This window comes from Numida meleagris, chromosome 1 (genome assembly GCF_002078875.1).
Source record: "Numida meleagris isolate 19003 breed g44 Domestic line chromosome 1, NumMel1.0, whole genome shotgun sequence".
Taxonomy (NCBI): Eukaryota; Metazoa; Chordata; class Aves; order Galliformes; family Numididae; genus Numida; species Numida meleagris.
The window spans coordinates 101008392-101080480 of NC_034409.1; the positions used below are offsets into that span (position 1 = coordinate 101008392).

A 72089-nucleotide genomic window follows, 5' to 3' on the forward strand; every position below is an offset into this window, starting at 1 on the left:
TGATTTTTGAGAGACTATGAAAGGGCTGCTACAGTTGTGTATATTTAGAGTCAGAAAATTAAGAAGTGGAACAGTGTGATACACTCTTGGCAGAGAACATGCCACTGGAATAATTTATGACAGCAATGTTTGTCTTCATAGAGCAACTTACATAAAAGTCAACCATTGAACCATGAAGCAGTCTGTAGAACAGACTGAGGCCAGGGATGGATTCATCTGATCAAAGGTGAAAGCCTCCTCCACATCCAATAACCTAGACACAACTTTCTACTCCCTTTGTAGTCAACAGAGAGAAACATGAGCACAGTTAGTCTCATCCTAATGTCAGTGGCAAAAGCCACAAGTATTGCACCTTCCAAGTGTCTGCTTTTCTCCATTAGCTTGTAAAGGTGCCAGGGTTGACTATTTAAAGACACTTTAAGAGTTGCTTTAGGCAGAACTAGTGTTCTCATCTGCAATTGGGAACTGCTTCTGTGGATGCAGTTGCAAGAGGAGACTTCAATAAAAAAAATAACCAAGTGGGTCAATCTGATGCTGAAAGCAGCTGTAAAAAATCCTGATAAGGGAAGAACAGTTGTTTTGTATTGCTGTTTGGGACTCTAGCAATCCACGGCATGTTTCTGGCTGTGCTTCTACTCACTACGTGACCTAAAATGGGATAGCTATGAATTTTATGTCTTCCAGTGTCTTCCTCTGGGAAACAATGGTAATAGTATCTTCTTGTGCCTCTTTGTCACTCACCATTTGACCTATGCAAGCATAGGAGAATTCTGAAATCTTACAGCTTGACTTCACAGTTATAGGAAACTTGGGGATATTTGGTTAAGTTTTGAATGGCAGCCCTTTCTTTCAGCTAGCTTAGTTCTGGATCAAACCAGCATAAATTGTATGGGAGAAAATCCAAGCAGTGAACTTAACAGTGAAAGCATGGAGATAGTAAATTTTTTTTGTTTTGCAGTATGAACAATTTATATAAACAAGTAAACAGTAGGATCATACATACGTGTTTTGACTTTTCTGATTTCTTTTCTTTCTGCTGTTGTATATTGTTGCAGTGCATTCTGGCTCAAGTTTGGGAAATGGAGACAAATGCAATCTGCAGACATCACTGTTGATGTAAGCCTTCCTCTTTCTTGGACTTGCTCAGCACAGCAAACTCATGTAACTCCACCTGTAGCCATCCATCTTCCTGGGAATCACAACTCATGTGTATGCTAAGCACATGTAAGGACGGCACTTGATGACTGCTGCTGTTAAGCTAACCAATAGGAAGAAATTTTTTGATACCCTGAGCTGCTGTTGCAACAACATTGTATGGTTATTGTATAAAGGAAGCTAAAATACCTAACATGGCTATTTAATGCATCCCTTCCATGGAGGCAGCGAAAATCTTTCTGAAGGCAAAAATGTTAGTAAGGTAGGTTCCTCATGGGGAGAAAAAGTGTCCTAATCAGTCAAAAGTGCACTGACACAGAATAGTAGGTGCCACTTCCCACTGCTAGTGTTGGAAGCAAAACTGTGGCAATACTGACATCACAAGTTTGGGTTGGACCCCTGTCTCTGAACTTACTTTACTTTCCCCTCTCTTTTTTTGTGATTTCAGGTTTGTGTATGTATGCACTTTGGGGTGCTTATGGTGCCTACACTGTGCTTCTGCAATTTCTCTGCAAAATATCTTGAAGGCTGAATCTACTGTGGTGGAAATTATTAATGACAACAATGAGTGCAAAGCTTAATTAGTACTGGAACTCAAGCCTTATCTTCTCACTGCAAGCTAAAAATCTCAAGGTGGATTATATCATGCTGATTGCACTACATTAAAAACAAAAACAAAAAACTTCCAGATTCAGTCTATAAGAGGACCTGTTTTTTCTAAGTGGTAATCTCATCACCATCATGATTCTTGATTCATTTCATATTTTGACATTGCTGTAGATTTATATTCATTTGCCGTACAGGGGCTTGAAAGATTATTTGCTGATCTGTTACAATGTTTTCTCATAACAAGAGAGTATGCTATCATCCAACTATCAGTTGGAAAATGCACTAATTATTTTCTGAGTGGGCAGAAGGTCACAGCCAATGGACAATGGAAAGACAAGCAAGCTACATATCACTGTGCACTGGAATTAAGCTGAAGGAGGAAAAAAAATATTTTTTAAATATAGTCCATAAAGATAATTTCAAAGCTTTTTTAAAGGCTTTGCCATGCTCTCAAATGGGAAACTTAAGAATTATTCAGTGTCAAGACCAGAAAGGCCAGCTCACAGTAGCAGAGATTCAGTAGTAGTAAATAATAGAAATACTTTATTTTCAAAATCACAAAGCAAACTTTGATCATCATGCAGGAAATACAGCAGACCTAAAAAATCTTTCTACTGACCCCTAAGATAGAATAAAACAGAGAGAAGGGGAGCTAACTCACCAACATTTTAATTACTGTTTTGCCAAGTCTTTTAGAGAGTTTGAATCCCAAACACGTACTCTAGGAAAGGAAAACATTTCCCTTCACTCTACAGTGCTTAGGAGGTGGCTGGCTTTTTTTGTCCTCTCCTACCCCTCCCTGATTTTTTTTATCCGTATACGTACGTGTAAAAACATGAAGTCATATGTAAGAAGTTCACTTAATTCCTCACTCTCCACTCACATTTGTTACAGATTTTGTTTGGCTTCCAGTTTGCCAGAAGGGAAAGGAAGAGTGTGCTCCGGCCAGGGAATGCTGCTGTCCACTGAAAAATGTGTTTGGATGGAGGAGCTCTTTTTCATGGCTGGATTGTGGCTTTTGGCAGCAGAGGTGGCAGGAAGCAGTTGCCATAACAACTATACCATTAAAAAAAACCCTTTAAGTAAAGAAACATCTTTGAAATCATGCTATTATTAATGTTCCTGGTAGAATCTATCAGTTCAGTATAATAGGTGACAGGATACTGAATGCGGTCTCCTGAGTGTACACTAACCATATGCCTTTAGGGCTATATTCATGCATTGGCTTGTAAGGTACATAGAGGAGAAAAATATGTCAACAGGCAGAGCACTGAACATAATCTGCCTTGCGTGGGATTTCAAGGCTTGGCTAGAATCACAAAATGGTGTTAAATAGCGTACTGAAATGTATATATATATGTATATATATATGTTTTGCAAAAACGTTAAGGATGGGGTTTACAAATTCATTGAAGTGATTTAAAGACGTGACTTATGCTTTAAGTCAAGGCTAAGGACTCTGCCTTAGGCGCAGACATAATTTAATACTTATTGAGACTCGAGTGGCAGGCACTAGTTAGATAAAAAGCACAGATGCAGCCGGTTAATGCTGAATATTACTGCAGTAGACTCAGGGATTTTCTGCAGAGGTGGTTTATACTGGGTCAAACCCAGCGGAAGGTTTTTCATCCGCAACATTACACCACACATTATTGTCACTGGCACATTGCTTTGGCACTTCTTTTTTTTGCTCTTGGAATCAGAAAATATTTAACACTGCTAAAATAACTTCACTCTGTTGCCATATGAGTACCAACATAGTTTTTGTGGTCCTCTAACTACTTTCCTGCAGTGCTTTGAGATGTCCCTGGTGACCAGGCTATTTATTTACTCATGGCACTTTCTGAACTAGTCAGGTGAACTGGAATCATCCTCCTACACTGGTTCCAGGAAGGATTTATCTCTTCATTCTCATGCATGTTTGGGATCAGCACCCACGAGACTGTCCATCAGTGAGCCTTTTCTACTTCCTGAGCCTTTTCTCCTCCTATTGCACCTCCTGAGGTCTGGCAGAGAGGATGAGTGCTCCCACACGCCCTTTCTGTTCAGCCAACAGCTTTGTCTTGAGACACGAAGAGACTTGGGACACTAGTTAATCAAGCTCCAGTCTAAGCCCCGTGTCTGTGAGGTGTGTCACTTACAGTACATCCTACAGGCACATGTATCAAAGGAATTTTCTGGCCTGTCTACTAACAGCTTGTTTTAAAATAAAGTGTTATATTAGCAAGTGTGTCAAGAATGAGGGATTCACTCTCAGCCATTCCTGAATTGTAGTGTGTATTATTGTTACAATTGCTCCAATCCAAGAGTAGGAACTTCTTGACATAGCTAATTAAATTAATTAAACAGGATTTTATTAAAATCTTTAAGGAAATGCTTAAACTTATAAATCCGTGTTGGCTGTAATCTTCATTTTCTTTAATAAGAATATCCACAGTCTCATAAATAACAGATTAAAGAAGACTTCATCTACTATTTCTAATTGAAATCTATATGTATTCTTATAGAATCTACATTTTTTGTTGCTTGCCTTTATCTGGTTAATTTAATCTTTTATGAAATTATCCTAACGTGAACTATTTTCTTACATGTAGACTCAAGATAGAAGAGATTCTGTTCATAGATACCATTCCTTCTTGGATCTTTTTTCTCTCTTTTATTCTTTTGTAGCTTTGTAGTTTGGAAATAAGAAATAACTGTCTCTCTTACATATTCTTGCGTATTTCTAGAAATCTGGCTAGCTCTGAAGCTAGCCAGGTGATGATTTACATAAGCATTATGAAGGCAGCCAAAGGAAATGGCTCTTGGGGTAGAACATGCAGGCTCTGGAGCCTCAGACTGGAGTCCCTCTGGGAAGGCCTTCTGCAGGGTAAGCTGGGTAGAAACCTTTTGGAGGCAAAGTTATTCCATAATAACCTCACAGTTTGCCTTGGGTTCTGGCTGTCTCTGCCTTGCCTTAAGAAACTATTTTAGAGGAAAATGTAGCCAAAAATACATAATGGGCTCATCCTAAAATAACAATTATTTTGATGGATAAAGAAGTAAAACATCCTTTGGTTCTTTCTCCTCTTCTCCAAAGGAGAAGTTCTTAATATAATAATTAAGTTCCCTGCCTCTTTTTAACCTGATCAAGGGCTAATGTTTCGCTGATGATTTCCTGTGTACATTAAGAGGCTGCGCTTTACACAGAGAAGTCCTGCCATTTCCCTTCTGCCTTTGAAGAGCCTCTATGGCCAAGAGTCTGACTGTGTATTTTGGCATTTGAATGCCAGACTGCTTGGTAATTTCCCCTTAAATCTTTTCATAGCTCAAATTCCTATCAAAAAAGCCTATCTCTTCACAGCTGGTGGTTCACCATACAGAGGCTGTCTCCGCTATCCGCGTCCTCTCCGTGGCTTGGCTTGCCCCCGCAGAGCCTGCCATTTTGCATGCTTTTAGCTGGGAGTTCTCTGCAGCATATATTTAAATGAAATATTGCCTGAAAGCCCTCTGGATAGCTGTTAGATCTTTGCATGCCACATAAATATTAGTGTGAAAACATTCCTCCCAGCCCACACAGAATGCATGTAACGCTGTTTTTTCTGGACAAACCATTGGTAAGTACAGTGAGGCCTTCAGAAAGGACCACTTTCAATGGGCAGGGTCCTGCTTTAAATCGACCACTTTAAAGTGCTCAGAAAGTTTCCAGTATAATTTTCGTTACCCTGTAGTTACAGACCACCTTTACTAGGTAGCGCAGCTTGTTTGCCAACTGGTTGGGCAGCTGCCATGTCAGCAATTGCTGCGGTGGCCGGACGCCAGGATTCAACTGTTTCAAGATGTGAGTTACCTGATGCTGCTGGGGATGGTGCTGGGGCGATGTTCACCTCTCGGATGCCTTTCTACAAGCTACGAGCAGATGCTTCTCTGCTGTGCCTTCGCTACTTTGTGGCTGCGTGGGGCACGTTTCCAGCAGGCCTCTGCTGGATTGCCTGTTGAGGGCAATTTGCACATTCTTTGCACAAAGTTCTGTGGGTCTAACCCATGCATGTGCCCTTCAGTAGTTATCCACACAGCTGGAGCGAGATTTACATCTGCAAACTTCATCAGGGCATAATGGTCTTCGATTATTAAATAAGCAAAATTATCAGTCACCATGAGAACACCTGGCTCCATCAGCAGAGGGCCCGGGCAGAGCACCTGCTGCCAGGCCACTCACTTCACGCTGTACTACACTTCTGTGGAGAACAGAAGTTTCAGCTCTGAGCGTTCCATAAGCAGGCATGGGTGCCTGAGATATTTCAGTCACAGCTCTGCAAGTGAGCAGCACTGGACAAGCAAGCTTCAAAGGAGCAAGAGCCTCAGTGCCTCCAGAGCAAGAAATGTAAAATCCATCTTGACTGCACTCTCAAAATAACACCACAAGTGTGTAAGGGGGAGGGAAAAGGTGGCTAGCAGGGCTGCAGCTATAAAAAGAGTGTATTTACGATGCACACCTGTGTGAAGCACTTGGCTATGCTGGAGATAGGCATGTCCTTGCACATATGAAGGATCTGTGAGTTCAGTTTCACCTGCCAGGACACGGGCCCTCTGGCACCCACCTGCTGCATTCAAGGCTTACTTGGAATCGTTGCTGCTAAGGTGGGTCTGGGCAGCAGAACTTGGGCTGCTGCAATCAGAGGGTATGGTTTTAGTTCTGTAGGTGCAGGTCCTTTAGGTAAAGTCTTGCTGGGAAAGAGAAACAGCAAGGCCAAATACAGTAAAGAAACATCAGTGAACCAAACTGCAACATTTGGAGTAGTGAGACTACTGCATCAATGGACACAATGGCCATTTTAATGAACTAATTATTTAGTTACATGGTTGCTAAAACAGACCTTTATCAAGCAGCTGCTTAAGGAAATATATATGCATTTTCCTTTAATTGTATTTTCTCTCAGAATAATCAAAGAAAACCAAAGAGATTGCTGCCCTGCTCCTGGAAGCATGGAAAATAATCATTTTCCTGTGATTTTATTAAATATTTTTTCCCACATATTTTCTCTTCAATCCTCTTGTTGAGTCAATGTAGAATGCTGAGTGGTGTCAGTACGATGAATGTATTACTTCCAAATTAGCAGAGCACAGCATAAGAAGAGCAAGGTAACAGTGTAAGCAATGTGGAAAGACTCAAAGATTGTCTTTAATTATTTCATGTATTTCAATGTTTCCAAAATTATTCTTTTTTTTTTTTTAAAAAAAAAAAAAGGTTCAGTTTGGCTGGAAGTCTAAAATTGGCCAAATGGATCCTGTATCCTAACCTGAAAATGAGATTTGGGTCTACAAGTTCAGAGTCTTGGGAATAAAAATCTCCCCCATTGTACGTAATTCTGTATAGTTTCTGAAGAGGTGAAATGTCACATTATGAGGAGATGGAAAATGCATTAAGAGAGAATGAGTTCATCTTCCTGATACAGAACAGTCTCTGCACAGTAATGGAATTATGACAGCCTTGGATGTTTGAGGAAGTCTATACTTCTGTCAGAGCTGCGTTTGATTTGTGTAGGAATGGATTTCCATTCCCAGTAATGGCTTTCTCTGAGCTACTGCAAACTCTAAAATGAGAACTAAAACCATAATTTTGGGAAGATAAGACCTGCCACAACCACTTGGGGACATTGCAGCATGCTTTGCAGAAAAAAAATACGGAGGAGGTACTGAAGTATTTCTGATATGGATTTTTGTCAGAGACAAAAAGTACGTAAAAGTAGAGGACAAAGTTGTGGTATAGTTTGTACGACTGATACTTCTACCTGCAGGAAGGCAGGGGAAGATGAGGAGTGGGTGCAATTTTTGCTTTGCCCTGGGACCCAGGCTGAGGAGAAATGCAGGGAAGGAAGAAAACATGTTCGTTGGTTATTGCTGAGAAGAGAGTGGAGCAGATGAATCATTTTCCGAAGCCCTTTAGGCAGGATAAATAGCAGAACTACATGCTTGTACAGTGTTTTCACTGCATCCTTCACTGATGTTGAACACTGTATTCTTTCTGATGGGCAGTGACCAGTCTTATAAACACCTAGTGTAAATGTATAAATGAGATTTTTTGAAACATTTTTATATACATGCACAATATATACAAATATCTAATATTTTGTGCATGTGTATATATATATGTACACATATATACTCTATATACTGTACCAAGCACTAACAGGACAGCTGTCTTGTAAGACAGTTCAAGCAGGTTGCTATATAGTATAACATATTATTAGACACATTTCTGAAGGTTTTGGACCTATTTCTATAGGTACTATAGAAGTTCTATACTACTAGGTTCTGTAGTATAACCACTATGCAAAACTTCACTGCCACTGTAGGAACAACCCATGAAAAAAAGCTGTTCCTAGGCATGAAAAAAATTGATTCTGTAAATAAGAATCAACGTCATTTACAATTTGTAAAGCAAAATAAAAAAAATAAAAAAGACAAAGTCCAAAATTCATAGAAATGTCAACAATCGATAGATCAGACATGCACTTGTGATAAGACTTAGCTTTTGAGTTGAATTTGCATTCTCTTTTGAAAAGAGCACATCATTTTAGGGAACAAGAAAAACTCCAACGTTGTGTTATGGAATTAGAAAGGGCATGCAAAAAATCAGCATGAAAATTATAGTTCGTAACAATCCAGTTCAATTAGAAAGTCATGGTATAATCATAGAATCAAAGAATCTTTAAGGTTGGAGAAGACCTTCAAGACTGTATAGTCCAACCATCAACTAGTGCATCTTAAGAGCCATAATTCAGTAGGCGTGTGTATGCAATTCTATGTCACCAGCCGTATCCCCTTAGTTATTGCCTTGATCTTTCCTTGGATATGTGTGCTACAAGACCATAGTTGCACACATCATACACTTCTGCCACCTGCTCTGTCAGATTTTTACTACTCTTAGATGAGTTTATATTGCTAATTATCAATCTAATTCTGGCTATCTTAATCCACTGTCTAATTCTGCTGAATGATGCTTTTGGACAGGTCTCATGGATTTCATGGGGGCTCTGTACAGGGTCAGGAGACCACTACTGTATGCCACCTGTGTTGGATGGCAGCAAATCAATTTTTTCCAAGTCTTTGGAAAGGCATTGAGTGCTGTTTTCTGCACTTTTCTAATACATTTAATGACTCACAACAACACATCCACAGAACTTAACTCCACCATATATTGCACAAAATGCAGCATTTACATGTAGAAATAATATTTATGCCCTAATTTAGGGATCAGTCAGCTCAGCCTCTTTTAGCTTCTCACTTTTTAGTGGGAGACAAATGGCAAAAAGCAGCCCACAAATATACCATAAGAAACAAGTGTTTGGACCTATGATACAGTTTATTACTTTTAACTGAAATCACAGAATCAAATGTTTTAAGATTACAACTGGTAAATTATACATATGTAATAGTTAACAAAACAAAATATTGGCCTTCAACGTGTCATAGTACAGTGTAGACCTTGTACAATTCAGTTCAAATGAATTAATGTTTCGCATAACATTATTTATGGTGTAAACTGGCTGACATAGTAGTGCTCTGAAACGGTTAATTTTCTTTGATTAGACATAGAAAAATGAAAAAAAAAAAGTCTTGTGACACATCTTGGTTTTCAAAGGGTACTGGTATTTCAGTCAAGTTATCTGTAATGCACAAAGTGGCACCAGGAGAGTGTACAAAGAGGCACATGAAATAAATTAAGAAAAAATGAAAGCTGCGCTATCCTGTTCATCTTCCCGAGATTACCTCTCTTGTTTTATCTTATCTGATGTTACACAATGGCCTGACAATAGAAGTGAAATTTAATTATTGCTATACAGGGGAACACATTGTCACCAACTTATTTGGAGTATATTATTTCCTTTATCTCATGAGATTTTATCAATACATATACACCTGACTGTCAAGGAGTATGTTTCATACGATAAAACTATCTTAAAATTTCACAGTTCATACGATAAATTGTGTAAACCAGTTCCTAAACCTTAAAAAGAGAAATCATGCTGTTACTTAAAGTGGTATGAGTCTGAAGCAGCTCCTGCAAAGGCAAGCGATGCAATGAAGTTACTCTGAATTTACGTAGGTATAGCTGACACCAGTTCTGCCCCGTGAACGGGATTAATGGAGACCCAAATACTCATTGTGTGTATATGAATGTGGATACACTTATACATACGCATGTATACACAAACACACACACAAAAATACACTTTTCCATGTAGGCACGGTTAAGTTCTATGTGCACACCTCTATGTTTCAACACAGACTATGTAAGATTCTAGCTGATGTGTATGGAAATGCTTGAAATATCCTTACAGCTACTGTGAGACTCTACAGACAAATCGCAGGGCAAACGACACTGAGAGTTTTGGTTTCAATCTCTAACTCTGCAGTATGCAGAGCGGCTAGACACTATCAAACGTTTGGTACAGGGTATCTGGAGAGAAGTTCTCCAACCACTCACCTACATTAACAATGTGTTTGGGGCTTTTCAAACATTGTATGCTATCACTGAATACTGTCACTTGTAATACAATCTTGTAAACCCCAGAGCTACAATCTTGCGATGCCAGCTGAGGACCTGAAAATTTATTTCAGCTTAAGTCATTAACAATACATGCAGTAAACCAGAAATATTTGCATTGGCAATGTCATTACAAACAGGAATGCTGAACTAGCTTTACTATACAACCTAGCATTCCGTGTACCCACAGTAAAAAAGAGAGACTATTGAAAATGTTACCAATGACAAGTATGGGTGCAACTCTATAAAAACTAATCAGTTCATTAAAAAAAGGAACAAAGGCCTCAAAATCAGTAGCTCTGGTGTTCTTTTCTTTTCTTTTTTTTTCCTGAAAACTGCAGCCCAGACTTGAAGGATATAACTTTGTCTCTTGCCATGGGCTCTGTCTTCCTCAGTGACAAAGAACAGCACAGCATTCATGAACACGAGGAGAAACAGTCACCTAAACATTTTGCTGAAAACCCACAAGTATCAGTTTCAACGGTACAAGTCTTGTTTAAAGCTTGCCCCAAAGATCATCAGAGTCAAGGCTTATTGCCATTTCCTGGCACTTTGGAGTGGGCTTTAATGGAGGAAGCATCAGCCACTGGCCATCATAACTTCATCTGAAGCCTCGTGGTTGGCTCTGGGTATTCTGTAGGCGTGGACAGTGGCAAACATTGGGTATAGAGGATGAGCTGGAATGCAACTTGTGTGAATATGGGCACTGATGAGGAAGATACCTTTTCACAGTTTGAAATAGATTATTTGCCATCTGTAGTACTACCCTTACAGTGAAATGGTTAGAAAAAAAAATTTGCATTGTTAAGTAAATTGATAGTATGGGTTTATCTATATTGTATATTTTACCTGACAGCACAGTACAATTTCCCTTGAGTTAAGCAGAATTTGGACTCGTCAAAAACTGGAAGTAATCAGATACTGTTATTTTCATGGAAATACTGGGAATGTGTGCTTGGCTGGCTTCTATTTGTGTCTCACTGCCTGACATGGTGCAAAGAGCTAAAGTAAAACAAAGAAAAACATTGCAAAGCCTTACAAATTGTGCTTTCGACATTCTATAGCTGTAATAAATAGATATATAAGTATATAAATGGTGAAAGGACTGAAAAGGTAGCTTTTATAATGGTTCACTCTTCATAAACCAAATCGTACATCATTTAATCTGTATTTGGAGAGAGGCACACAGAATAATTTCTCTGCAGTGACTTCACTTAAATATAAGAAGCTGCATGAAAGAATACTCACTTGGCACCCTGACAACTCAGAGAAACTTCATTCACATAGAGAGGACTCCCATCTACTGCAAGCTTGCTCCTATTGGCGCAAAAGGTAAGACTCCTACCAACCTGAGTGGTAAACTACTAATGAGCAGAGCACAAACTGCACGCGCCTTTATGAAGCGAGTCTGTTGTATGATCGCTATAGAAGCTGTGTGCTTTTTGTTTTTTGTTTTTTTTGTCCACAGACCTCTATGACCGAGAAATTTTGGAACTGAAGTGTAACAGGGAGCTTTGAGCATCGGGTGTCGTGAACTTCTCTAAGAAAGATGGCAGCAGAAAAAGAATATATATCTATACAGTGTGTGCACATGTATACACATATACTCCTGTTCCATGCAGAAAGCTTTCTAAATAAAAACAAACACAAAATAACCAGTGCCATACATTATGTAAACTCGCTTTCAACACATATTTGAAGCATAAATTAAAAGAAAGCAAGAAAGAGAGACAGAGATGATAGCAAACATTTTAAATATAGAATTTGCACAATTGATATTTTTGTTAAATAAGAATAAATAAATTCATTACATCCATTCACATACTAGTTGTAAAAACAAAAATAAATTATTTTATTTTTTTTTCAGTGCTGTGCTTTTTTTTTCTTTTTTTTTTTTTTACAATTGTAATTAATCCACAAGATTATTCCCTCTCCCCTTGTGATAAAACTGTTTCCACAGGAGGGCAGATAAACTGAACTTCCATGTATATAGTCAAACTGCAGATGATAAGCTTTTTCCTAATTAGATCGTCTCATCTGAAAAGCAGATGTTCAAAATACCCACAGATTCTAAGGGGGTCTGTTGTAATCTAAGGCACTGGAGATGTGTCCCAAAAAGCCTACAGCGAATTTAACACTAAAGCTTGTTAATTTCTATATTCTGGGTTTCTGAGACATTGCCTCTATCCATTAGAAGCATTTAATGAATCTTGTTTGGCAAGACTCAGTAGTAATGTAAGCAATGATGTAAGAGTATGACCAACAAGGAATTTAGTTTGGAACACAAGTTGCACTGACAAATTCACATACCTTGCACCAATTTTTCATTCATCAGTTACATGAAATAGGTATAAATGAAAAAAGCCAGGCTTGGGAACTGGAGTTTGATTACAAAGATCAGCTAAAAAGCAAACGTTGGGTATAGCAGGCTGCCCTAGTTCACCTTACACTTTTAGGATGGCTTCCTTGGTCCGTTCCCTTTCCACTAGGCTGCACGGGACTCTGAGCAACCTGATGTAGCTGTAGATACCCCAGTTCATTGCAGGGGAATAGGACCAGATGACACTTAAAGGTCCCTTCCAACTCAAACAATTCTATGATTCGATGATTTTACATAAAGGTAACTTCTTTTTGCACATTTCCTTCACTACTACACTGGTGAAAATGGAAAAAATCAGTATAGTGGTTTGCTCTCATATTTATTTACTTTTTATAAATAGACTCTTTCTATGAAAAAGATAGTCTTGATCGACAGAAGATTTAGATTTATACCCATTTATGGTATTATTCTCCTGGAGTCTGAATAACATCCAAAAGCCTTACTCATTTTGTTGACTACATAATAAATTATTTCTATAATGCAAACACAAATACTTGCACATTCTGTCTCTATTCTGATATAATACAGGAAAAATAAATGCCAATTAATTCAGCAGCTGTAGGCCTAGACAAATGTCAAATCTATGCTCCTTATCTTTCCACTCATGATGGTTTCTACTTGTTATGACCTTTCTTAAGAGTTCTAGAACATGTATTTACACACATATAAATATAAAAATCAGTTTACTTGAAAGGAAAATAAGACACTACAAACACGACCTTATGGTATAAGGTAGAGAAGGCATAAGCATTTCCAGAACTCTGCAAATATTCAGAGCCTTGATTTAAGTTCTTAGGGTGGCAGCAGTTATTAAGTAGTCAGTTTTCCTCAAGATCCATGTTTTGCACTTTTACTAGAAGGTCACACCATTCTCGAAAGCTGAAGATGACTAATAACATTCCTCTGTAACTCACTTTTAAAGAGGAGGCCCTGTCCCTATTAGTGTTTACTTAGAATAGAGTACAAAAACAGATAGTTCTCCAGGTTTCAACTCATAGATGTAGCAACTCTGTGCTGTTTTAAAATCATCACATGCTTTCTAGAATTCAAACAAACACACTAGAATTGCAAAAACATGTTTATGTCAGCCTGGAGTGAGACCTGCCCTTCTTGCAACACAAACAAAATTTCTTTACTGATTTCACGACTGCGATTTTCTGAGGAGCCTGGGGAAGTGTACTGCTGAGTACCACTGACTCACAGCTGTGTCTGAAAATCTTCCTGCACTCATACTCTCCTGTATGGACAAACCGAGAAATAAAAGATGGATGGAGTTCTACCACCTTGTGCCCGTCATTCTAGGGTATAATTCAAAACCTGCTGATACAAAAGGAAGCAATCCTAACAGTGTTGGTGTCAGGCCTCCCCACCTGTTACCTGCATATGGTGAAATGCCCTTCCTCAGTCACTAACTTTCACCAGATAGTAATAATGGGATTCAGAAGCTGCTGACAAGGGAAATTATTACTAGCTTCTGCCTGTACTGTGGAAACAGTCTTCTTGATGTTGGGCAAACCCTCCACATCCCGATGTGGTTTGACTTCCTACTGACACCTCTTCCTCTCAAATGTGGTAGATATACAAAACATGAAAGTCAAACAAACAAAAAATCAAACAAAAAAGACAAACAGTTACAAACTTTTGCTGGTAAGATGAATACCAGAGTTAGACATGTTGGACAAAACAGTGATAAAATATTAACTGCTTGCTGTGTTTTTTGACCTTTATAGCCTCTTCAAAAGATGTAGGTACATTACACATTGTTAGATTCAAGGTGGAAGCCATAGAGAAAATAACAGAGAAAGCAGTTGAACGTAGCCTCAGAATATCTGAGTTAGAAGACACTTGTTTATCTTACCTGTAATTTTTGGTTCTCTAACTAGTTTCTACAAAATACAGTATGCCTACGTTTCTTGGAGAGAAGGAGCTAGCAGCTATTGTTCAGCAACAACAAGGACCCCATGCTGTGACACAGCTGGAACTAGTGGAGGGTTTACCAAGCGAAAGGTACATAAATCCTTTCTGGCAGACAAATCCTCCTATGCATGTCTGACATACTCATGGTAAGGAGCTGCTGATGGTGCTGGTATTTGAGCCATGTACCTGTGGGGATCCCTGGTCTACAAACTCTCGCAATGCTCCTCTGAGAATTTCTTGGTGGAAACGCAGTGTTTGTCATAGAATTATGATCTGCTATCAGGAAATCCCTGGAACAAACATGCATTTCCCTTTGTCAAAATCAAATTACTTTTTAAAACCAGCAGCAAGCTCTTCATTTTCCAGTAAAACATCTGCAGCCATTTCTGAAGACTGGACCAAGTCCACGAGGGCTGCAGACGTACTTTGGTCAATCACTTTGCTTATATAGCTTGTCTTTTGATTTTTTTTTAGTAGAACCAAGTGATATAAAGTGACATACCAAATCAAATATATTTACAAAATAGCATAAAATAAGCTTCCATGGTATCATGGGTACGTGTGACATTTTCTAAGGACATACTGTATTAGAGGTAGGTGAAAAAGGGGAGATGATTCTGTAACCTTCAAATATCCCAGGATCCTCCATTTGCTAGTTTTTCTTCTTTTTCATTATTCTATTTTATATTTTTGCAGACACAGAGGGCTTATAACAACCTTAATGTTTCTTTTTTTTTTTTTAACAGATCAAGATCACCCTACTATTTTTCAGAGCAGTGCACATCTTCATTTGGTCCAAATAGGCAGATTCTGCCCATAATTTGAGACTTTATGTAAATACACTGAAGCCTTTGCTTCTCTCTGTCTGGGCAGACCTAATACCAGTATGTCAACAATGGCTTCATCAAACCTCTTTTGAAGAAGATCACAACCACAGGTTAACACTTTTTCAGCAAGCACTGTTTAAATGCTGATGGTCTCTGAGAGAGAAGACATCCTTTAGCTAGTTTTCCATGCCCGTCTTTGCACTGGACAGTTCTGGTGTGCCATCCCGTGTCACACGTTCGAGAACAAGAAAGCCATGGCCCCGTCACCCACCGGGGTTGCGTGAGCTGTAGAGTTACTTTGCTGCTGCTGCCACTGCCGGTGACAGAGTTAGTCATTTGCCCTTGCTTCTTTGGCACAAAGAAACTATAACGGACGTCCACTGGTTGAGTTGGGTCAGTTGCAAGTATTTGCACAATAAGAACCTCCTTCGTGGCAGAGTGTCCCATTGCATGCAAGAAATCATCTTTGTGACTCCAGCCACTATAGTTCATGACAGTCCCATTGATATCGATGATTGTTTCTGAAGTGGAGATCATATATTTTCCATTGACAAGGTACTCACCATTTTTCTTTTTCAGGGCCAGGTAGGCAGTAAACCTGCTCTGGTCCTTAGTCTTGAATTGCCGAACTTTGATGTGAGTTGCTCCTTCCGGGATTTTCACTATATCTGTGTAGCCCTTACTGCATGAGGGAAAAAAAAAAGTATTCAGTAGCTCAAACCTCAAGTCTTACTGCAAAGCCTAATGAAGTCACTGGTAAGATGCATCTTGCTTCATTTTTGTTCAGGCCCTGAATCCACCTGGCTTGAGGCACATCTAAGATTAATTTCATCAGGTTCCATTAATTGTCTTTTGTAACGCTATGTTCTTGAAGAAATTTCTACTGCGCTTAATACAAATTGCTTAATCTTCAGCTTCAAGAATGATTTTACATGAGTCAGATACAAGAGGAATGAAAAATAACAGATAGTTTATATACTTCAGCAAAGGGTGGGAGATATGAAACACGATGCACGTTTTCTGTGCCAAGGAAAGATAATGAGATATGCATTGGTTACAGCTGTTTCTTGCTGTCTTTGCTGTAATGATTAAGGAAAGCACGGGGAGAGCAACAGCTGTATGGAGGTACCTTGGGAACATTTAAAAATAATCTTGATCACTGAGAAAAAATTGTTTACTTTGAAATTCATAAAGCTGAAGATTAATTGTTCAGTGTCTAATAGAAGGTGCACTCAAATGCTTAATTTGCAACACAGACTTCTCTTAGTAGATACTTATGAAATGCTTTAATGCAAACTTAGGAAGAGATATTTCACTTTTCTACTGAAAGTGACTGAAAGTGACAAGCATTCAAAACCTGCAAGTGTACCAGAGCTTTTACTATCTCAAGTATGTAATTTGTTTTAACCATAGTGATACACAGAAAAAAAGGCTGAATACTATACATAGCTGTAGGCTACCAGCTGGATTTTGGAAACATTTATTTTCATTTCTAAATCTGTGACAAAACCATTCTGCAAGTACCTCGTATCTTAAGTGCCTGGTGCTGAAACGGATAGAGGAAAGGAAATGAGAAAACACATGTACAATGCAGAAAAGCGACAGTCTCCTGGAATTGTTTGAAGAACAGACTACCAATTTCACACATTTCGATTGCACAAGCAGAGACTGCAGAGACTACAGATTAAATGCTTGTGCTATTCCCATGCTGTTTCAAGAGGTTACGGGACAACTACTAAAACTCCGTTAATTTATAACCGCTATAAACCTGAAGGAATATTGTGCAAATAACAGGCTGCGTGACTCTGCTCCGCAGCACTGCAGAAATACTTGTACTTAACAGTTGCCAAAACAGCTCTGTTAAAACACGTTGTTAAAGTTACAAAATCATTTGTTCCAAAATTAAAAGAACTACTACAGAATGCAACATTCTCTGTAACAGTCCATGCGCAAAAAGAAGCATGCGCAGCTTTAATTCTCCTATTTCTCAACTTCTGACTATTTAACTTTACAGCCCTTTTAAAAAGTTCTTAGGAAAGAGTTTTCCAAAAGATTGGGGTCTTTTTGATCATTTTAAGAGAAAAAAGTACAAGCAAATGTGGTGATGGCAATTGTTTTTAATGGAAAACACCTCTTGTACATTTAATAGCTTCCTTGCACACTTAATGTTCAGATTGATACAGTTTGGTTTATAGTGGGCAGCAAGGTGGGAGCTGCTCTTTTTCAGTGGAGAAAGATAATATTCTTATAGCCACTGCCTTTTTATATGCAAAAATAATTTACAGACAATTAAGATGTTAGTATGTTAATGTAGGGTTTCTTTTTAAAATCAATTACTTGCACAAACGAATTATATCAGTTTCCCCATAAAAATAAATGAAACCCAACCAAATCAAGTTAGAACACACTTAGAAAGTAATAATCAAGCCGTAAGTTACAAGTGAGACAACTCTTTGAATGCAGCAAGGTCAAATTAGTATTTTACTCTCCATCTGGTCTTGTTTCAGTTAAAGCCATGATTTGAGGAATAAGATGGTACCTTCATCTTGTAGGTCTTTTCCAACCTTGGTGATTCTATGATTCACAGAAAAATTACAGTGGAATCTCACTGTTCCCAAGTATATCTACACTACAAATCTGGCCTCATTAAAATTCACAGAGTCTCTTTAGTATTTTTGCCGGAACCTGGACTGCAACATAAGGGTTACTACTGAAGCACATGAAGCGTGTGTCACACAGTCTTCTTTGTTTAGGCATTTCAGAATTTTCATTCAATATTTACAAATTAGAAAAGATTCGGTTTATATAAGTAACAAACTGGATGGAAAGTCATTCTTTTTGGAAGAGGTGTTCCAGCATCGTTGGGTAAGTATTCACTAGTTTACCAGGAAGAGGATTAGTTATGGTTATTTTTAGAACAAATTCACTTTTGAAGATATTTTTGACTACTACTTCTCAGTGTGTCAAAATATAGTATAGAAATAAAAGGTCCTTTTGGGAGTCAGATTTCAAATTCTAGTGGCATTTCATACGCTGTGTAAGAATTTGTAAGACATAAAACAAAATACATTTTGTGTACATTCTAAAAGATGTTGCGTGCTGAGTATAAATGTTCAACTGAAAGTTTCTAAGAGTAGGTCGCTACAGGAGTCCAGTGAGACCTTGGAATCTATATAAACAGTGGTTAAAACATCCTAATTCTTATACGAACCTTAAGGGAAGTAAGAATGCAGACAGAAGGCAGACTTACTTGACATCAATAATCTTGGTACAAAGCTTGCTTCTGCTTTGTATAGTCAGGAAAAACCATGGGGGAAGTTGCTTTTGTTTTACTTGTATTAAGTTGTATCATACTTAAAAGCTGAACTCTGACAGAAAAATGGCTTATGGATGACTGCTATAAATATTTTAACTTAAAAAAATATTTGTCCACCTGGAGATCAATATTATCCCAGTGAACACTAAGGGATATAGAAAATGTCACGTATAAGCCTGTGTGTACTCCTGACATCTTGCCTGGTCACCTCAGCTCCATGTATACTCAGCAGTGTGAAAAGGCATTTTTAGTGTATAATCCCTCTCAGCTACTGAGGATTACTTTTACAGCTGTGCTCTAATGCTATCTGCTTCTCTTCACTAACTATGCATGGAATCTATGCTACTAAATTAAATGGGACGTCCTCGTTGTCGTTTGAAGTTAGATGATATCAAACCCATTCCCAGCACGCACCTTGCCAACACAGCATCACCTGGGAAAATCTGAGTTTCAGATATACCTGGATACACCTCTGACACCAATAACTTTCTGATTAATGACTGTCTTCCCTTCCCTCTCTCCTCTAAAAACCACAGGCCATCTGGCGCAGCAAGACTGGCAAAGAGCAGAAGCACACAAGTAGAGCTACTATTTGCACAACAAGATACGTTTGCTAATACTCAAAATTAATACCTCTTTTTGGTGAAGGTTCCCATGACTTTTGTGCAGCTTGAATTGTCTCCTCCACACACCCCACATTTATCATACTGGAGCTTTGAACCAATGATGCCATCACAACCAGTTCGGATGCATTTTCCTCGGACACAGACTGAATTACTGTATGGCCGACATTCAGTACCATCAGTTACCTAGGTAATTAAAATATCTGTTAGTTAAAATCACCACAGGAAAAAGATATTGCTTTTGTGAATCTGACTGGCAAAAAACCTTATTTATGTCACCCATGCAGAACAGAGTTACTATCCTGACAACCCAGATGGAGTTTCTAACATTCCCAGTGCTACAGCAGGTGAAATTTAGCAAAGGGCTGAAAGCAGTGCCAGTAAAGCACTACAGTGACCCTGACTTTAATGATGACGTCATATCTTGCTAATAATAACAGTACTTGTAGATCGCCTCTCACCTGAGCATTTCAGTTCACTTTATTAATGCATATATTTTCATAACAGTTAGCGGTAGAAAACTGCAAGCCTAAGTGTGGGAGATATTTCAGTTCAAACTATATCTGGTATAACAAACTGACAACAAGTCACATCTATACTAATTAGCAAATTAGTTTTTATTAATTGGTTTTGTATGAGTTACTCTAGACTTCCTTCAGGACAAAAATTATACTTTACTTGTGGTACTCTCTCATCCAGAAGACCCCAGACTCACAGATGAGTCTCCAGGCAGAAGTCCTTTATCCACAACTGAAAAGAAACTACTGCAGAGTGCACTTGCAGGCCTGTATTTTTATGGACTAGGATAATGAGGTGTGGAAAAACTTGTCTAATCTTAGAGTTCTGCTCCTAATGTATAACCACTGGATGTAACCACTACATCTAAACACACAGTTAAATCTTTAAATCAGATGATTAGTGCATTCTCCCTTGTTGTAGGGAAGGATTTTTTAAGATACAGGACACTTCTTAACCGGAACGTGAAATCATGACTGGAGATGCCATTACCTTTTGGGAAAATACCACATAATAGCCTGTTCCTTTGGCTCGGCAGGTGAGCTTGCAAACATCTCCGGGAAGCACTCCAGCATACTTAGGGACCCATTCAACAAAAGTTTTGACACCCTTTGCATCAGACTGATAGCCATTCCTTGCTTCACACTGCTCTTGTCGAAAAGATTTAGCTGTAGAATGATTCACATTATTAGTGACTAGTTCAGACCATGCTGCAAATATCATTATGCACACCTATTATTCCAATTTCTTTTCAACATAATTTCTGAGTTACGATACTTCACCTCTTTACTTAGAATAGGCTTTCAAATCCTTCAATTTTTGTAGAGCTTGGAAACCATCCCATGACACAATAAGCTACAAAGGACTGAAATTAGCATTATGGTTCATCTCCCAGGACTGAAATTTCTTTACATTTGATGCCCTTTCTTTATGAGGTCAGAGTGGGGATAAGTGAATAATGATCATATTGTATTAGTGATGAATGTCTTCCTTGGTAAGCACCCTTTAGAGAAACCACAACAGATCTTGGATGTTTCCTTTCTCAGGAGATGTTTAATATTTACTATCTATGAACACAGAGGCTGGAGCAGCTAACGTACCATTTGCTGGGCAGGGTGTGACATTGCAGGAGCGATAGATAGCCCTCTTGCCAGTGCAGTACCGGCCGTTGTTTCTAGGAGCTGGGTTATTGCAGTGACGATAAGCAAACTGAACGCCTCCACCACACGTACGGGAGCACTGTCCCCAGGGTCCCCAGGACCCCCAGTTACCATGGCTTGATGCCTGAAACGTATGAACAGTGGGAGGTAAGGACATTATCATCCAAGTGTGAATAGGTGCTAAATCTCAAAGACATTGCTAATGTTTTCCCCAGCTGAAGGTATTTTCTTGGTCATTTAATCAGGGATAAAAAGGTGTTAGGAGTCTTCTTTCTTCCAGTGAAATTAATTTCTTTTATCTGCAGAATAATGGCATCTGATTTAGCACTGATTTGACACCAGCAGGCCCCATAAACCATCTCCAGAGGATCTGGCTTTCAGAACATATTCATAAGACTATCTACGAGTAATAAATGCAATTATTATTCTAAGTAGGTATTGCTCTGTATTATGAGATCTAATTAACATACACAAGCATTCTTAAGGATACTTGAATGCTGAATTCAAAGGACGAGATAAAACGATCTCTTATGTTGATGAGTTTTGTTTCCAACTACCTACTTCATACATATGCTACAAATATGACAAAATATCCATAGTTTCACCATACACCCAAATTACATTAACAGTATTCTAAGTCTAAGATGAGGCAATTGCTTCTGCTTTTCACTCTGTAAATAGATCAGACTGTATTTCAGAGTGTTTTAAAGGCAGGAAATGAACACATAAATCAAGAATTTGGGCAGTGAAAGTGAAGAAGCAGCTCCTTCTAAACCAGCAGCTTAACATTTCAAGAGCACTGGCAAGAGATTGAGCTTTCAGATATAGACTGCAACTCCCCTAATTTGACTCTATAGCATATTGCAACAATTAACAGATATTGCACATAGAAATATACCAGTCTATAAAGAAAGAGTGTTATAAAGGCTGCTGCTTGATTTGAATGACTCTTGCATTTTGTAAATATCTTCACAAAGCTCTACAATTCCATATTTCTCCTGTAGATATTACAGAAGGAGCAGTGCTATTGTCTTCCCAGTTAATTTCAAAGCATCTGAACTGTGCAGCTGACAGTTCTAAGCTTGTGGACTCTCATGAGCCCGGGGACTCTTCAGGAGCATTAAGCTGACAGAGGGAACTCCTTCACTGTAGGTACAAACTTAGCTGCTCTAGAAATTATATCCTGGATGAACTTCATCAATTTTTCTCTTCACTAGAGTTAGCTCCCTGGAGACTTTCAGATGAGGGCCATAAACTAAGTTTTCATATCTAATTTGCCTCAGAGTCCATTGCCAAGAAGTCAGGAAGCTGTGAAAAGTTCCTTGACAATATTGCCACACATCCTGAGACCTGCCTTATTGAATGGGTGTCCTCTAGTCTGAAGTGATGCTCTCAGTTTTCCAGGACTACGGCCTTCCAAAATTCAAGAAGAAAACAGGCTTCCTGAAACTCAGTAGAATTCTTCCTGTATCCTTCACCAGTAACACTCCAATTACATGCTAAAAAATACAGCAGCTTTCAATCTGACTTTCATAATAAAGTGCCTTTCACTCCTACTTTGAGGATTACGCCTTCTTAAGTTCCCTAGGGAACTTACCGAGTAGTATTTCTTCTTGGTTTTGTCAACACATTTTCCCTGGAGACAGATCCTCCCTTTTCCACATGGTGTTCCTTCCACAGCAGGCAGCTTCTTAGTCAGACATACCATTTGACCTTGACGAACAACTGCACACCACAAGCGAGAGCACACATCCATCCCGGGACACACTGTATATTCAGGTCCAAAGGCCAATTTGCACTGACGAATGGCATCGTAGGTTTGTCCTGGAAGCTCCTCAGGGCCCAGGATCTGCTTTCTTGGTTGGTCCAGCAAACAGTTACCTAAAAGAACAAACCAACCTATTATTACTCCTTACCTACTTTTTCTGCAGTGCTGCAATCTGTCATACAAATTAGGGAGACCGATAATGACAGCGAACCTCATTCGAAGGACACTGATGTCAGTGGAAATGCTCTCTGAGGTGTCATTAGGCTTTGTATGAGGTCATATTACTGCAACCGAGGTCTCTCCTCGCAGCATACCAGGTGTCAAGCTATTTTCAATCCAAGAAAGTAAGTGTAAATAAGCTTTATTCAGGCCCCTTTGGTCTTCCATTCTATTTTCCTTTATTTGAATTGACTAAGAACACATTCCACTCTATCATTTTGTGTTTTACGAAATGATCAAGAGGAGTCCTGGTAAAGTAAGCAAAGCTCTCATTTGAATTTTGAGCCAGAACATCACAAATGGTAATGCTTCTAAAGCGAAGTCTGAAAAATTACAAAATGCAGACCATGAAGCACTTAAAAACAAATACATAAATAAATGCCTTCCCCTCCAAAAACCACACACACACAAAGAAACAGATCAAAGGAAAAATATAAAATGAATATCAAATCTAATGGTGGTGGTAAATCTAGACTGGGCTTCCCTTGTAAAGAATGATACTTGGCTGCTTCTGGAATTAGTTTGAAGGGGGCTATAAATTTTATACAAAAATCCACAAGAAAACCACCCCAGAAAGACAAGAAAAAAGTAGAATAAACATAAATTACAGAACTGAATATGTGTGCTAATATATATTGCAGAAGTTAAAATTTGTCTGTCACACTCTAAAAAAGAGAATTCTCTTTTTGCTTCTAGAGGATCTACTAACAGATTTTGTTTACTATTGAAAAATTTGACTGTTGACATGCAGAACTATTTATTGAGCGTAACCTATTTTACACCCCATGGAAGGGGTACATGGTCTTGACAAACTTCACTTATCCTTGGCCAAAATAACTTATCACATTTTACATCACTTTACAACCTATACTGGTATTCTTCAGTTGAATCATGGGTAAAAAAATGGTCTCTAAGAATTTCACTATTTAAGCAAAATGGATTAAAATCAAATCAAATACCCCCATGACACTATGGCTTGTGTTTTCCCTCCAGAATTGCAATTATTCCTTTTTACTTTTGAGACTAAGACCAATTATTCAAATCAGCCAAAAATTCTTTCTGCATCATCACTTACTACCAAAAAACTATCCTGTTGTTAAACTTGTCCTTCTGTTTGTCCTTTGCTGACCATGATTTATTTACCTTAGCCTTATTTTTGATCTGGATTACACTGACATCTTTAATAAAGACAAGATGTGCCAATGCTAACTGATGATCTAGGTACCATGAAATAGCAAATTAATGGTATTCTAGCATTCAAATTCTTTTATATAGTAAAATGTTAAAGACATGGTGAAGAGTGAGGAAGCACAGATGTTTTTCTTCTTTTCCTGGAGTTTCTGAAAATGTAACCACTGCCAGTAGTTGCTGTCAAAAATACATTATGTAAAAGCAATGAAGAGCAATTCACTGCATTACAGCATACAGAGCATGCATTCCCACTTTTTGTCCTGAGTACCAAAGAACATCTGGATGCCCTGGACTAATGCAACATTCCTGACTGATGACAATGTTAATCAAGCCACCTCATTCATGTTCTCTCTCCTCAGTGTTATGTGCAATATAGCCTTGGAAGGCAGAACAAAATCTGTGCAGGAAGCAGATAACCAGCATATAAATTAATTAAAACAGAAATAGTCTTTTTTTCAGGTTACAAAGAACACCAAGTAGTCAGACTAAACACAATAAACTGTAAGCAATAATACCACGGTCTAGTGGTTGGCATGACAATAAAGGCAATTAGTACCTTACAAAGGGTTGGCTAAAAGCAGATAGTAATAAATGTCACTGTCTTCTGGACACTAATTGAGCATTTTCTTCCTAAATGTCAAACTGCTGTCTGGAGTCATCTCATGCATGTAAAATAAATGGTGATATGATGACAATGATGACTACAGGTCTTGAGTGGGCCTCAGGAGACTGGGAATCAGCACCTTGATCATTCCCAGACCTCCTGGTTGACCTTGGATGAGGCATTTCTACTGAAATTTATTTAGCTGACCATAACTGGATGTAATGCTGGTGTCTGCCATTCAGTCAGCAGTCATATGTTTCACTACTTAGTACAAACAAACGAGCTTGTGGTGTAATTCAGTACCACTAATACAACTGAAGGGGTGAGTCAAATCACTGATGCCATTAATTAGATCCTTCCTTGCTATGATAGAAATTAAACACCTACTTTAAGCACAGCTACCTACATAGTAAATGCCAACTTTTTATATGATGAGTCCACATTCCAGCATCACTTTCCAAATGTATAAAACAGGAACCTCAGCATCTGACAAAAGGCAATTTCAAAATGAGAGTTAAGATTATGGAGGCTTTCAAGGCCTTGTTGGATTGGGCACTGAGCGACTTGATCCAGCAGGGAGCAACCCTGCCCACAGCAGGGGAGTTGGAAATAGATGATCTTTAAGGTCCCTTCCAATCTAAGCCATTCTGTGATCCTGCAATTTTTGCTGTTGCAGCAGTACAGGTAAATATCTATATCTACATGGAAAACTTATTTAAAGATTTGAAAAAATATTGACTGTTTTATACCAGAATAGTGCTCACAGATCCAGGTTTCTGGACATTCACGTTTCATTACACTTAGCCATAAGGAGCAGCATATGAAATACTTCATTTATCTGCTTCCTCACACCAATACTGCCATGTCTGGTTTGTCACAAAGCACAGTTCATTTGCTCATGCCCATTCAAACCAAAAGCACTGTGCAGAATGCTTATGCTTTGTATGAAAGAAAAAGCTTCCTGTGACTATACAAAATCCTGTCAAAACATCTTAAAAGAAAGCCTGGTATATGAAGGTCTGTATTCTCTCATTCTTCTATTGCATCTGCTATTTTGTGCCTTCTTTGCCTACATTATGTCTGTGGCACCACTCAAAATTACACCTGAATGGTTAAATTTATTTTTCTCTGCTAGCAACACTTGAAAGATGTACGACTTTCCTCCTTCAGTGGGAAGATGGCAGGAGAGCACCTTCTCAAAATCAAAAAGGGAGGGAAAGCACTGTAACCGCATGGCAGTATATCGTCCACAGCTAAGGAAAAAAAATGAACAACTCAAAAAGCAGACACATGCTCATTCTGAAAGAAACATTGAAATATGGCCCATTTGCACCGTCTTATTATCAGTCCAAAGCAGTCTGAAAGGTGTCATCATGCTCTACTAGGGTTCTCTAGGCTTTGGTACATGCATTGTACATTACAAATGGGAATTATGGCTATGGATTCATTCAGTGGATAGAAAATAAAACCAGAAGGAATTCCATTCCTAAAATAAAACATGTACTTTTAGCACAATAATTTCAAGAAACTGCAGTTTAAATCATTGGCCATAATCCCTAAGTCATAGATAGTATTTGTGTTCTGTCAAGACAAATCTTTGACTTAAGAAATTGATAAACTTCAACAGAAAAGAAACACTGTAATTTAGACAAGGTCTATGAGGGCCTAATCTATCAAGAGAACACATTTCCTAAACAATGTATTTTTAAAAGTGTACCAATAACATCAGTAATAAAACTAATGCACAGATAAGACAAGAGGCTCACATTTTCCGTGAATTATTTCATCCCATTAATAAGTCTTTGGGACTACATGCTTGAGTGGTAACCACTCATGAGTGTCAGAAATAGCAATATACCCTAACCAGTTTGTTAGCAAGCTGACAGATCCTAAGCACCTCTTCTGCAGCACAGAATACATGACTTTGTGACAAGTATCAGAAATGGAGGACTGCTAAACTTCTTGTATAGGAAGTCAACACATGCTGAACAAGGTGACCCCAATGCAGCTCTGAAGGATTTGAAGCTCCTACCCTCTTCTACTGAAAAAAAAAGGACAAAATTACATTCTTATATTTGTAGGATAGATTGTTACAGCCCCCTTACTTCCTTGTTGAGACTGGGATCCAACCACGCATAAGGCTCTGAATTTCAAGCATTCTATAGTATAACCAAGTCAAAGTTGAGGTGGATGGGAGAAATGCTGTCTTTCATTATTGTTGGAGGAAGTAGCTGGCTATAGATGCATAGTATAGAGAAAAATCCAGCTCACCAAAAAAGGGAAAAAAAGAATACAACATTTCAGTTTGGAGAAGAAAGGAACAGAAGATCTGTGGTTCTGAGATGGCTGCACTCTCTAAGGGGTCACACTTTTTTACCCCTGTGAATACATACTGTGAAACTCCCAGGTGAGACAAAAGGGAGCGAATGCAACGAAGCTCAAAAAGGAAAGGTCTCTTCACATGTGGAAACTAACTTGGTAATATTATGTCAATGCCAGAGCATTATGGACCGTAAAATAGGACTGCATAGATTAATGAATCAAATAAAATTGAGAGAAAAAAAATGAAGTCATTCTCCAGATAGGAGAAAACAGGAGAAAATATTTCAGAGAGTATTGAAATTAGCCAACAAAATACTTAAAAGCAAAAAACTTTACATTCAGCAGACATATCATACTTTTTATCCATAACTATTTCAGTTACCATAACAACTTGATCCATTCACTCAATTATGTCATTTTTATCTCAGCATTTTGGAATTTGAATGGCTTAAGAACTGCAGTTGCTTTGGAAGCACAATGAAAACTTTAAAATTCATTTAGGAGTTCAGACTATACTTTATATTACTACTTCTTGGAAAAAATGAATGTTTTGTACTTATTCTCCGAACAGTCAATGACTTATTTATCAAATATTAGTTACATGACTTGGAGGGTAAGCTCCTGGAGCAGAAGCAGTCTTTTATCATACAAAGAGAGGGTCTTAATACTTGTTTACAGCACCCCTACATAAACAAAATAAATATAATGGCTTTATAAACATAATAAATGCTGTTAATGGTAAGAGCACATACACTCTGCTCATATCTGTAGCGTAACCCTAAGTAGACCATATTAACCATTTTAATTTCTGCGAGGAAAAGGAATTTCCTTTTGTCCTCTGTTAAAAGTATTCTCTGAGCTATTACCTGTGGCTTATGCAAAGACAAGACTAATTTTGTAACTGAAACCTGAAACTCTCCATGTCTCAAATCAAATTATTACCAATACGCACTCCATTAACTCTATTTTCTCTTACATTTGAACCATGCGAAGTGGGGATGAGGCTTTTAGATCTTTGCCAGGCTTTTAGATCTTTGCCTTGTTGTGCAAGCACTTTCAAGATAGCCTCAGGACAAGCAAAGAATGAAAAAACTTATATAAAATATTCAAAAAATGGACCACAGAAAAAAATGACACGTAATTGATGCAAGGTGTGATAATACATACCATGACCATCATCAAAAAATTCTGTTATAGTTGCTGATGTGCATTTGGACCAAGGCTTGGAAGCATCAATGCTAGTCAGGATGGAGGACATGAGGCGTTTATCTTCCATGGAGCCAAAGTTCTCCTCACAAAATTTGGAGTCGTCATGGGAAAGCCCGAGCAAGTGCCCTATAGAAACAAAATGAATAAATTAAATGAAACAACGTCTCGTAACAGAGTTTAACAGCTGGAAGTCACAGTCAAAGTAAAATGAAATGCATTATTTGTTCTTAAATTTCCAACAGCAGCACAAAGCATACCACTTGAAATGAGGTATCTCTGCTTGAGGATAAAAGAGGTGCAACAGTTTATACCACTGCATACAGTAAGGAAGCAGTGCCATCAGCTGATGCATCATCAAACTGAGCTGACTTATACCTGATGAAGACTAAAGTGAACTGTACTTATTTATATGTCACAAATTTAGTTCTCATTGTTTTCCAAATCATCTTCAGCAATAAAAATTAATACCTCACAAAGATATTCTGCAACTGTTTAGAAAGGTGTAACATTATCTTTCTAAATGAACACAAAAGCTATGTCGCACTACTTGTGCAGGTACCCTCTACAGTATATCAAACAATCTGAATAATGTTTTCCAGTAGTCTCTCCAATGTACAGTGTCATATTTCGTGGGAATTTTTTGTTAGGGTTTTAGTTTTTCTGTTTTTTTTAATTTATTATTTTTAAATGTATGTGGTATTGGGTATTTATACTACAGAACACAAAACAGTGTGAACACAAAGCAGCACACAATGCAACTTGCAAAAATCCTGAATGCTCAGAGGAGCTCATTCCAGTGCTAGATTAGGTTCTATATAACAGCAACCTTTACTGTAATTCAGTGATTCCTACCTTCTCTAGCCTCTGGCTAACAATAATAGATTGCAGACAACACACTTTGCTCTCTCTCTGAACATCAGCTTTAACTTTAATTTCTACACGCACACTGGTTTATCTCGCAGCCAATTTACTGTCCAAGAGGTAAAAAACTGAATGGGTACCAAAGTTGCAGGGAGCTCAAGCCTGAACTTAATATTCACAGTCTTCAGCCTCACCCATGAGATGGTTAGTCATATATCCAGAGTTAGACCACGAGTGCTTTAATAAGGGCAAAGACCACCCATTACAGCCACTGCAGAGAAATAAATTGGATGCACTCAAATAGCTTGTGTGGCTGAAGAGACATATTTTACTATTATGCAATAACTAAAAGTTTTCTACATACTCCAGGTTTTTTGTTTTGGTATAACTACTGTATACTAGTTGAAAGGTGACAAAAGAAGGAATACTGATGGCAGAATACCATATTCTGATATCCACAGTAATATCCATGACAACAGTAAAAACAATAACAATACCTACAGTACAGGCTGGAAAAAAGCAGAAAATCAGCAAAAATCTATTTGCCTTATATAAACTTTATGATACATTGTTTTTATGTGTTTTGGGAGTGAGGCCAAGAGGAAGAAGATAAAGGCAGCACTCACAGTCTAGCTGTATCTGAGATTATGAAAGTAGCTACCTGACTAGAAGTATGCAATAAGGCCGGAGAAGACCAGAAATACGGGTTTCTCACAGCCCAGCTCCCAGTGATGCTGAGTTCCTCATCTAAGGATGGAGCTACAGGAGATGTGAAAAGAGAATTGTTATCTCATTTGAACTGATGATGACTAGGAGCATGAATTCCCACCGGAGGGGAGGTGGGAAAGAGAATGAAGCGAGCATTTCTCTTCTTCCTCTGTCTTCCCCTAATGTGTACACATTGACCAATATCATTCAAATGCAGCTACTATTTGAAGAAAAGGCCAACAAGAAGACTTACTCATGCATGATGAGAGTCAATAAGTAGATTTCTTTGGAAGTAATGCCTCCTATTTATTTCCATAGAAACTTCAAGAGATACAAAGAGCACAATAACACTATTTGACAGAACAAATTCTCAGCTACAAAACACTGTTCCTCAACACAGTAATCACCATTAGCTATGCATTTTCATTGGAGGTAAACAAGAGCCTGAGTGTCGTGCTTATAAAAATCTGCACCAGTGGAGGTGACCCATTGTTTCATAGCTGCTCTGGTAGCACTGCTGGGAGGAAAATGTTGCCCACACAGTCTGTCTTTCATCAGCGTGAACAAATGAAGTCAGAAGGCACCAAATCCATACTACACAGTGGGTATGTTAAGACAGTGCAGCCGAGATTGAAAAAGTACTCCAAGGTCTACAAATTGGTATGGGGCCTGGAGTTATTATATTGCACAAGAAAGGTTGTCTTCTCTGACCTGATTCGAAATTTGAGCCTTCAGCTTAGTCAGTGACATGATGTAGTGGTCAAAGTTGATTGTTTGACTGGGATCCAGGAAATCCAAAAGGATGTCCTGTCTCAGAAGACAGTACACATCACTTTACCCACTGAGGGCTGCATCTTGAACTTTGTCTTGAATAAGGAATTCACATGTCACTCCATGGACTGCCGTTTTGACTTCGGCTCGTAGCAGTGACACCTCATCTTGTCACCAGTAATGATGCAATCCAGGAAACTGACACCTTTAGCCCTGTATTGGCTCAATAGGTCCTGGCAAATTTGCATGCAGCGTTCTTTCTGCTCCTGTGTGAGCCTTCGTGGGACCTGGCCCAAACTTTGTGATATTCCAACAGTGCTATCATCTTTTCCAACACACTGAAGCTGATGCTCAGCTCTGTATGCAGTCCTCTGCTTGTAATCCACCAGTTCACATGGATGAGCTCACTGAGATGCTCTTCATTTTGTGGTGGGACAGCTATGCATGGCTGTCTGGAACATGGCTTATCTTTCACGTCACTGCTGCCACAGTTGAAACACCCCACACACCGCCTCACTGTACTCACATCCACTCTTTGGTCTCCATAAATGTTCAGGAAGCGTTGATGAATGCCAATAGGTGTAACTTTTTCCACATGGAGGAATTCAATTCCACACCTTTGCTTCACTTCCACTTCCATGTCAGATACCATTCCGTCAGACTGCCCCTCTGCTGCCATCTGTCACATGGCAGCAAAATGTAATGGAATATACGTGGGAAGGTTCAATCTCTACTGCCATACCACCAACATTCACCTCTGATATTGTGGGCCAACATAATAAAATAGGAGGTATTACTTTTGGAGCATCCTTTTCCTTGTTGATATTTACTATTGCTGTGCTGCACTGCTGCATTCACAAATACATTCCTGCAAGAACATAATTCAAATTTTTATACAGAAGGCAAGTCTAATTACTGATGTATTTTATGCGCACAATTTGGGCCTATTTTTTTCTGGTAGGTAAAAACACTTTCCTTTGGTGATACATTATGAGCCAGATAATGCTACTTTTATTCTGCACTGACATGCAGTGGAATGGCAGTAGGTACATGTCAAGTTTCAATCTGATACAGTGTTATGTAAATACATGCTCTGAAGAGATGGCACCTTTTTTTTTATTTAAGCCAAATGCTGATGCAGAGCAAAATAATTGTTATTTTAGACACGTGTTTCTCTGACAGAGTAACAAAAATAAACAGCGCATCACTTCTAACCTATTGAACAAATTATCTGGAAGCGTCATAACCTAAACGTTTAATGAATGTTCAGCTACTGTGCCAGTGAGGACTACTACCTTTGACTTTGCCAAAATCTTAATAGACCGACGATGAGAGTCTTCAGGAAATATGAAGATGATGTTGGTTTTGGGTGCCTTTATACACAGTGTTATCATTATGCTTGCATTCACTGTAATATAATGAATGGCACCAGGTCACACTTCATATCTGAGAAGCACAGCCAACATGTTAATGAACCTCAACACATGCCTAGTATAACATAACTGAGATTAGACGTCAGACCCACTATAGCAACCTTACCTGAGACAATTTTTATGCTTAAAGGTTGTAGGAAGAATTTTTTGCATTTATTGTCCCAAGAGAGGTCATAGTTGTAACACTGCAAGAAATTACTTAACTGCAGCACGTTTGTGAAACAAAGGAACAAAGTCCTGTTAGTGAAAAACAAGTTTCATTATAAGCCGCTGGAATTTGTACTAAACAACCATGTGTGAATAACAAAAGCTGAAAGACTGTTCTGAAAGGTAGAATCGTAGAATCACAAAGGTTGGAAAAGACCTTCAAGATCATCCAGTCCAGCCATCACCACATCACCACCATGCTCACTAAACCAAGTATGTCTGAGTAACTTTACAGCATGGAGACTGTGTTCAGTGTAAGATATGAGTAGTATCTGGGCACAAATTAGCAATCTGAAAGCTTATTCTTCAGAGTGCTCAACATTTTGTAGCACCACCAAAAATACCCAAATCTCAGTGATAGGAAGGAGTTAGTCTTGTAGGGTGGAATTCAAGTTTCTTAACACCTTCTGGTACCACTCTGCAACAGTCTTCCTACTGACAGTACATCACTCTCTATACAAATCCTTCTCCTGCACAACCATTCTGACAGAAATCCCACATTAACATATAATCAATGATATAATAACAGGCACCGTCAATAAGGATGCTTCTGTATGTTCAGCTTCGTCACCTATGAGACTCTCTGCTACTTATGACATTCACTTAACGCATTTTTTGTGGGTGTAGCATCTTTCTTGCGACAACAACATCAGACCCAGTCTCAGAAAGAACTCTTTGTCTTTCCTACGCGTGTTTTTCAGCTCCTGCAGTGGCCCCTGCAATGAGATATGTAAGAACACCCAGCTTCAATTGCATACTGTCAGAGCAATGTGGTCACAGTACATTAAACTACAGAAATCCTACAGCTGGCAATGTGAATGTGCCTGGAGCAGGCCAGGGAGTTTATTGTGCTTTACCTGGTACCTGGCTTCCATGCCTAAACATGATATAGTCTCTGTCCTCTCCTCTTTTCTCTCCTGCCTACCATCCTCTCATGTACCGTGAATTGAGCACAAGGCGGGAATCAGCAGAGCTGGAGGTGAGGCACTGTGGATCCATCTGTTAATGGGCAGCCTGCTGAGGCTGAGGGAAGGCCCTGACACACCAAAAAGCCCTGAGCTGCAGCACCTCTGAGAGGTACTGACTGTGCAGAATTTAACTCCTGCACTGCATACTGAAATTGTTCTTCCTTTCTTTTTTCCTCCTTCACATAGACAAAAGAATATCCTTCACAAACAAGAAAGCTTGCAGCCCTTCACTTTGGGCAGAGAAGCTGCAAGTTTCTGCATAAAATGGTTGCAAATTAATCTCCCCCTCAGAAATGGTTGGACAGTCTCCGTAGTTCAGAATAAATAAATAAAATGAAACTCTTCTCAGGCTACTATTCAACACTGAACATTTCAACCCAAATACTTTGGCAAGAATACAGGAAACTGAAACAGGGTCATCTTCTGGAAAGTGTCGAGCTACTGGCTTCACCTTTAATTAGAGTGCACTGTAGCTCTTATCTTCATGGTGATAAATGGGGTGAACTGAGGACATACCTCATTAACAGTTGCCTACTTTGTGTTACTAAACTGGGCCTTTGTTCTACGGTATGATGAGAATTAGTCACTTACCTGGCATACTTATGCTTTTTGAGAGGTACCCGAGGTCTTTACGAGTCTCTTGTTACTTTTAAAATTTTTGAAAATATTTTTTTTAGCATCATAAGAAAAGAATAGCTTCCTAAACATAGAACTCCGACAGTATTTGAGCTTGTAAATAAGCCATCAGTTACATTAGTGAGGGTAATAACTGTTCAAAGCATTAAATGTATGAATTCTATCCGTACATATTGATTTGTCCCGTAAACTTTGTACATATGTTTACAAACACTGAGAATGCAACTCTCTAATAATTTTGTAGAACTAAAATTCCTAAGTCTTATCACAACCTAAATCTCTCTCTATCCTAACTTCTGTTTTTAAAACATTATGTTCAGTCTTAGATATGATATATGACAAGCTTCTGGTGACTCTTAAAACTGTTTTGGCTTTTCATTAGAAATCATCAAAATTCAAAATACCACAACAATCTGTAATCTCCAAGGTATGCTCTTTTTAGGGTAGAGATGGGAGAAACAAAGTGCTTCTACACCTGCTCCTTCCATCCTTTTGCATCCAAGAACAAGAGAAGGGACACTTTCCTTTCTATTTGAAAAGTCCCCTCCCCATCCACATGCATGAACATGCCGGTATTATTAAGCATTGCTCAGGACATTAGTGTGGTTATTGGTAGGGTGCTTTCTGTTATAAGAACCAAAGTGAGAAGATTATGGGTGATTCCTCAAGTGATCCCACCTATAAGCATAATTCCAGTGAAAGCTTCAGGCAAAAGCTAAGAGACATAAGGAACACGAATCTTAATATGAAAGCTTTTAAGAAGGATGCCAAATTTAGTACCTCACAATTCTGTACTACTATGAACGTCATAGTAGGCTACTGAAAAAAAGGAAGAGAAAGGGCTCCTGGCAGCTGTGTAAAATGATGACTGATTGAGAATGGGCTAGTAGATCAGCTGATGTTTTCTACTTAATGAAGCATCTTACTGGTGTTGACAGTTCCCACTGAGTGAAAATGACATAATATAAATTTACCAGCAGGATGGTGTTTAGTTAAGTTATCCTGTAGGAATGCACAAAATGGTAAAAGGAACAGATGGAGAGGAGGCAGGGGTTTACCCTCATGCAAGTGAAGAGGAGCTAGCCTTGTAAATTGTTTCCTTCTCATAAGGCAAAAAGACCAGCCAGCTAAAAGGACTGACAGCCTTTCTTAACAGCCTTCCTTCTCCCTTTGAGATGAGAGCAGGGGTGGCTGCATCAGTAAACTATTAAAACAGTATGAAAGCAACTCGAAGACTTGGGACCCTAATATACTCTGGAGTGCAGTCTTAAAGGGAATCTCAGTGCAGCTCAATCTGTTTAGATCCTCAAGTAAGAAATGAAAAGAGTCAGCAGCAGTCATCAACCCACAGACTCTGGCTCACCTTCACTTTCCGCATTCCTGATAGTGGACCTTGCACTGCATGAGGTCCCACTACTAACTACTGAAGGCCAGTACCTACGACAGCCCAACAGGAAATAATAACTCCAATGGGATTAAAAAGAATTCCTGCACCCTGTAGGAATAGGGTATATATTCCTGAAATAAAGCGGGAATGCTCCAAAGCATTTATGACAAGTCATCTAAAACTTCTATCTTCACTAAATATCAGAATACAGAATGCTCTGTGGGTACATCAAGAGCACATCAGAGCTATGTTGGGTGTGTTGTAAGGCACATTACATCACAGCTATTTTCTTCCCAGAAGTACTGGGAAGCAAAACAACCATGTGGATATTTTTGAATTTTCTTAAAATGTGTTGTGAGACTATCAGTAAAGGTTCTCTGAGTCAACAGTGTTCAGAAGTCACATAACCTCATTTTCCATTGATATCTCAAGTACAGGAATACAGAAAGCAAAAAGGAGCACCAACGTACAGCAAGTAAAGCTCAGTTTTTGCTAAATTATAAATCATGGTGGTTCATTCTTCTGGTAAAAAACAGCCTTGTTTATGGACATACAGAGATCTCTAGTGCTTAAACTGAAGAGCATATCAAAGTACAGCTCTTACACTGAATTTGACCACAGAACACGTGCAAAGTGACACAGTATGCTAAAAAATCCTACAGGCATTGTAATTTGTTTTCTTAGAAAAGCTTAGTGCCGATGAAACGTATTTTTCAGTGAAGTCAAGCCTTTCACCTAACTTTCAGTGGGGATGACTGAGGTACAAAAGAAGGTCAAGTGATTTACCCAAGGTTATCCAGTGAGTCACTGCATCTCCTGGAATCAGGATTCAGGAACCTCCTAGCTTAACATTCTTTGGTTTAATCACAGGCCATGAATTTTGCACAATTCTCTTGCCCTCTCCTTTTCTAACAACAGATTGCCATTTCTTTCTGCATGTACTGTTTTTCCAACTTGTGCAAGTACTTGGCTTATATGTAAGAGCCACATACTGATATCACTCATAGATGGAAATCCTTTTGAAGTAATGAGAATTTTGCGTAACAAATGATGAACCTAAGCAATAACGATTAATGCAATTTTTTTTTTTTATAAAACAGCAGTGTTTTGAATTACACAAGCTTACAAGAAACATGAACAGAATGTAAAACTGGCTCTTCCCCTTTCTTCATACTTGAACTTTCCTTCCAGTGTTCTTTCTTTTGACTGCTATCCATCATTTACGAAAGAAAAAAAAATCACTCTCTCTTTTAAATCTACAGCACAAAGACAGTTTTTAATATTTCTGGCTTAAAAGAATTCCTCAGGCTGAAAGAAACAATAGTCTGAAGCACAGTTCCTCTTCAGGAGCGCCCATAAAAAAAGCCACAATCAGACATTCATACACCAGTCCTGCAGACTTTACACAAAACAAACGTCTACTGAAATGGCCTGTTATAACAGACTTCTGCGGGAGATTACAGATACATAAGCCCAGACAGACAACTTGCAGACAAAATTCTCTCCAGGCAAAGCTGATTAAGCAATCAGAAACCACTGTGTCCACATCAACTCAACTGATCATTAAAAGATGTGATCTTGTAGGTCCATTCTACATCTGCCATGCACAAGAGAAGTGAAAATTCTAATGAAGAAGTGGGATATGGTGATTCCAATTTCATGCCTGTCCAATTCAGGGTAACTCACAAGGAGTATAATTTGCTGTAGCTCATAGTAAATGAATGAACTTGAGGAGAGTAGATAGTGCAAGGAGGAGTACATTATATTGCCTCCTGTCTGTTTCTAGTGTAATTCTCCTTGAATTATTGTCTGCGCAAAAACTACGTGATCATATCAGTAGTGTTTATCTGCCAAGGAGGAAAGCAATCCTTACTTTAATCTGCAATATGGAAGACTGGGAGTTCAGGCACTACACACAGCCAAAGCGAACTGTTATTGATAACAACTGTTCTGAAACATCAGGCAAAACCCAGCTTCATTCTCAATTCCTTTATGGTTGCAGAGCGCACGATACATCGTTCTACCTATATCTCCTCATGTTATGATGTTTCATGATCCACAGCAACTTTTCAAAACATGGTGTTGTTTAACCCCATTCTTCATGAGGCTACACATATACACAGACAAATACAACTCCTGAAAACCTCTGAAAACTGCTGCTGCTGAGTCTAAGTTGCTTCCTGAAGTCTCTGAGTGGGAATTTTGTTCTCATCCCCCTCTCTTCTCCATCAGGATTGCTTCACAGTTGGTAAGAAGGCAAAGAACCCCAGTCTAGTCAGAAGTATAGGGTAGGTAAAGAAAAGCTCAAGCATACTTAGAAAACAAGGATTCAATTTTTCTACATCACATAACTTTCCCCCTTCCATGCCTCCATTTTTCCACACAAAGGCCATTACGAAATGGCTCAGCTTCACTAGAAAATGTTAGTTTTAAGCACCATGTGTGGTGCAGGTGGTACAATTAGGTATTGCATATAACATTATAAGCTAATCGCAATATTGTTGAGTAAGCCAAGAGTTTTTTAGTCAAAATTTTAAGCAGTAAACTTTTGTATAGCTGATGTTTGCATTTTGAAACATCATGTAAAGCTTCTGCTCTACTCTTCAGACTGTTCATCTTTTCTCTTGGCCAAAGGGAAGGGCTTAATTCAAGTTCATAAGGGCTTAATACAAGTGCTCTTGCTAGCAGATGTTTAAATAAAAACTTGAAAAAGGTTCAAAGAGAAGGAATCAAATAATATTCCTGATGTATGTCATCAGAGTAGATTTGGATGACTCTAACTCCCTTTTTTTTTGTTTTAAGAATGCAACTCTGCCTAATTATGATTACCTGGATATTTGCCTAAACTTTGTCCGTCATGAAAGAAACATAATATGAAAGTCAAATATCCTTCACCATTTTTTCATGTGCCTATGATATTCTATGCCCTTGGCAATGCATCCCCCTTGAAATGGAAGTCTACAAAAGATTTGTATTTGACAAATCTGAAGCTTGGTGTTATCTGCTTTATCTTGACAGCCTTGAAATCAAAGGGTTGCATGTTCAGCAATGGCAAAGAAAAGATGACTGTGTATTTAATTACTTTGAGAGTATACAAAATGAACACATGGTAAAACATGGAAATAGAAGTTTTTTTGGCTCTCCTACATACATCAAAAACAAGACTACTACTTAAATATCATATACACTGTTCTTGGTGTCAGTTTCTCCTGGAGAAGGATCAGAGTCATGAAGCTTTTTATAAAGGTTACATAGGTTAGGCATGGTAGACATGGCTCTCTTTCTACAGAGGCCTACAACTCTAATGCAGGCTACGGTTCTGAAAAAATACATACTCAGAATTCAGTCTGATTGTATTTTGATATATTTCAGTGAACTGCTTCAGTAAGGACTCCAGGAGTGATATCTCACTTTTGAAATGGCCTCTTTGCACAATATAATGCTCTTTGGTAAAGCACTACACTTTGTTGACAGCATTCATGTTATTTTTGTTCTCTAGTGATGGTAGATGCCACAGGATGATGGCAAGCTTAAAAAGATTTTCCTTCAAACGTATTATTCTCTAGTTTTAGTTTCTGTTCTGTTCTTGATTTTAGGTGTTCAGCTGTGTAATATACATGGAGAAGTAGCTGGAATAAGATCACACATCCATAAAAAAGAGGCTGAGAAGAGAGCTTGAAAAGTCATCTTGTCCATCCCTCTGCCATAAGGTAGGATCAGCATCCCCTAAGCCATGGCTGTTTGGCCAGCTGACTCCTGCAAGCCTCCAGTGATGGAAACTTCACAGCCTCCCCAGACAATCCTTTCTGTGCTGAACTGTCTTTATGGTTAGATGACTTTGGCTAATGCTTAAAGGAAAGCTCCCTTGGTGCAATGCAAAGGCCATTACCCCTAGTGCGGTCCCAGGTAGACGTGGAGAATGATTTATTACGTACATTTTCACAACAATTATTGAATATGTTTGAAGACTGCTTTTATGCCTCCCCTTCAGTCTTTCTGGCTCTAAAATCACTTGTAAAAGATAAAGAAAATTAATGACCAGAGGTTTAATTAGTTCCATGTAGCAATTTTAAGCTGTAATCTAAAAATAAAATACTTGGAAACAACATCAGTAAACCATATTACTCAGGAGGATACAAGGAGTAATGGCATGCCAGCGTGATTACACAACAGAGAAATAGGAACTTTTGCAAAAGGTCAAATGAACATTACCACTGAGCAAAAAGGCAGAGCTTTCTCTGTATCTGCTCTTAAAAAATCTTCAAGATTGATGGAAAGAATAAAGATACATATAATTTAAGTTATTAAACTCATGTAATTTTCACTGAGCTAAATTGGAGCCTTGCCTGCTTACAGACTGCAGGAAGGATGCTTTTGTATTTAAGAACTAGACTGAAACTCAAGAGGCAAGTTTAATCCTTGTTTTTCCTTAAGACCTCCTTTTGATTCTGGGAAAGTCACCAAATCTCTCTATAGCAAATATCCCTACTGATAAAATGATCAGTAGCTCCACTTCTTTTCCCCTGAACTCTTCTTTCATTTTGTAGATGATAAACCCTTTAAGCAGGTTTGTTTGTACTGAAACCTGCAGGACTCCAGTATGGGAGGGACTGAAGTCAAGAGAATCTTTTGAAGGGTACTGCATCACAAAACACAAAACTAAGCTACTAAATAAAGAATTGCAACATATTGCATATACGGGATCACCATGAGAGATGTTAAACATGACGTGAAATTGACTGATCGTGTCTTTCAATCATGTTATATCAGGCATCTTCAGGGAATGCACAGGCTGGCTTACAATTTAGCATTGTAAAAGCAACAAAATCTCCAACCAAATAGGATACAGTATTATAGTGATAAATAAATCTAGTCACTTTTGTTTCCTGATAGTTATTTTAATAAGGGATCATAGATCCATAGAATGGTTTGGGTTGGAAGGGACCTTTAATATGATCTAGTTCCAACCCCCCTGCTAAAGGCAGGGACATCTCCCATCAGACCAAGAGTAGCAATGTACCAGCCCTGACCTATGAAAAAGGTTAAATAAATGTTGATTACAGGCAGTCGTGGGTTGTTTAACACTTTTCTCCAGATGTCTCTGTGATGCAGGGAAATGCATGAAATAACAAAGCATCATTTTTTTACAGTCCATAGGCTGATGATAACAAATACTTGGAGAATATCTGTATGCTTTACCTAAGCTTGTGCTATGGAGACATATCCTGAAGAAGTTGCTTAAAGTCACAGAAGACACCTCTATGCCAGAACATGGAGCTGAACTCATGATTTGAGGCAACAATACAGAAGACTACGTTTTGGCAGCAAAGCTACTACTGTCTAAACCAACAACAGCACATCCTCTGTGAAAAAAAATAACCATATTTGGATTTACCATTGGTGGCTGAATGCCTTGACAGGCTATGATTTAAAAAATTACATTTGTACTATTAATATTATCTGTCTTTATTCTGAGGCTGTATTATCATTTTCAAAGCTAAAAGATATCCTTATCAGTGCAGTTTTTTGCTGAACTGTTTTCTGCACTTGATACCAGACAAATTATTCCTGATATTACTGCACAAAACTAGGACAAGATTCAGGTTCTATCTTGTCAGTCTTTATATACAGGTCTTCACAGCTTGTCATCTAACTAGTGTGGTATGAATTTGGTTGTATCTACTTCTTTCTGTGCTTTTGTTTATGTTTCTTTAGAGATTTTGCCTATTGTTGCTGCTCATTCATATTCTCCCCCTCAAAAACCACTGGTCAAAATCCATCTTCTTTATCTAAAAGGAATAAAATAAACATCTAATATATAATGTGGTAGGAACCCTGGCAATTGAAGCAGCAGCCTCTATTCTGCAGCAGGCTGCTTTTTGGCTACCTGTGCATGTATCCAATCTGAACCCTTGGGTTGTGCATCGCCCTGCTTGGTTGAGCTGCAGCTCCATTTACTTTGGTTACCTTCCAGAGAAAGAACATGATCCTCAAAAATGCTCCTGGAACACTCAGAGAGGAAACAGGAGCATTCAGATCACCTTGAAGTCAAACTACGTACACAGTCTTTCTTCAGATCAAGTCCATACTAATGATGCTGCATCTACTACAGTAGATGTAGTTACTGCAGACAGTAACGACAGTATGCTTAGCGACTCACCTCATTTTTCCTATTGACAGAAAGGAGCAACTTAGGCTTTGAGCTGTAAGAATCCTTTCTGTCTTTCAGGGCATCTCCTACCCTGCAAAATGAACTCCACTGATTAACTAAGCTGCTGTAAAATTAAAGCTACACCCTGCCCACAGGACAGGGGGAACTTCAAGATTTCTGGATTGAAGGAAGGAATCTGGTCTCCAAATAAAATAAAGTTTTCCCCAAAGTGCTTAACTAAAGGGTATCCATGCCACACTTTTATTTTTCATCCTTTTTTGACCTTTAATTTAACCTAAGTACGCACTCAATTTTAGCTGTTTTCTTCTCAACATCTCCCACTTTAGGCCACACACACAAAGGTCATTCTGTGATTTGACACCCTTCCTTTCTTAAAATCTTATGGCGAGAAGAAAAAAAAGGGATGTTATTTGAAACAACCTCAAACTAGAGTTATTTGGTCCATTAGGGTACTTATTTAACCAACTGCTTCAAACCATGCCTTTTTTACATTGAAAATTATAGCTTTTATGGATTCCTGTAAACTTCTAGGTATGAAAATGGCTCTTTTTCAAAAAAATGCTTCTAGATCACTAAAAATAATTCACTTGTATTTACACTTCTTTTGAGTGGAATTCAAGGTAAGAATATGCACTCCTCACCCCTATCTTAACTGATCTATGCTCTTTCATTTTTCATCTATTTGCACACGTATCTATTGTGGATAGAACAGTAGCCAAGAAACATTGCCCACTGCTTCACACAAGTGGTATATACCAACACTGGCATCTCAAGGAGGTCCTTCACCCAGCTTCCAACCTCACCAATGCTCACAAACCATCAGCAGTAAATATGACTTCTGGATGTCAGATGGTAGAAACAGCACCTCCAGGAGACTGGCCTTTGAGTGGTAGATTAACTTTGCCAGTCTTTTTGTCCCAGTTGTAGACTACATTTGTGATGGGTTATTAGCTTTATAGCATCCAGGTATGACACCACTAAACACATCTGTTGTTAAGTTGTATTTGATATGTTGCTGTATGTTTCTCCAAATGCTCTAAACTAATATAATTTCAGATAGCGTTTTCTCTTATTAACAAACCATCTTGTTTATTAAAATAAAATTTCTGGTTTAGGGACTCATTCTACCATAACGTCTTATGCTTTCATTCAACACATGATCCCCGTCCACCCACGGCGGATCTCATTTCTTTGTGGCACTGTAAAAGCTGCAGGCTTAGGCTCACTAATGGTTGAATGATCTGGACATTAACATGCCAGCTGATTTTTCATACTTGGTGACCTCCGGTTGCTGAGCCAGGTATATATCAGGCACAGAACTCCTAGGCTCTACCTGCTAGTTACTTGAAAATTGAACTACTGCAATGATACTCCCAAAGCAAACTTTACTTTGGTTTGGCAAGAGGTACAAGGCAATTCAGAAATTGGCTTCCTCTGAAAGCTCTCCTTTCCTTGTTATTTCCTTCCAAGAATGTTAAAAAAAAAGAAAAAAATGAACGTTCTCCCTTTTTAAATTGCTGTTCACTCACCAAAGCGAATAAACCCTCATACTGAAAGTATTTCTACTGAACACAGGTCATGAAATATTAGAAAAGTTAAAAATAGCCAAGATGGCAGCAGTGTCCCTCAAGGAATATATCATGCCAGATGTGATGTCCCAGAATACAATCTTTCTTCTGTCACTAATTCTATCTTAAATCTTTCTGAAGTGTGTGAGTAACACTCCTACATGAAATTGCTAAAGTGGAGATTGAAATGAAGTTACACAGTTTTTTTGAACAAACCGTTAGCACCTAAATACCATTTAACTTATCTCAGGATTCACATTAGTACTATATTTTACCATAAAAGTAGCATTTCAAAACTCTTAGAAAAAGATTTTGTTCTTTTCCACAAAAGCCTTCTCTGCAGGCAATACAATGTCCCATGTAAAGTTTCATAACAATAGAGCATGCAAGTCATTCAAAAAGGTGAGTTATTTTCCACTGTGTATTCACTAAATGCAGGCAAATTATAACAATAAGCCAACCACCTTCTCAGGAGGGACATGTATTGACGTTTTTGGACAGTAGCAGCAGTCTTTGAATTTTCACTTCGACTGCTGCTTAAAAACGACACTGTCAGAAAGGAAACACCTACTGTGCGCCTTCACTTGCCTTCTGATCCCTTATTAGTTAACCCTGAAGTGCATATGTATACAGCCTTAATCCCCAAGTGAGTATCTGGACCAAGGGAAATCTGGAATTAATTGCGAAGTATTTTGGTTACTAATGCAGCTGTTACAAGTGTTTGACTTGGCAAGCGAACAGAAAAGGCACTGCATACCAATTTCGTGAGCCACTGTAAAAGCTGCATGGAGGCCGTCGTCTTCAATCACCGCACAGCTGCGCTCAGGAGAGCATATGGTCCCAACGTCTGCCATTCCCAGAGTATCACATGAATGATGCCCACATAAATCCTGTCCAGGAAGGAAAAAAAAGTCATTAAAATAAATTTTTACACCCATAAGTAACAACAGGCTAAAGCCACCAGCCCTTTGCAAACAGCAGAACCTGAACAGTCATATAAGCTTTCATCTAAAGACCTCAATGCAGTTTAAAAGCATGATTATCCAATCCAATCCCTGCCAATGTCACTGGGAGAATTTTCATTGAATTTAATGGGTTTGGATATTATCTATAATTAGTTATTTATATTTGTATTTCTGCAATGCATGCAAATACTCAAAGTTGCATTGAACTAGGTACATAAAACACATGCTATAGAAACATTTCTTCACTGAAATAAAAATAGAAGTGATAATCTCTTTATTTACTAAAGGTGAAAACAAATGCAGAGAGAAAGCACCACATTCCTAATTATTTCTTGAACTACAGATGATTGCCTTTCTTTTCAAAAGACAAATCTTATACTTGCACCTAAAGAAATGAGATTGTTATATATCAAACCCCATGTCACACCCGCCAAGTAGTACGATGATTAATAATGTATTACCCAACATACCAAGTATTTAAGCAATTCTCAAAGGTTGCTTAAGGAGTCAAGGACAGAACTGAGTGTAAAATCCCCTTGATTCCTAGTTCAAATAGCGCAGCAACTAGGTCACATGCTTTCTACTTGTAGATATGGAGTGTCTCCAGAAACCAAGCAGCTAGCACTAGGCTTCTTTTTCTATTCCAGGATACTACTACTACTACTACTACTACTACTACTACTACAAAAGGATGCTTTAGTCAGACATATGATTTTTTTGGTTGAGAAGGAAAAGTTGGCACCGTGCCATGTAGAACACCCTTACGATTATTAATTGTGATTGAATGAAAACACTATTTTCAAGGCAGTATTATTGATTGTTATTATCAAAATGATCAGAGATTCTTTTTTTCCTTCATTTTTAAGACTCCCTTCTTCCCTTCAGATCCCCTTTATGAAGAATTTACACGTTTCATAATTAATCCATCTACAGATATCCTGTATGAGGCTTCACGTCAACAATATACACTGATTATAGTAGTCTCAAATTTAGGCAAAACTTCCATTCTGCAGCAGTGCAGATAATATGCAGGGAATTTTATGGCAGAGACCTCTCCAAGCCCACTAGGTCCTACCCTGGACATCCAATTAGCTTCCCACACTTTGCTTCTGCATTAGTTATGGGAAGATACAGAATAAGGATATATGTTTTCAAGTACTTTAAAAGAAATACAGTTTTTTCAAGTTTGATTTGGTCTAATGTTATCATTTTCAGCATCTCTGGAACAAAGCTGGAAGCGGCCCTAAGCAAAGTCACGTTACTATAGTGTTCATGATCTAGGGCATATTCAGAAAAGAAGATGCAATACTTAAAATTCCTATTACTTTTCTTGGGTTCATTTCCATTTAGCCCTTTACGCACCACTTCTGAGTATGGCCCTTTCAACCTAAGGGTACATTTTACATAGGGTAGTTTTAAGTGGTTTACCTACAGCAGCATAGTTCAGGTAACAAAACTCAGAAAAATGCGTGGGCGTTGTACCACTATAAATACCTTTTAATGGTGATATAATTGGTCTAAATAGATGACTGTAAGCTGTATAGGAAATAAGACACCTTTATACTAGTTCAATTTTAACTGGATCCACACAAGCAGTTGTACTGAAATTCTTACACAAATACAGAAAAGCACATAAATGAGACAGAAAGTTGCTTAGTAAAGGAAGTCTGAACTACTTTCATGTTGATCGCACCAAGAATGGCATAAAATATATTAATTGAGACCTTGCCTCTACATGCAGATTCCGTGCCATTTGGTCCTCTCTTATGCCTGTGGTGTTCTTATCATTTAGATGCTTACATAAGTACTCCTCTCAGTATAGTACAATTATGTCAGCACCCATATGCCTCATGCATAAATTGCATGATTTATTCTCATTTGCATACAAGAAGAAGCTAAGTCAGTGATACGGCCATGGAGCTATAACAGCAGACACAATCAAGTCTCAAAATGATTGTTCAGATTTGACAACAGAAGTGTAATTAAAATAATACAGTCTTTCCAAACAGGCAATCTCATAAACTTCCTCAGAGCTACTTCTGATGAGATCTCTGGATTTTGAAAAACTATAACAAGGATGTTAACAATAAGCATCCATTCTGACTTTTGGCTGGTTAGTAAAACCATCCTAAAAATTTCCAAAGCTATGCATTATGCCACCTTCATTAAACATCAGAAAATAGCTATGCACATATGCAAGCTCGAAAGGAAATAGCAATGTTTGGTTACTTTTCATACATTACATGTTACTGACATTACACCACATTACACACCCCAGTTTTCCTGTGAATTCCAGTCACTTCATCAAGTTGTTGTTCCTCCATTACCATAATTTCCCAGAGTATGACACATATCCAAACATCTCAACATCTTACTAGAAGCCTTCGAGCTTATTTGCATAACAGCTGTCTAGACATAACAAAGCCGGCTCTATGCTTTCTTTAGGAATAACTGAACTTCAGGTCAGATAAACTTCTTGATGGACTTTATTACTTAATGGTCACCCCTAGAATATCCTGCTTACTACCTAGCTCCTCCAACACTCCACAGGCAGGTGGTAAACAGCTGTCCCCAGACAGAGGTATGGTGGTGGTGTGGGACCAGAAATCCCCATAAGGGAAAAGAGAGGAGAGCAAATGCACTGTGGACAGAAAGCAGTGGACTGATACAGTAAAACTGCATTTCCAGCAGCCAGCTAAGTGACCACATCTGGAGCGCCTCCCCAGCAGACTGAGCAAGATGGTGTGGGGAGTCCTGCTGCCAGCTACCGAATTCCAGCTGGGCAGTAGTGGAGCAGGGTTGTAAATGATCTTGGGACAGGAAATATTTTCTGGTATTAACTTATTTGCGTGAAGTTGTTGTTCACAGAATCACTGAGGGATATTAACACTTATTGGAGGGATGTCTACAGATTGCCCATCTGCCAGTAGAGCAGTGCGTGGGTTGACTAAGCTCTGAACAGAGAACATGCACAGAGCTTTCTGGTTTTCATTGCAGAGCTCAGTCCTCAGTGACTGCATGAGGAAGACTTTTTTAAGATAGTGTGAACATTGTCAATAACCAGGCAGATTACTCAGGATGTGGCTCCATTATGTCCTCAACTCTCTCTTCTTAATTTCTGTTGCCCATGTATGATTTACAATATTTCTACTAACAGCATCCTGTATTATATATTACATACACAACTGAAGCCTACCTAGTGGCATTGCTGAGATAAATATTCTGAAAATTTTGCTATCGGATGTTTTCCTCCTTAATTCATCAGTTCCTAGTTAATGGTCTTTCCGCACAGCATGACTTTCAGTGATATTACAAAGACCACACCTGTTTACACTTTCACTCTTTCACATCTCTGTGGCAAATTTTCTTTTGACTTAGAGTTTCTCTAGCCATACTGGCCACAGATGATTTGTTAACAGCATCAACATCCACATTTTCAGTTTTCCTGAGCAGTTTTGGAAGGCAGTCACGGAATTTTTCGAAGTAAGGTTTCCAGGAGTACATTTCCCTTGAAAGTAGTATTCTCTTAGAAAACAGCTCTTGATGGAACGATGCAATCAAAAAAAAATCTGCTTGGGTCCCCTCAATTTTTCAAACTCCTAAAAATTTTAGTAAGTCACATGATACTTAAAATCAGTTTCCAGCAACTATTTTGCTGTAGTGTGTAGCTTCCATTTTAAAAGTCAGTCACTTATTCAGATCTGTACACTCATTTAATTGCCTCCAAGCAGCAGCAGAAACTTCTAAGAATATGTGTTTCTTGATATTTCTGAAGAGAGAATGCAGAGTCTGGCCTTTGATCTAGATTACAGTAGTTTCAAAATAGAAGAATGAATAGAAAGTGCATTTGCTACGCAGGAGACAATAGATGTTAAGCCTTAAGCTTTGGCAAAAGAACAACAGGAAAAATGAGCTGTACATCATAAGACCAGTAGTTAATTAGAAAGCTTATTAAAGGCCAAGTTTTCCTGGCATTCCTATGTATATCAAGAGCAGCTGGCTGTTTGCCAGATATACACAGCATTGTAGTGAACGAAGATAACTGTAGTGGCTTCCTGCTGAAGTAGTTAATTTATTTTACCTGAAAATCTTTGATTTGTGCGGTAAGGTTAAAAATGAGAATAAACTGTTAAGTGAAACCTGATAGCAGACCAGAGCCTATGGACTGGATCCAAAACAGTATTTAAGCACCAATGTGGACTGTTTGGTGGAATGCAAGTGCAGAAGAACAAAACTGACCCATGTCCCCATGTCTTTGAGTTACCTATCCTGCATAGGGCTTGTAGTTTGCGACCTTACAGACCCCTAAGTAAAACAGTTTTACAGCCCTGAGCAGCTTAGCACTTAGCTTATACTAAAGCACAGACATTTAGTGTTTCTCAGTCTTTGTCCCTGTGGGAACCCGAGCCTACACATGTTCTCAGATCAGATCTAAGAGACACCAACAGGACTGGACTTACTATTGGACACAGTTGCACATCACTATATTTTAAATGACAGCTAACAACTTTTATGTCGCTGTGTTTGTTGCTTTTCTGGTTTCATTACAATGGTCCAGCAAAGCCTTTGCCCAAAAGTTTCAATTTCAAATTCCTCTGAAGGATGAAGATACTCAGAAGTGTATTTCTTAAGAGAGTGCCCTAAGCACCAGACTACAGCCTACAATGAAGGGATGCATGTGGCTGTGTGTGGAGGGAGTTGGGGCTCCTCCTGTTGCAGCCCATGTGCCAAAGGTTTCCATAGCCCAGACTCCAGTTAGCGCTTACACCACCTGGTGAAGGGACTTCATTTTTGGTTGCTGTTCCTCAGTCTACTTCTGTTATTTTACATTTAACAGCCTTTCAGTAAATTACGGAAACACTCTTGTATGCTTTGGGAACACAGGCTTTCTTGCTCTAAGCAGTGCACTCTAGTCAGCAGCTTCAGGTCATGATTTCTCTCCTTCTCACCACATGTATCTTGAATTACTTGCTAAATAGTGACATAGCTTTGGTGAGAGAGGTGGAAAGTTTCCTTAACACCTGGAACAGCTTACAGCCTACTGGTTAAGGACCTCTCCTGGGAGGTGGGTGATGTAGACCTAAAATCCCTCAAGCAGAGGAAGGAATTAAACATGACTTTCCAACTTCCTGCACAAGTGTTCTTGTTGCAGGTCTGTAAAAGGAGGGTGGGGTTGCAACATACTCAGGACCTCCAAATTCCTCCTTCCACGCTCAACCCTGGAAAGTGGGTGGAAGTTTATTAACGCCACAGCAACACAGAACAGACCATTTGGAGACAAACATTAGTAAAAATGAGATAGAAAGACTAAGGCTCATCCAAACAGAAAGGATTACCAGAATCACCCAAAGAGTGTGTGATGTCTGGAAGGCAAAATGAGTGCAAGATTGGAATCGACATACCTCAAAAGGTATACTGGAAACAAGGGCTAACTGGTGAAAAAAGTAATGAGGGAATGGTCTATTTTACCCTTCAGCTGATATTATGACACTTAAAAAGAGAGACTGTACATGCCAAAAATGGTGCAACACTGCTCTGGAGGAAGCCTGATGTGAAAACTCCTGCTCCTGAAAAAATGCTAGGTCTTGCAAATGTGGATGTCCAGGTAAGGGCACTGAGACAGGGCCTAGCCATCACTGCGAAGGAAAGAAGGACACCAGCTAGACCCACTGAGATACTGCTTTGCCCTCCCCAGCATATTTTGAGAGGAAAAAATGAAGTCTTGTTAACTTTTGGGAGGAACAGGAGTAATTATACCTGCCTCTTTTACCAAACCAAAGTAGCTTAACCTACAAACTGAGGTCACCTTTCTTTCAGGTTACTATGTTAAAGCCAGAAATCAGTCTGGGGTATTTGAATCTCAAACAAAGTGAATTGTCTTTCTGAACTCTAGGTCAGGAGAAATTCAAGAAGATTCAGTGTTTTGGTGATATACTGTTGGGGCCTCCTAACAAGAGTGGTTACTTAGATACGTTCTTACTCTCCCCTTGTATGACATAGGGACCGTAGGCATCTGTCATCCCAGGGCACTCTGCAGTGAAGCATTAGAAACAGAGTCTAAATTGGATTTAAACCTTTGTGATCTGAATAGACAAAGCAACAAAACTTCTTTTACTCCTAAAATATACAAGGAAAATACAGTGGCATTGCGTAAAACACCGATTATTAAAACAACAACAATAACAACAATAAAATGCACATAAAGCTTTTGGACTTGGCATGGGGAGGGAAAGGGCAAACAAAATTTCAGTTGTGAAAAAGGTGACTGGTGAACAGGGAAAGATGCTTTCCCTTTAACTTGCCAATCCCATAGGTCTTTTGCATGGGAACTCCACATAGTCTCTGTAGATAAGCATGAATCATATTACTCCTCCCACACAAATAATGCTCCACTTTATTTTCCCCTGGGACATTAACTAAATGTATTAAATCTACAACAAAAATGGTTAAAAACTGATAGAACTGATAGACATATCACATCATAACTTCTTCAAAGTAATAATAATAAACGTTAATGAAATATATTTTACTGACAATTGTTACGGTGACCTGCTTTACAGATTAAGAATTGTGAGGAGATGATAATATGTATATAAAAAAGAACAAGAGCCAAAGAAAGCACATGCTCCACTCAATGAAATAACCATCTATTGAGTTGAGGTAATCCAAAGCTTGCTGTTAAATTTCAACAGCACTGTCAGACTGACAGTTAAACTAAATCACACACATAAGATCCATGCAATTACTGCGTGGAAAAAGGCAGGACGGTGGCCTTTGGCTCCAGTGTGAACTTCTTGTTAGAGTCAGGCTTGGTGGTACTATCATGGATGATGCTAGCAAGCTCTTAGGAAAGTATTTGTTCTTGCTCTTGGTGCCTACATCTACTGTGAGAAATATCTCTCTTTTTTTTTTTTTAATTTTCACATGACTCAGAGTAGGAGGAAGGTGAAAGGAAGAGAACTGGATTTTGTCCAAATGCACTCAATAGTTTACTTGAAATTTAACTAAGGGTCACTAATGAAATAGACTGGATGAATTCTCAAAGATAATTAAAGAGCAGGCAAGATCTCAGAAAAGAACAGTCCGAGTTCAAGCACAGTTTGCAAGTCACAACTAATATGTTTTCGCGCTGTGACAAATAATCTGGCACATATTCGTTGCATTGATAAAAACCTGAAGACTGAAGATAACCTGCTTCCAGCTTCAGAGAACTGTTAATGAGAAGAACGTTTGAAGCAGATGAAATTTGCTGTTGACTTCGCTGACATGGAGAACAAAGTGAGCTAATATGTGGGGGAACAGGGCTTACAAGCTCTTCTTCCCTCCCACCACACAGCTGCACCTGTACCGCCAAGCATAGTGGGGTCTCACCTGGCCAGCAGATGATCGAGTCCTAGCATCTCCAAACTGTGGAGGATGCTCTGAAGATGCATGTGACCTAAGGATTAACAGCTGCTGTCAGGGACTCAACCACAAAGTGGTCCAACAGCAGGGGATCCATGTACTCTCTAATGCTGTCAAGGCCAAACCGCTTTAACAAGGACTCTCTTGGTATTTATTGTGGTCTAACCCGGCAGATGGCTCAGCACCGCACAGTTGTTTGTTCACACTCCGCCTTCTCAATGGGATGAGGGAAAGAATTGGGAAAAAAAAAAAAGTGGAATTTACAGGTTGAGATAAAACTGTTTACTAAGATAGAAGAAAAGGAAAATTATAATAGTAATGACTATATATACATATATATGTGAAAGTATATGACAAGTGATGCACAAGCAAATGCTCACCATCCCCTAAATGATGCCCAGCTAGCCCCTCGAGCAGCGGAAGAGAGAGAAACATCAACTCCCAATCCCTTCAAAACTCCTTCAGCATGATATCATACGGAATGGAACATCCCTTTGGCCAGTTTAAGTCAGCTGTCCTAATTCTGTTCCCTCCCAGCTCCCTGGGCCCTTCACTGAGAATGGCCTTGGCTCTCTACAACACTGCTTAGCAGCAATTATAAACGTCGATGTGTTATCAACATTGTTTTTCTCCTAGAACCAAAACATAGCATCACACCAGACACTCTGAAGAAAGCAATTCCGTCCCAGCTGAAACTAAGATACCTTTCTATTACATCTTGGTACTGATGAGTCAGGCCCCTCTCATACTTGATACAGGCCACACCGAGTCAAAGCAACAGACTGAGAACACCGGGAAAACTAGATTTGGGGAATTTAGAGTAGTCGCAATGGAACTCAGCTGAGTTTCTGCAATATTTAGTAATAGATAATTTCTGTGTTCATTGATGTTTGTAGGTGTAACAGCTACCATGTTATGGGATTCACTGTAGCTAAGGGATAGAGTTATGCTGTCCTTGCCCCTGCTGACAGCAAAATAGAGCATGAAGACAGTTTTAACACCGTCATCTGTATCACCCCAAATGGAACTCAGGTTCATATTTATTTACTGTTTATTATGCTCTGCAGCACAATTGCTTTGAAACACTTGCCAAATTAAATACATATTTTGACCAAAGGTGAATAGATGTTTTTAAATCAGAATCAGTAAATCTCCTTCTAAAAATCTCCTTGCATGGGAAATATTTCCAGCATGAATGATGATGATACTGATTTTACAATAAGAGAGAACTGCCAGCATCCTTAGTTTATCAATGGTCATTAATTTATCTTGAAACAAGTAATGACAATAGAAGAGGAGGAAGTGGTGGTGCTGAACTGTGAGCAAGCATCTTTTCATGTCAAAATAACATCCGAGTCAATGTCACTCCAGAATATAATTATTACTTTAGAGCCTCGTATGGCAACAGGCATGTGTAGCTGAGATTCTGGCTCCACGTAAACAGTTACATACAGCTGAGGACATGTGTTCGGCTGACAAATGATGTGCAAATATTATTCTGTTGACGCAGAGACACAAAGTTCGAGGTGGCCTCAGTTAGTAAACAAAGACGGAAAATGTACCTCACACATTTACTCCGTGCCTCAAAAACAAGCCATTTAGCGGAAGACATCTGGATATTCAAAAATTAGCATGCCGGTATTCAGAGCCCATCAAAACAGGCAGCCATGGCTCGGCGTCTCGTAGCTAAGCAACGCGCTTCATACATTCAAAACACAGTTGTAAAAGAGGGATCCTCCTGCCAACTGCTGCCACTCTCATTCAAAAGCTAAACTGGAAAAAATCTTGCTCCAGCTCAAAGTGGGGCTGTTTTCTGCAGGAAACATCTCCGCTCCTTTTTCATTCTTTAACCCTTTTTTATGTTTACATTCCAAGATGAGCAAACAGATTCGTGTTGACATTCTGACTGTAAGCATATTAAAAATCGTGTGGATTCCCTGCAAAGAACATCATAAACACATGTAGCAAGAAACTACAGTCCTGTCCTTACTGAGCCAAATACTGACATACAATGCCAAACAATGCGCCTGTGCACGCAGCCAGTCATCAGAACAGATTATGTTAGTCCGAAATGCTCTGCTGCACACATTACATGTAAACCAGGAAAACTGAGGCCTATGCCTTTCTTTTTCAAAGTACTTACATCCCTAAGTAACAATGCAAACAATATTTGCATCTTAAGAGCCAAAGGAGAGAGGGGGAATGGTGACACCAGTAACCCTGCCCATGGAAGATGTGTTACTCAGTAGTAATTCAAAGCAGGTTACTGATTAGCACTCTTGTTCTGGCATGAGGGCATCCATGCAAAAATCATGGATAAGCATCTGTGAAGCAAGTGCACTTTAAAGCTACATCCTACCTTAATCCAAAGGAGTTCAATCATTAAGCCAGGACTCACAGCCTGCCACCGTAAGAGTTTCTAAACCACAATAAATCCCAAGGAAATAAATGGGAATTCTGGCAGAGACACACACCCTCTAGTGAAAGAGTGATGGATTCTGGCCCAAGCTTAACCAATAAGCCATTGGAATGGATGTTTATAGCAAAAAGCAAGAACACTATGACCCACCCTAGGTAGCCTGCTTTCGTTCAGATTGTAATGATGAAAAAACGAAAGCTTGCAAATTGGAATGATGGGTTTTAAACTGCTAAGAAAGGCTCCAATTGCACAAGGGACGCCTGACCGACACAGAACCTAATGTTTCAACTATTTACAGCTATAAAAGCAAGCCAGGCACTTTTTTTCCCCCTTCTGGAGCAACTCCTTCCACAAACCATCCAAAGCATCCTTTTTGGCAGGCTCCAGTGATGTAGAAAAGCAGGAGTACTCGAACCAACGGAAAAGTCATGCCGTTATTTTTTTCATACTTGGGGAAGAAAAAAATTAAAAAAGAAAACACCAAACCCAGACCGCTGAGGGCAGAGTCTTACAGAAGAACTTCATTGCATAAACTCTACCACATGTCTACTACAGCAATGTCCCTTAACGACCTCTGGCGATGCAATTCATTAGCAAGCGGGCAGAGAGCGAGGCGCAGCTCCGTGTGGCTCAGGCTGGTGGGTTCTGACCCATGGCTGGTTGGGACACTCATGTCTCACTGAGAAGCAGGACGCTGCATCCCCTCATCACCAGCCCAGCTCACTCCACTTCTGCAGCGCTGTTTGCCTGTGGTTTCCATTCGTGCCCTACCCTTGAACCACAGAGCAGCGGCCAGCTTCCAGCGCAGCAGAGCTCGCCTGTCGTGCTGGAAATAGCCTTTCTACCCACTCAATGAGGAAGTCTCATGTGTCTTTACGGTGCCCTGCATGGGTTTGCTAGGAGCTGAGCAGGTTCACTGGGGGACCGATATAGGCTGGGGAATGGTCAGCTCATGGAGCAGATCTCTCCCTGAGAGGGGCTGTGTGTGACGAGCTCAGTGGGAGAGGACAAAACGTCACCTCCCAAGGGGGAACAAGGAGGATGGCCTCAGATCCAACACACCACCGCCTCTCTGCCCTGGCAGCAGTCGCAGCACTGTGCTGAAGTGGATGGGACACACACCAACACATACACGACACGTTGGGTTTCCAGCCCTGCTTCTGACCCCAGCAGCAGCACACCTGGGTGCTGGTCCCCGGGCCGCAGCATGACCCACCCACGGGGACAAGAACATGGGCAAGCAGCAGCCACCAGGCCAAGCGTGTGCTGGACAGCGGCTGCATCACCATCACCCCGTGAGGTGCCACGCACGGGACGCCGGGCCCCGGTTGATGCCTACCTCACGGGTGAAGAGGATGGCGGCGTCGTAGTGCTCGTCGTGGTCGTCGTCGAGACGGTTGTGCTGGTGCTGCCACTTGCAGAAGTTCTTGAGGGTGGTGGCGGCATTGCGGTTGACCTCCAGCCCTTTCTCCTTCTCGCCCAGGACCACCACCTTCACCACGGCCAGCCGCACGTGGTTCTCCAGGCTGGCGTGCGCGTAGAGCCGCGAGGCGATGGAGGCCAAGGTGAGCAGGTAGTGCTGCAGCCCCTTCCCGTATTTGCGCGCCATGGACGCGTCGGCCACCAGCAGCAGCTCCACCTGCCGGGCCCGCGACACCGAGCGACGCCGCCGCCGCCTCCGCCGCCCGCTCTCAGGCACCGCCGCCGTGCCGGCCGGGCCGCGGGTCTCGCAGCTGGGACGGGCCGGCAGCGTCTCGAAGCTGAAGCGCTCCCTGCGGAAGAAGTGCGGGGCTCGGGCCGGACCCTCGCCGTAGATCCGCGGGCCGCCCTTCTCCTCCTCGTCCTCCTCCTCCCCGCCACGCCGCGCCGGCCTCACGGTGTAGCGGGAGCGCCCGACGGCGAAGAAGCCGTCGAGGCCGCCGCAGAGGTTGAAGACGGCCAAGGAGCGCGGGCTGCCGTCCACCGTGCCGCGGTAGTAGCAGCGCGGCGGCCCGCCGTTCCGCGGCGCCCCCAGCGCCTCGTCGCGCTCCAGGTCGAGGAGGAAACGACGGCCGCCGGCGTAGAGCACGAAACCCGCCCTGCCGCCCCCCGCGTAGGTCGGATCGAGGCGCCGCACGACGCCGCTGGCCCCGCGGGGCGGCCCCGGGGGAGGGCCGGGCCGGGGCGGCGGCGGCGTTGGGGCGGCCCCGGGGGGCGGCGGCGGAGCTCCGGCGGCGGCAGGTGGCGGCGGCTGGGCCGGGGCGAGGGGCAGGAGGGCGGCCAGCAGCAGGGAGAGCGGCGCGGGGAGCATGCCCCCGGGAGCAGGGATGAGCGGCGGTGATGGTCACAGCGGGCGGGGAGCGGGGGGGAAGGAGCCGGGCGGCGGAGTGCAGAGGAGAAGGAGAGAAGGGAGAAGGTGAGGGAAAAAAACAACGAAGTAGAAGAAAGTTCTGCCTCCCGAGCGCGAGTCAAGTGTGAGCGGGAGAGGGAAGGATGTCAACAAAAGCCGCTCGCGTGTGAACTTTGTGTTTCTCTGCAGGGAAGAGCCAGGAGCACATGGAAGGAGAGAGAGAGGCGAAAATCCCAAATCCCCGCTGCTGGGGAGGCGGAGGGGGGGGAGAGGAGAAGGAGGAGAGAGGCTCGGAGCCGGCGTGCAGAGAAGTTTGAGCGCTTCCCGCTCCTCTTGCACTTCTCTGCTGGAGTCAGCGGCTCATCCCCATCAGCGGCAGCAGCGGGACGAGGGCAGCTCTGCTGCGGCTCCGCGCTCCCCTGCTCCGGCGGCTCCTTCCTTCCTCTGCCCCCTTCGGTTTGGAAGAGAAGAAGGAGAAGGGGAGTGGAGAAATTCAGGCACCAAACACCGCTTCGATCGTCTCCGGTGAGATGATGGTTAAAAAGAAGGGAAAAAAAAAAAAAAAGGAAAAAAAAAAAGCCGAAGAAGTGGAAAACGTCCCGGATTTTGGTGCGAGCCCCCTCCTCCCCTTCTCCTTTCTGTTGTTGTTGTTGTTATCCCCAGTCTGCCGATGTGAACAAGAGGAGAAGGGAGAGAAATGTGAAGATGAGAGGAGGTGGAACAATGAATTTATAGCGGAATGCCATCCTGCAATGGCAATTTCAACAATTCGTCACTGCAGGCTGCCTCTTAAAGGGAGAGCTTCAAAACCACCACTCCCACACTTCCTTCTCATTTAATCAGACAGAGAAACTTGAGGGGCGGGGGGAGGAGAAAGGAGAGAGAGGGAGCGAGGGAGAGGGAGGCAGGAGGGAGGAAGCCGGGGAGGGGAGAGACCGGCAGAAAATGTTTGTGTCTGAAAAACACCACGTTTCCTTTGGATCACTTAAAGCCGCAGAGCCGCACGGTGTGTGATACTTCGCGAGCGATCACCTCGCGTCCTGCCAAGTTCCCCCTCCTCTGCAGCCCGGGCTGGGAGCGCCGGGACTCGGAGGGGAGGGAGCGTCCCGCAGCGCTCCGGGAGAGCCCCGGCCCCGTGCTGCCCCGCGCTGCCCGCGGGCTCGGCCCCCACCCTGGGGCAGCGGCGGCGGCACCAGCCTTCCTCCCTTTGTCCCCGCGGCCCGCAGCGCCAGCCTGTCATTAAGGGCCGGCAAGCTGTCATCTCGCTGCGGCGGGCTGCCATTACCCCGAGCCCCCGAGGAGTAGGAGGAGGGAGGGCGGGGAAGAGTTAATGCTCTCTGTGACCTTACGAGTGATTTCAGATGCTCAGCTCACCCCCCGCTGACCGACACGCGCACCCACGCCCTCGGTCCCCTCTCGTTCCTTCCGCATCCCCGCGCCCGACGGGGGACACCGCAAAGGGCAGACGTCCGGGTGCACTTTGTCGTCGGCTCTTCCCGCGCTGACACCGCCCGCAGGCAGAGGGGACAGCGCAGAAATCCTGCAGAAATCCCCGTTGTTTCCTTTCCGTGTGCCTTTGAGTCTCGCGGTGACGGGTGCCCGGAGCAGGTGCTCTCTGGCTGCAGGACGCACGCAGGGATGCGGCTTCCTCTCCTCCTCCCAGCCGCTATCAGCACCGCAGCCCTCCGCGGGACGCGCGGGGTGATGCGCGCACCGGCACCGCGCTGAGTGGGACAGCGGTGCTGCGCTGCGCAGAGAACAGCTCGGAGGGAGAAGGTCGGAGGCTGCTCTCAGAGTCCAACGCGCTTCTGTAAAGAACGGGTTAACTCACGCCACGAGCGCTTCACAAATTAATATTCCCGGGTAAATTACGCATTAACATATGCCCGATCTGTAATTAGATCGCCCTGAGGTTATGCTTATGAAATATTTAACGCACCGAAGGTTTGCAGGTGTTCTTTATTCTTTTTTTTTTTTCCCCCATTTTTTTTTCCGGAAACAGGGAGACATGCAAACAAAAGTTCATTGCTCAGACTCCTGGTGCTTGTTTTTCTGCACTTCAGCATTTTGCCATCACCAAAAATTCTTCACTGAAGTCAGTAAATCCCAAAATTCAGTCCTATACCTGGGAGGTCACTTGACGTTTTTTGGGCATCAATCCAGGACTCTTCAACATTTTTCAAATTTAAATATTTTCTTGGTCATTTTAAAGTAGTTATAAAGTTAAAACAGTTGATTTTTCTGTTTTAAAAGGGAGTGAGAGAAGAGTAAGGTGTGTTGTGATGAAAAGAAGAACCTGTAATTCATCTCTCACTTTTTCTTGGATGGCTTTTACTTTTCGTTTGAGCCTCATGGATATCTCTTCAGCAATAACAATATTTTTATTGACTTCAATGAGACCTGATCAAACCCTGGATTCACATATATGTCTGCATCCAAACTCCCAAATGCCTTTGAGAGTTGTGCTAAGGATGAGATCTGGGATAAGGAATGTAGTTTGGATAGCAACCTCAGAAACTCTCATTAAAAAAGCGTTAGTTTGTCCATGAATAGGCATATAGCACACAAGGGGCCGGTGTAATGTTCTCCTCTACTACGGCATAATTCCAAATGTCCAGCTAGATAGCCTAGGAAAAAGAGAAATGCTTAGAAGGGTCAGTGGTCATTGAATGGTGCACCTCACTGCTTACCTATTGTCTTGTTCTTGATTTCCCAAATGAGACAAAAAAAAAGCTGGCTAAGTTTCCACAGTGCTGCGTTTCACTAAGCAAGGATCTAGGCTTTCCAGGAAGATGCAAATTAACCTGTGCAGATTACCCCGTGGATTATGAAGTCTTTCCTGTATAGATTTCAAAACTGTAGTAACTCATTAGCACAAGAGTGGAAAGTTAGGTCGATCATGCCTCATCTAACAAGAGGAAACCTCTTCTAGTTTGAGAATCTTGACGGATAAATCACTTAAACGAGTTGTCTTCTTTTTCCTCCCAAGTTTGCCCTCTTAGACCCTTTTTACAGTTACAGCATTCTCTTTAAACAAGAAAGCCTGTTAGCATGTCCCAAGTTGTGGATGGCACTAAATCCTTGTCAAACAGTTCTGACCTGGAAATCACAAATCTGACCTCTCCCAACTGAGAGATAGAGAGCCACAAATCCTCAATTATCTTTGAGACACAACACGAGTTTTGTGCACTTTGGACCAAATTCAATCCTGATGTAAAAAGATGCAGTCCCCTTGAGTCTCCAGAGCTGCAAGCTGCTCCCATTAAGGCTGCACTTCAGCCCTTGGTTTTGTCCATGAGACTTAACTCTTAATTAAGCTTAACTCTTAGTCCTGGAGAATTAATTTCTCTTCAGGATTTGTTGTTTGAGTGTTAAGAATGCCTGAAGTTTCTGTGTAATTGCACAGTGAGATGAACTGCTTTGGGACATACTAGTATTTTCTTTCTATAAAATTATAGGAAGATTGAATCAAACAAAAGAAATCCACCAGCTAAGTACATTCTAAATTGGCATAAAGAACACAGCATTGGATAAGCTTGTGATCAACACAAGCCAAAGGGTGGGAACTGGACACAGATTTTGGCAAATTCTTGTCCAGGAATCTACCTGTTGCAACATGCTTCCTAACATGGGGCAGCTCGGTCTCTCCTGAGAATAGAAAGCCTCTGTTTACTGTATTGGACATTTTCTGTCCCATTCAGCAGTATCAAGCTCACTTGCAAGAGGAAGCTGTTCAAATCTTTATCTCCCACAAATCTATCAGTGATATTTCACCACCTTTCAAATCTACCATGGTTACTTGGTCTTGTCAGGATTTTTAGCAATCCAGTCATTATGATTATAATGTTCAAGTCTATTAGTTTTAGAGATTTCCTATGGTGATGCATTAAAACCACTGAATACATTTATTTCTTAACTGCTTATTATTAAATTAAATACTCATTATAAATCATTTTGCAAATAACATTTAAAAATAAATATTTTTGGTTAATTTTCTGGAAAAGTCTAGATATGCCAGTTTTTGGATTAAGCTGTACAGCCTTAGACTCCCACCCTAGAAAAACAGCTTAGTTAACACTGTCTCTTACTTTGGACTGTGTGTATTTATGTGGGTTAAACGCCCTTGGAAACCCATTTAGGATAAGACATCCTGGTAGTTGTTTTGACTGAGTCTATCTCTTGCTTTTTTGACATTTATGTAGGTTTGTGGTTGATAAGTGAGCCAACATCACCATTACTGGTGTATCCTTCCTGCTAGTCTTACCAGTCTTACTCAGTCGAGAACTGAGTGGTTCTGGACACTGAGCTAACTTCTTCATCTGTCTCAAAACGGATGTGACAACGGCAAAGGCAGTAGTGAGAAGCTTCCTCCTGGCTGCACATTCTCTCATTTTCAGGGCTGCCATTTCCTCTAACCAGATTACCTTTTCTATGGAGCTCGGTTCCAAGTTTTTGTAAACCCTAAATTATTTATTTAAGCATCAAAGAATGCATAACTCAGAAAACCCAAACAATTAACAAGCATTTTAATTATGAAAATACATAGTGAAGACAGACTGGGAGGAGAGCAGCTGCTCACTGAGAGCATCCCTGTGGAGAAGGACTTGGAGGTTCTGGTGGATGAAAAGCTTGACACAAGCCAGCAGTGTTCACTTGCAGCTTGGAAAGCCAACTGCATCCTGGACTGTATAACAAGAGCAGTGGCCAGTAGAGCAGGGATGTAATTGTCCACTCTCTGCTCTCCTCTCATGAGACCCCACCTGGAGTATGGTGTTGTGTTCTGGGGCCCCCAGCACAAGAAGGATGTGGAGCTGTTGGAGCAGGTCCAGAGGAGGGCACAAAGATTATCAGAGGGCTGGAGCACCTCTCCTGTGAAGACAGGCTTAGGGAGCTGGGCTTATTTGGCTTGGAGAAGAGATGGCTACAGGGAGATCTCACTGTGGCCTTCCAGTACTTGAGGGGAGCTTACAGGCAGGGGAGGGACCGACTTTGTACATGGATAGATAGGGATAGGACAAGGGGGAATGGCTTTAAACTAAAAGAAGGAAAATTTAGGTTCGATGTTAGGAGAAAATTCTTTCCTCAGAGAGCAGTGAGGTGTTGGCACACGTTGCCCAGAGAAGCTGTGGTGCCCCATCCCTGGAGGTGCTCAAGGCCAGGTTGGATGGGGCCCTGGGCAGCCTGAGCCGGTGGGGGGCAGCCCTGCCCATGGCAGCAGGTTGGGGCTGGGTGAGCTTTGAGATCCCTTCCAACCCAAACCATTCTATGATTCTGTGATTCTACGATTCTATGATTCTATGAAAAGACACAGACTGGTGTTCTCAGGTGAGCTCCTGAGTGGCATTATCCTGATTATACCTTCATGCCCTTGACAAACAATGACTGCTTATGACCACCAACTGTGGTTGCTTTAACTGGTCAGTTTTACAGTAAAAATGTCTTCAGTTACAATAAAATAATGAACTTAAAGTAGTTGTATTTGGTAAGAAATGTCTTTTTTTTTTTTTTTTTTTTTTTTTTTTTTTTTTTTTTTTTTTGGTGTGAAGCAGTGTTGCTTTAAGGCAAAATGTTTTACTTGCTTCTTTATGGTCAATGACATCTTCAACTACAGCCATGTGGGAGTGAAGGAGACGCCTTTGGCTTGGGGTTTGTGTTTTTGTAAGTGGCATGTGTAAGTAATGTATCAAGTGCATAACAGTTCCAGCAGGCTGAAAACTTTACATTTGACATCAGCTTCATTCTTCTATAAGGACTAAGGAGGCAGCCTCAAGGGGTGTTAAAACTGGGTTGGGCGCACTTCAAATAGTGGTATTGTTTCAGTGTAACAACCCAAGAATATTGTGAATTCGTGGGTACAGTATCAACTCAAAAAAAAACCCAAAAAACTAACTGGGGTCTGGCTAGAAATCAAATTGTCCAGTTATCCACGTATGAGGGAGGAAAAGAAGGAGCTGGTGAGATTTCTGTAAGATTAATCATATATAAAAATGTATCACATAACAAAAGTATATCTCTTGCCTTCTTGAAGGATCCAGAGGAGGGGCACGTTTGCTGATCAAAAGAAGCTGTGAGAATGTCCAGTCAGGAGGAGAAGACACAAAAGACAAATTATATTTCCTCAGTGGAATGGGGTCCCTCACCTTCCTACAACTGATGCAAGATATGAACTCACATAAACCATAACATAAATGAATAATTGTGACCATTGAACCTACCATGAATTTTGTTTAAAACACATGTTGGGTGGAGGTAGCGTTCTGCAGGAGGTATCAGATGTTAGTATAGTATCAGACTATCCTTTTTTTTTTTTCTTTTCCTGAACAGCAGCAAAATAATCAGAAAAAGGGTAAGATGTTAAACTTTCCTTATAAAAAAGTGACACTTGCTATATAAAAAAACACATTTTAAGAGTGCAAGATATGCACATGATGTATTCTACAGCTGTTCCTTCAGAAGACTAGAAGGCCTGAAAAAGTCTGGAGTCTAGTTCATATGAAGAGCAGCAGACATTTAATTAATGTCAGACCTAGAATTTTACAGCCAATATGTGGTCTCTGAACATCTCTGCTCTAGTTAGCAGAACATCTGTAGTAGAAAAACAGAACTTAAATAAATCTGAGTATACTCATACCCCTCTAAGCCTTACCTCTTTTTATCATTATTTCTTTAAATATTTTCCCAAAGATTTGTATGTTCAGCTTCTCCCTGTCCTCTCTGCTTTAATGAGCTGTATCTAAACAAAACTCAATTCAGTATCAATTTAGCAGGCGAATAACCACCTCCCTCCCCCTCTACCCAAATCTTACTCATTCTTTTTTTTTTTTGTGCATAGGCTGTATATATACTCTTGCATGTGTCCCATCTGAAATACTGAGGCAGTTATAATAAAATGAATGTCTGAAATGAGGGATTTTTTTATTTTAAATGTATACATCATTTTAATATATTTTTAAAATATATATATTTTTAAAAATAAGCATTAATCAAGTTCTCAGTTAATGCAGATTGGGATAGTTCCATGTGGGCAAACTGTTAGAGGCACAGCTTTATGAATTCACACACCTATAAATGATATTCCAGTACTGTAGGTGGAATATCTTTTTTCCATGTCATCTGAGGCATAAACCAGAAAATGTACTTACCTAGACTTCAAAGTTAAAACTGAAAGAGAGATTAAAGAGAAATTTAAAACAAACATTCAATTGCCAGATCTCACCTGGCATTAATACACACACGGCACCACTTAAGATATCAAGTTCAGGTTGCCGTGTGCACAGATTTTTCCATCTAAATCCTGGTTGCCCCGAACATGGGGAGAGAATTTTTGCAGGTCCTCTGAAGCAGGAGTTGTTGGGAACACTGTCAGGTGGCACCACTGCCTGCTGCAGATCTTCCTGTTACTTGTCCTCACTCAAAATTCAGCCTCTGCCGCAATAGGGAAAGTTGGAGAGCCTGCTTCCTCTCCCACAGACATGTTTGTAACAGCAACTCAGCTTTGTTTTGCCCTTTGTTGAGAAGGCACAAGAAGGTGCGTGTGGTGCTTCTGCAGTAGGGTCGTGAACATGCTTTTACTCTCCCACTCATTTCCACTTACTATGCTTTGATGCACACTAAGTAGAGCACATAAATGGGATCTCTTTGGGATAAAACTAAACCAGAATATATGCTCTGCTGGGTGTGCAAGGTGCAGAACTGTGCTAGATCCAGCCTAGAGTTCACCTATTCTCCTGTTCTGCACTGCTCCTGCTCCAACTGCACTCCTTGCTAAAGCAAACGGTCATACTGCTACTGCTGAGGAGCACCAGGACACAAACAAGCTGCAGTGTCCATCAAATGCTACACAATATCCCTTTTCTGATCAAATATTTTAGACACTTCTGCAGGCTTAGACACTTTACAAAGAAATTATAAGGGAACACAGTTGTAAGACAGGAAAGTTGTTTTTTGAATATATTTTACAGTCTTTAATGGTGAAAAGCATACATTTTATTGATTTGCACATATCCTGTAATGCCCATACTTCCGTCAAAAGGGCCAGGAGGTCCATGTAACATTTAAATGCTTTGTTCGGCTTATTTTGAGGGCTTAGATGGGTCTCAAGAGGTGCCTAAGGCTTATAGTGGCCTTGGGCACAAGGGCACAGTTCACCCTGAAAGAAGAGACCTAACATAAGTCTCATCACAGCTGCAATATTCATTTCTGGAATGCACCCAGCAGGTCTTATCCAAGCCACTACAGACAGGCAGTTTGAGTTTTTCCAGTTCCTAATGATTACACAGTATCCTGGAGTCAGTTGGACAACTTCCACTGAGAGTGAAACTCTTTGTATTTAATATCCCCCTAAAATAAAAGTGGTATAAGAGAAGGGCCTCAATCTTTTTCTTCTTTTATTGCTTGTGTTGAAAAGGGTTAGCCCACAGGGGTTGGAGCACTGGGCAAAACTACAAAATATGCAGTACATCCTGTCACACCAAAGTGGGCAGATCTCCTCCAGTAGCAACCGGACTGGTACAATGGAAGACTTTGTCTAGTTTTCCTACCCGTACAGTACTATAGCATGCATGATATTTCATTATGGTTTCCATTTCAGGAAGTGAAATGGTGGAAATCCCTAAGTATCATGACTCCATTTTCACCGCTGCTCCAGGGGGATTGGGGGTGGGGTGTAAAAGGAGTGGGCAAATCTCACTGGAGCTGTTATACATGATACTGTAATGTACAGCAGGAAATTATTTCCCACTCCACTGGACACCCAGAATATCATCAAATATGACTCTTGACAACCTTCAGTTGCTATGCTGCAAAGAAATTTTCAGAAAAATAAACAAATGATGCACCCAGAAGATATCTCATATAGGCAAAGCAAGGAATAACTTAATCTTAAGTTGGTCAACAAGTCCTAGCAACAAGTCCTATCAAAATCCATGCATCATAAACTCCAGCAAGAGAAAAATCAGAGCAGCTCCACTAGACAACAACCATACCTTCACTATGCATCATTCTACAAAATGTCATTCTACCTCAACTGATGTGGAACAGATTTACAAAGCAGTGTGCAAAAGACATGCACCCATGAAGGCAACTTACCTTTAAACACAATATAAAAACCAGGATGTTAGAGCAAGGGCAACTCAGATCTCTGCTCTCATATTTAATCTGAGTTACAGAAAGCTTCAAGGCTGTTTCCCAAGTTACCTACCCTCTCTCAGAATCCTTCTGCATCTCTGCTCCCCGTCTGCTATTTTCAGATTTTTTTTTCTCCCAAGAGAACATTTTGAAATGTGCATGTCATGGTCCAGATCATAACCACACCAGGGAGCCTCCTTTCCTCCTTGACATTTGCTAGGTTTTATATTCTCCAATATGAACTGAAAAATCTATGTAATCAAGCCCTTGCCAGTGAACAGCATGACTTTCTATGGTTCATAAAACTTACCCATCCCCTGTGTAGGAAAACCATTCTCCCACAGATCAGGAGCTCACTACTTCAAAACACAGAAACCATATGGTGACGTGTGTAAAAAGAAAACAATAACTAAACAAAGTAAGAAACAAAACAAACCTTCTTCTCCTATCCATTACCCTTCCCAACAAAACCCCACCTTTTTCATCCAGGAGAACTGACCAGTGCAATCACCATAAGGTTCAGGTTGCTGTTGTGCAAGGAAGGCTCTGTTAGCACCATGTTTGTCTTTGGCATCTGTACGTCATCCTGTCGTCAGCTTTGCCACCTTCCAATGTGGTCAGTCTGTTACATTCCAGGCAGTGAGAGGGCAGAAGGACATTAAGGGTTGCTTTGTGCATGGACATCTTCCCCTGCTGTGACTGGGAAGGTCTTAAAACTGAGACTTCAGGTGTACATGCAGGAGTGTGCAGACATAGTCTGGAGTCAGCATATGTTTGGGCTTCAGAGGAGCCACATGCTCACACCCAAAATAGTCAACTTGATCCGCTGCGTAATGATGCCATTGGACTTCTCTGATTTTGTTCCTAACTGGAACAGATTTTTTTCTAGGATTTCTAGCCATGATTTTAATATTTCTAGGGAAGAGATGACAGCCTTTGGTAATAAGGTTAATAAGTAACCTTAACTGTTTAAAAATCACAGCTTTTAGTCTGAATTCATTTAGCTGCCGTGCCCAGCCATTACACTTCGTTAATCTTTTGCCTGCTAGTCTGAAGAATCTGCTACCTTTTCTCCTACTTAGAAAAACTACAAATAACAGACACGTGACTCTAACCTTTTTTTGGGGGGAGGCTAAGAGGCAATAAAAAACTTGTGCCTATGTAAACATCTATTTTTCAAGGCTGTAGTCATTCTCAAGGTCCTTCTCTTAGCCTCTTTCAGTTCAGCAAAATCCTCTCTAAGTTGTGGCTATTGTATTTGGGTATGGCAATGCTGTTCACACCAGTGTAAGATAGGCATACAACTTAGCATGCTGTAATTCTGTTGAGAAGAGCATTGCACTGGGAGCACACATTAGCTTTTAACTACCACAGCCTCTTCCTCTCTTTAGAGCTTCTTCAGAATCTCTGCTTCTCTGGAGAGCACGTTCCTCTCCTAAGGTCAGGGCTCACCTTCTTTGTGTCCAGATGTATTGCTTTGTTCAGTACTTATTCTTCAGGATCCTGAATTCATGTCAGTAACCAGCCTGTTCTAAAGCTCCTGAACTTATTTTATGACTCGATGTTTATTTCTAGGTCACTGATAAATATACTAAATTTAATTTTGCTAAGAACAATTGACTTTGGTATGCAGCAGCAAAGTCTTGCTTGATAATGAGCTCTTCTTTACAATCACACGCTGAGGTCTATCAGTTTTCAGCAGTCAACATTTGCTGCATATTTTCTATGCGTAGGCATATCTACATGAACCACCCTGAGCGACTACTCTGTTACAAGGCTGATTAATAGGTATCTGTCTTGTAGTGATTTTCTTCTTCTTTTTGTCTGTCTGCTGAAGTGTTAGTGATTCAGGCCCATGGCTGCTGTTTTGAATATTGCTGCTGGGGTCCCACTGGGCAAAGTCAGGCTTCCTGAGTGGCATTGACAGCGATGTGACCTCATCCATCTCTCTCATTACGTGCTTCTACTGATAGGGTTCGAATAGAACCTCTCTCCCTCCTATACCTCTCAGAGACAACAGAAGAACCCATCCTTTCCTTTCTCTGTCTTCTGAAGAACTCCTGGTAATTTCTCATTGCAGGTTTTTCTTCTCTTAGAAGGTCTGTCTATACTGTTGTGTGAGCTTCAGTTCATCATTCCATTCATCTGCTGAACTCAGGCCAATTAGTAGTGAGGAGCAATATGGCCATCTCACTTCTGTTACGTTTTAAGAATTAAGGGGAAAAACATTTGGTGGTATGAAAGTAGAAGGAAAATTTGCATATTCTCAATAAAAAGCCTTAATTCATATTGTTGCCTATACTGCGTTTTCCATTTCTACTTTCCCTTGAGGAGTAAAGACTGAGGCTCTATATTCATTTTTTTAAATCTGTATGTTTATTAACATTGATACAGAGAAGTCTGCATTAAAACTGGCCAGGGAATTATGATGCAACAGAGTCTTGCTCCCAGTTTGCACCTGAGGAAATTAACAACTGCATAAAAATGACATATCAGACTGTCTGTTCTCTGCTGTATAGCCCTTGTAGGCCTCTCTCCTCTCTCATTTGGCTAAACCTGTTTTAACAAGCACCCAGAACAACTCAGCTCAGTTGTTCTTGCTGTTCTGTCCCTGTAAACCCAAAGTGTCTCCTTCATATATTTCTCCTGAAGCAGTGACATGCATGTAGCAGAGGCAAAATTCCAAAACAAAGTAAGCAGACACTGTTGGTCCATGAAAGCCACATGAAGTTGGAGCTCTGATGGCTTTCATTATGTTGTGGTGTGAGCACTCTCTATTCACATGGCCCAATGGACTTTAGTAAGCTCTTTTGTGTTTCAGACTATCTGCAGACTTGAAGGCACAGTGTGTGCATGTTTGTGTGGCTGTACATGGTGCACACAATTTTATTCTTCAGTGTTGGAAAGCAAATATTTCTCATTTTCCAACCTCTGTAGTTACACTTTGTTGGGATAGCAGGGAAACACTAGAAGAGATATTGGTCAATAGCTCTTATAGTAAAAGTTAGTAATGTTTCCCAGTAGAAAATGTTGTGGGAAAGACATGAATTCCTTTCAAGTTCTGAATCAGATTTCCAATCCTTTCCTCAGACCTGGGGAATTCCAAAAAGAAGGGTTTTCATACTAAAACCAAAACTATCTATATTGTAAATGGAACTGTCAAACTGCTGTTTTTACAATGTGTGATTCAGAGAACTCAGCCACCCACATGCTAGCTGTAACCACAAGAGGCAACACTTCAGAGCATCCTATCTGAGAATCCATCTATACGGACATTACAGACAGACCTGAGGCTCCTTTTCTTCTGCTCTAAGCTTCTTGGACATATGCCAACTCAAATTTAGGAGTTCTGCAGACATGTTAGCTCAGTTTTGTGCTTGAGCTAATATCAAAGCTTTTTCAGTCATCTGGGTTGAGAAGATGCCTTGTAGGTAAACCTCAGTCATCAGGTGATACAGAGGCATGTTGCCTCCATGGATGTCAGAGGAATTTTACCTCAGAAGAAAAACATGTAAGGGAGTATGTGTTTCTCTACTTTCTGCTATGCATGTAGCATAACTCTTCCTCTTGTGCAAGTTTTTTTTCTACAGAACTGATGCTTAGTCTACACTCAGCTTCAGAGTGGCTCCTTGCATCCAGCAGGCTCCCTTGGGAAGCTCAAGCAGCTCCCTAACCAACCCCACTCCCAGCCCATCATTCTTTTCCTTTGTACCCACTCACATCTGGACAAAATCCAGTCCTCAACTGAAGCTCATGAGACTGTTTTCCTAGTATGCACACTTTACAGATAAGAAAAGTCTGTCTTGCATCAGATGAGAAAGCAACAAAAAAAAAAAATCCAAGAAAATACCAACTCCCCCTTGCCTGAAGTCACGTGTCACACCCAGCAGCAGTATCAAAGACTCTTGGCTCTCAGCCTCTGCAGACAAGTTTGCACCTGAATTGGAAGTGAAATCTTTTCAGGAAAAAGACATCCACTCCAAAATATGGTAACAAATCCTTTGTTTAGATTAGCTGAATCCCATGGTCTTGTGTTTTCATCCCTCAATCCTCCTTGCCACAGTAACAAATCTCCAGTAATTTGAACACATGTATGCTCCTCACTAACTCCCAACAATGGTAACTTGTTCCATATTCTCAGTACCATTTGCATTAAATAGTTCTGCCACATTCCCCCTTTAGTCCCAGTACAGAGAAACAGATGGGTAAACAAAGCAAAGAATGGCTATGTCTCACTGCACTTTTGTTGTTGTTGTCTATTTTTTTTTTTTTGAAATCTATCCAAACTTTGAGACTAATTAGGTCATTTTAAAATAAGGGAAATTCCTGTAAAATCTTTTTCACTTCTTCAAACAAAACAAAGCATGGAAGCCTTCTGGATTACAGCATGTAAACTGATGGGGAGATAAGATAGCCTTTGTTTTGTTTGAGGCTCAGAAAGATACTCCAGGTAAAATTCCTTGTTGTTGGCAGTCTACTTACCTTACTAAGATGGAATTTAAAGCTGTCATTTTCCTTTATTTTTTTTTCAACACACTTTTACAGGAGCAGGACGAAAGTGCTAGTGGGAAGTCATTCTATACGAAGTTTGCTGAATGATTATGAAAATGCTGTTTTGGTTAAATAACTGCACTGATTAACTCCTCTGTTTTTTTTTCTTTCTATTTTTTTTTCTGATAAGTGAGACCTATGGATATCTACATCTATTACATTATGTTGATACAGCCTATACCTTTGAAAAACGTGCAAAACCAAAACCAAAAATAATGAATCCTATGTTCTGTAAATAGGGTGTACTCCAAAAGAATGCTAGGTAGCATTTTAATCAGAGGCTGAGACAGCTGGTATTTTCCTGACTCAGGTGACTGCTTAATGATTATTAACAGTATCTAGTGACTGTGAATGTTCAACCTGTATTTGCTTTTCCTCCTCTTTTTCTTCTGACTGCCTCCACTGAAGAAAGGAAGGAAACGCCTCAAAAGCCTGGGAAACCTCTGTGACCTTTCAAGTGCATTTGCTACACTGCCCTTTCCATCTCTCCTACCTCCATCCAGAATTGTTAAAATGCTGCTAACAGGTGCTGCCTCTGGGTTCCCGTTTGTCTCTGTCACAGACACACAGAGTCCTCTGCTTGAGCAGCTCCAGTAATGTGGCCTCCTGCTGCCCTGGCCAGGAGGCTTGGCCACCTCCTTCCAGTGCCCACGAGGCTGTTTGCCTTCAGCCATGTCCTGCAGGGAAAGGCTGATGGCTGCTACCAGCTCAACTCCTCTCTCTACCAAGGGACTGGGGAGGGAGCAGGGGCAAGACAATGCCCTGAGTCAAGTCAGTGGGGACGGGCAGCAATAGAACAAGGAGAAATGGCAGAAAGTGGAATACAGGAAGATCTATACAAACACAAGGAAGAACTTCTTTACAGTCAGAGCAATGGAGCAGTGGAACACATTGCCCAGAGAGACTGTGGGGTTTCTTTCTCTGGAGATATTCAAGACCTGTCTGGATGTCTACCTGTGCGACCTGCTGTAGGGAACTGCTTTAACAATGGGGTTGGACTTGATCTCCAGAGGTCTCTTTCAACCCCCGCAATTCTGTGATTCTGTGATTTTGTGAAGATAGGACTTACTTCTTGTTGGGACTGAAACTAACTGTAATAAAATGAGACAAACAAAAAGCCTTTACATAATAATGAAAGTGCTGGTGGTTGTCTTCTGCTTTTTTTTTTTTTTTTGAAGAGTGGGGATTGTTCTTGTTTAGCATTAAACCAATAGGAATTCCTCAATGAAAAATAAATACATATTTGGTACCTGGCAAGGCAAATTTTTGCTTCAATAGGCTTAATACACTGCAGCTTTTGGTCTGGAAACTGGAGAACTCTCCAAGCTGAATGCCCGCAGCACTGTGTTCTTGAAATATGCATTGCCTCTTGAATACACTTAAAAATCCATAGACATTATGGTTTTAGTACTGCGCTTGGTAAACATGCATTTTCAAAAGCCAGCTTTTTATATCCCACCACTGCAATGCTTTTTTGTTGCCAGTTTCTCTACTCCTCTGGCCACCAAATCGTCACAGCAGGAAGCTACACAGATTTAGTAGATAAATATGAAATCAGGCTAATAGCAGGTGAAATTATTTATATAGGGACTGGCACCAGTCACAGAGTCCTTGTCACAGCATCTGGGACTCTCGCGGTCACTTGTAGCGTGGCACTGCACCACAGGGACACTCACATTACTCTGCTTTTCAAGCTAGGCAGCTGAAAAAGGCTGGTATTTTAACATCAGGCATTGTGGCCAGACTCAAAAGGGAAGTCTGGCCTGGAGAAACAAACTCCCAGAGCCAAGGTGAGGCCAACAGTGAAGCTGCTTTCATTTTAATAGGGATAGGAAGTCACCTCAGCAAGCAGCCAAGGATAGATACATCAGGCTGACCTGGGAACACTGTAACTTCCATTACTGTAAGTTCATTTCCTCTCAAACCTGCTGGCAGGCCCATGGAACTGGAGAAGGCTAGGCTGCAGTCCTGGCCACAGCAGGTGCTGTGCAGGCCCTGCTGCACCACAGGTACAGCCTCGGTGCGCAGCAATGAGAGGCAATATTGATGCCTCTAATGATTGTCTGGCCTCATTGTTTACCTCTGGTAGGCCCCTCAGGTACATCATGCTGCTCTGGGCCTTGTCTTATGATTTTTTGCTGTATATGGAGTCAGATTTTTGATCTTCTGTCCTGTAGATTCATGGGTGATCAAAGCACAGACAAAGAAATGAGCAGGTAGACCAGCAGAGTGTCATCT

The 72089-nt window shown here is 40.6% G+C and overlaps 1 protein-coding gene and 1 long non-coding RNA gene across 2 annotated transcripts in view; one reads left to right on the forward strand and one right to left on the reverse strand.

Moving 5' to 3' along the window:
• On the reverse strand, positions 9091–55994 carry ADAMTS5 (ADAM metallopeptidase with thrombospondin type 1 motif 5; the record flags this gene model as incomplete). The annotated part of the gene is made up of 8 exons (XM_021398976.1): positions 9091–16100; positions 19368–19543; positions 20366–20541; positions 20974–21157; positions 22631–22914; positions 28305–28472; positions 43815–43947; positions 55185–55994. Coding segments are annotated over 8 exons (2502 nt in total), but the record flags the coding sequence as incomplete, so codon positions are not given.
• The window catches only part of LOC110393390, a 9465-nt gene continuing 8876 nt past the window's right edge, over positions 71501–72089 (forward strand). Inside the window, exon 1 of the long non-coding RNA XR_002434990.1 lies at positions 71501–72067. This is a non-coding gene — a long non-coding RNA (uncharacterized LOC110393390). The remainder of the gene's footprint in view (positions 72068–72089) is intronic.